Raw genomic sequence first — 72,089 nt, 5'->3', positions numbered from 1 at the left:
ACAGACGAGAGTACGTTCGAACTTTTTGGTACCCGACGTCGCGTGCATGTTAGGCGTTTACCTAATGAAAGAGTGCTTCCTCAATGTATACAAAGTACTGTAAAACATGGAAGGTTGCCATTTATTGAGGCAAGCAACCTTTGGAAACATCTTTCAGTTTCTTCGCATATGATAGTAACACTTTTAGTTGGTTTAATTAACCCTCCTCTGTCTTTGAATTTTAAAAAACTGGTTTATTCGAAATGATAAGAAAGTACTAATCCATTCCAACATTTAATGCAGATAGTTTATTGTAAATTTACGTATCATAAATTTTTTGATAAGATACATAATGTTGATAATGTTTGATAACATACAAAATATATGTTATCAAAACATTCCCTTAATGATTTGTTTTGAATAACAAGTTAAAAACAATTGACTCAATTATTGAGAGCTGAAATATTACAAAGAATAATATATAAGTAAAATAACATATTAAAAAATAATATTTTGTACTTAATATTTTTATTAAATACTATATCTATTAATTACTAGGGCTTGCAAAGTTAACGCGTTAAAAACGCGTTAAAGCGCTAATAATTTAACGCAAGTTAAAAAAATTAACGCAGATGAAATTTTTTAACTCATAAATTTTCATAAAACCCTAACCCTAACCCTGACGATTAGATTAGATCATAAATTATTTTGGCGATGCTAATTTTGGTTAGCATCAAAAAATAATTTTTGAGCAATAAAGAAATTTTTATACCACTTTCTTATTTCTAATCAATGTTTACTCATTGATGATGCCATTTTGTTTTATTTGTCTCAATTATGTCTCTCTTACCTTATAATTTTTGTTTTCGAAATTGTTTTGATCGCGTTGTTGTTTTGTTAATAAATTTATTAAATTTCCAAAATTTTAATATCTTATCCTGATGAACTTTATTTGTTAATAATTAAATTATGGGTTCAAACGGCAATCAATCTATCCTCAACGGAGCCTTTATTTTTAAAGACGAATCAAAAAAATTGGTTATCTGTAAATATTGTTCCAAAGAATTTGCATATCACCGAAGTCTTACAACGCTTCAGTATCATTTGAACAGTAAACACGTGTTCTTCGCAACTACTAGTAAAAATCAAAACAAGATCGTGAGTTCCTCAAAACAACTTACAATTGAGGACAGTATTAAATCACAAAATGGCGTAAATAAACAAATTTCTGCAGATAAATCAAAGGAAATTACGGAAGCCATTGTTTGCTGGGTTGCCAGTAGCTGTCGACCACTCAACATTGTTACAGATCCAGGTTTGACGAATGTCATTCGAACAGCAACGTCCGACTACAGTTACAATCTTCCCTGTCAAAACACAATTAAAATTAAAATGCAAACACTCTATGAAGATGAGAAGAAAAAAAAATAGTCCTCGTAAACATGGCTACTAGTATAGCAATTACCTGTGATCATTGGTCTTCAATGGGTAATGTCAGTTACCTTGGTTTAACATGTCATTTGATAGATAACAACTGGATGTTGAACTCATTTGCCTTAGGTGTTCATCAAACATTGGACCGACACACCAGTGACAATGTTTCAACCCACATCAGAAATATTGCAGATGAATGGGGATTATTTGAAAAAATATTTTCTATTGGTACTGATAACAGTAGAAACATTGTAAAGGCTGTATCAAGTTTTCCCTTCAAACATCTTCCATGTTTCGCACATACTGTTCAGCTAATTATAAAATCTGCCATTGAAGAGACTGCATTTGACATAACACTAGCTAAATGTCACAGAATTGTTGGACATTTTAAACATAGTCCAGCAAATAATATGGAATTACATGAAAATCAGATTGACCTCGACCTGCCACAAGAAAATCTAATTCAGCATGTTGTTACAAGGTGGAATAGCATGTATGATATGCTGAGACGTATGTTGAAACATAAAAAAGCCATCACAGTAACACTTGATGAGCAAAACCATTACTTACAGACTTTGACAGAAAGAGAGTGGGAAAAAATGGAGAAAATTGCTGATGTTTTGCAACCATGCAAAGTGGCTTCAGAATTGTTAGGTGGTAATAAATACGTATCTAGTTCGGTGGTTTTACCAATTATATGCCACTTATCACGTGAAATGGTTATTCAAGATGATGATCCTCGTTACATCGCGCTATTTAAAGAAAAATTTGTAAATGAAATGGAGCGCAGATTTAATGATTTTTCGAATGATAGTTGGTTGCAAATCTCGTCAGCATTGGATTCAAGATTTAAAAATTTATCGTTTATAGCTTCAAATGAAAGATCAAATGTCTGGCAGAGATTATCGAAGCTTCTTGAATCTGTTCCAGACCTCAGACCAGTATCAATAGAACAAGAACCAAAAGAGGTGAGCATTTTGTAGTAATAAATTTGATATTGTTTTTTTATTGAATTATTCTAATGACATAATAATAGATTCAAAATTGTATTTATTAAAATAATCGTTTTAATGATAGATAAAACTCTATGAGTACTATAATATTAATTGAAATAGTTAGATAATATCTATATGCTTTATTTATGGTAATATTTGAATAATTATTTTGCAACAGCCATCAGCAAAAAATTTTAAAATGGCATTCAATCTACCAGATCTGGATGAAGTTGATTCCCCAAGTGAAGATGAAGTGAGTCGATATCGAAAAGAACCCTGCGCCAAAATGGATTCAGATCCTCTTCAGTGGTGGAAGCTACATCAAGGTTCATATCCTCGATTAGCAACAATCGCAAAGAAATATTTGTCAGTTCCAGCGACTGCAGTTCCATGCGAAAGACTGTTTTCAACCGCTGGATTCATTGCAGACAAGCACAGATCATCTCTGCTGCCAGATTCATTGAACATGTTATTATGTTTAAAAGACTGGCTTTAAGAAATTTTTTGTTTCAAGTTTTTAAAATATTTTATTTTTATTGGTTGTATTAGAAACAATATAAACTATAATTAGAACTTTTTTATGATGTTTTATCATTTGCATGCAAATAGATCAAATGATTTAAAAAACTTTTCCTTTATTTATTTAAATTATAATGTTCGATTAATCATGCGATTAATTATGATCAAAAAATTTAATCGTGCGATTAATTGCGATTAAAAATTTTAATCGCATGCAAGCCCTAATGTATATATATATATATATTTATATATATATATATATTTATAAATGCGTGTGTGTATATATACGTGTATATATAAGTATATGTATGTATATATATATATACATATATATATATATATATACATACATATATTTATATATACACGAAATTATTGTGATATATGCGTATATATATATATATATATACATATATCACAATAATTTCGTTAGTTAGGATCTAAGTTACTAAATATATATACATATATATATATATATATATATATATATATATATATATATATATATATATATATATATATATATATATATATATATATATATATATATATATATATAAATTAGCAAAAATACTTATCTAATTTTTTCTTTGACAGCTTGTTTTACCATCAGTAGATGGTGAAAGATAAGTTTATAAATATATAAGGTTAATATATAACATGTTAACTAATGATTAATTTGTTAACCTTCCTGATTACTTATTGATGGTGAAACAAGTTGTGGAAGAAAAAATTAGTTAAGTGTTTTTACTAATTTATTACTGCTCTGCTCTTTAAGACCATTGAGCACTCTATAGAATACACTAACATAGTTTATATATATATATATATATATATATATATATATATATATATATATATATATATATATATATATATATATATATATATATATATACAGGGTGTCTGCCAATATTTTAAGTTGGATTTCCCTAGCTTTTCCCTGATATTTACCCATTTCTCGTTTAGAAAAATGCTCTTCAACTGCAAAAATATAAACAATAATACAACCCACATTAAATATATCAAGAGAAGTTCATAAAACTGCCAAATAAACTTTTAGATTACGTGAACTATATACAACTTATTTAAGTTATATAAGTTTGATAAAGACTCATCTTTCCTGATTTTTCTAAAAATTAAGCTAATTTCTCTGATAATCCCCTGATTTTTTTGAAGATATCCGAATTCCCTGGCATTTCCCTGATTTGGCAGACATCCTGTATATATTTATATGCAGATCTTGCGTATAAAGACCACTTAGCAGCATTGCAACATAACATAACAAGAATTTAATTTGATCTAAAGTTATTAGTCACAACAACAAGGCTAAATAAAATTGACGAAGTATCTATTATGAATTTAGCAATTAGTATGTAACATAACAATGTTTTATTACATATGCTATGTTATTATTAACAATAATATAAGTTATTTTTAACATATTTATCTTAACTAAAACTACTTGATTACTCACAAACTTAATCAAGTTATGATCAAGGTTTTGTGTTTAAATAATCGCTATTAATAAATGTTTAAATAATCGCTATTACTTAAAAAATTGTAGAATTTTGTAAAAAACTTCAAATATTTAAAGAAACACCACCAGAAATTTATGCACCCGAAAAACGCAGATAGTCCAAAAATGTATCTGGCAAAAATGCAGATAGTCCAATTTTGTTTTACGCGGAGATTGCAGATATGCCAATTTTGTTTTAAACGGAGAAAGCAGATATACCAAATTTGTTTTCCGCGGAGATTGCAGATAGTCCGATTTTGCGCGGAGCCATCGATATGAAAACTGCGACGGCAACCCCAAAAATTTATTTAAAAAATTTAACAGTACGCATGCGCAATGGATGAGATTCTCTGGTTTGCCGTTTTAAAACCTTTTATGCAACGTCTAAACATTTAAATTTGCGTAGTCTGAAAACAGCTGTTAAATGGATGATGGATGTTCTTGCTCCAATAGTGTTGTTGAGTTGGGGTTAGTCATAATGGAGGAATACTAATATAATATCTAATATATTTATTAACATAAAGAAGCGGCCATATTGACACGCGTGCTATTACAGAATTGTATATAACTTTATGGTCCGTAATTACAATGATAACATCACTCTAACACCACCACATGATGTCAAAATCTAAATTTACGAAAAAGTCAAGTTCCAAATATAATATCTCTAAATGTTTTCATAAAAATATCCACTTAGTTTTCGTTTGATGGTACATATTCCAAAGTTATCTTTCCATTATGAAGATACTCTCTTATAAAATGATATCTTATATCAATGTGTTTTGAACGTGAATGTTTCACTGGATTCTTTGATAAGGCAATTGAACCTTGGTTATCGCTTTTGACATTCACTGGTTCAGTGATTTTTACAGACAAATCCTTCAGGAATTGGGTAAGGTATGCTACCTCTTGACATGTGGCAGATATTGCCATATACTCAGCTTCGCATGTTGACAGAGCAACAGAGGCTTGTTTCTTAGATTTCCATGCTATGATTGGTCCACTCTGGTAAAGACTAAAACAATAACCGGTAATACTTCTTCGATCATCGCAGGATGCTCCCCAATCAGCATCACAAAATGCGTTCAAACTAATACTTTGTTGTGTTTTTCTAAAAGTTAAGGAATAGTCCAGAGTACCTTTTATATATTGAAAAACATGTTTAAGCATTGTCCAATCTCTGTTATTTGGTTTCGACAAATTGTGATAATTTTGTGACAACAAAACTAATGTCAGGGCGAGTACATATCATTGCATAAACTAAACTTCCTACCATTTCACGATAAAGTTTGTCTGTATTTATTTTGTTTTGCAGCTCTTCATCATATGATTTTAGGTTCGTTTCACATGGTTTTTTTCTAGGTTTACAATCTCCCATTCCATATCGATGTAATACATTATTGAGGTAAACCTTTTGGTTCATAATTATTTTGTCAAAACTTTGAACAAAAGTTATTCCAAGAAAATTTGATATTTTTCCTAAATCTTTCATTTTAAATTTTTGATTAAGTCTTTCTTTAAAATAGTTCATGGCTTTAGTGGAACTAGTGGCTATAATAATATCATCAACCCAAATTAAAATAATAACTTTTGAATCATTTTTATTGTATATAAAAACACATGGATCAGATTCAGATTGAGTAAAACTCATTTCAATAAGACAATCTTTTAATAATTTGTTCCAGTTTCTCCCGCTTTGTTTAAGACCATAGAGTGACTTATTCAACTTCCAAATTAATTCACTATTAGCATGTTCATAGCCAGGTGGTTGTGAGACATAAATTTCACATTCTATTGGAGCATGTAAATATGCACTTTTTGCATCCATTTGGTGTACGATTAGATTTTCATGTACAGATAGATTCATAATTATTCTTAACGATTCAATTCTAGCTGTGGGTGAAAATGTTTCAGAGTAATCTACTCCTTCAATTTGAGTGAAACCTTTTGCTACATATCGAGCTTTATATATTGGATTATCTGGTTCACCTTTCACTGAGTAAATCCATCTACCTCCTATTAGGTTTTACCATTTGGCAAGGTAGTAAGGGTGTACGTATCATTTTCATTTAACAATTTTATTTCTTCATCCATTGCTTTCTTCCACTTACAGGCTTCTTCGCTTTGGATGGCATTACTGTAAGAAGTGGGTACTTTTACACAATAGCAGTAGTCAATATATTTAATGTAATCATTATTTTCAGAATTGTCAATAATGTAATCATCTAAATATTTTGGTGGTCTTCTAGTTCTTTCTGGGTTCCTACGGTTTTTAGTATGTTGTAGCTCGGTAGGTTGATGCTGATATTTTTGGTGTGAGTTTTCGATTTCATCTTCATCGATATCATTAGGTGTTACAAGTCTAAAATTTTCAGTAAACTTTACTAATCTATGTTTCATAACATTATTTGTTTCAGGGTAGTATACTAAATATGAAGTGCTTTCTCTGTCATATCTGATGAAATATCCAATTTTACTACGTGGATCCAACTTTTTACTATCATTTTCATAGGGATAACATATTGTTCCAAAGATATGTAATTTGGAAAGGTTTGGCTTAGTCTTTGTGATAGTTCCATATGGAGTGTTTTCAAGTCTATTACTATAACAACGATTTCTAACATAGGTTGCAGTCATTATGGCGTACACCCATAGAAATTTTGGTAATTTTGATTCAATAAGCATGCATCTGGCAACATCAAACAAAGTTCGCCAGTTTCGTTCAGCATTACCATTTTGATGAGGAGAATATGGTGAAGTACGCTCATGCTTAATACAGTACTTTCTTAGTAGTTCTTGAAATTCTCTTGAAATATATTCACCTCCATTATCACTTCTAATTCGACTAACACATCCAGATGGGTCAATCTCATTGCTTTTAAATGAGAAAGCGTTACTTGTGAATAGTTATGTGCGTAAAGGATATGTCATTATAGCGTTACTTGTAAATAATTGTATGTGTGAAAAGATGTGTGAATGCCTTATAGCATTACTTGTAAATAATTGTATTTGTGAAAAGATATGTGTGAATGCCTAGGGAATGCCTACTTGTAAATAATTGTATGTGTGAAAAGATATGTGTGAATACCTAGGGAATTAACTTGTATATAAATTGTGTTGAATTTTACAAAGATACATCGGCGTTTACGCACAACTAAAAAAACGATCTTTTTTATGCGAAACTACAAGCTATTTCGGCGAAATGGCGACTAAACTTGATTTAAAGTTAATTCCAGAGTTTAGTGGAAACGATCAACAGTCAGTTGCGGAATGGCTGGAAAAGGTTGAATTGGTATGTAAAGTAATTGGTGTAACCGATCTGGCACGTGTGGTTCCTCTCCGTCTCACTGATGGTGCATTCGTAGTGTATCAACAGTTAACAGAGACTGATAAAGAAAATTTTAAGAGAATAAAGAAGGCTTTGCTTGAAGCTTTTGCCGTTGATGGATTCACAGCCTACGAGCAGTTTGTCACGAGAAAGCTGAAACATGGAGAAGCAGTTGATGTTTATTTGGCAGAACTACGAAGATTGTCTACCCTAATTGGTGGGCTACCAGACAAAGCGATCGCGTGTGCCTTTGTTGCTGGGCTCCCCGAGGAAGTTCGACGAATGCTAAGATCGAGTTCTCGTATGGACGATCTTACAACTGTTCAAATACTTGCGCGAGCAAGGACTCTGATGATCGAGGAACGGAACAACGGGATGGTGGAAAAATTTGCTGTAGCTGCAATGAAAAGTAGTGATCCGAGGTTGCTAGAAGATAAAACACAATCAGTGTGCTATGAATGCAAACTTCCCAATCACTTTGCGAGAGATTGTCATTTAAGAAGACATAATTATCGAAACAAGTCAAGTAGAAGACGGGAGTCAAGCGATGTGCTGTGTTACTCGTGTCAAGAGTATGGACACATATCAAGAATGTGTCCAAAAAACGGAGTGAGGGAGAAGACGTCTGCGCCAGTTCTCTCCCTAAACAATCAATAATGGCGTTACCTACCATGCTCTTGGATATTAACGGTGTATTTCAGGATGTGCTAATTGACTCAGGGTGTACCTGCTGCATCATTTATAAAAAATGTGCGACAAAAATAACGAAGAAAGAAGTTAGCGTGGTAACTGTAAATGGACAACAACAGCAGTGCGAAGGTGTTAGCCAAACTCGAATCACCGCGCCAAATGGAAATACAGTGTGTGTGGAAGCACTTGTGGTCAATTTCAAACCGCTGGGTTTTTGTTTCATAATGGGTATGAATGGAATAGTGGCACTTGGTGGAGTATCGATTTCTGCAACGCGGGATGTTTGTTTTATGAAAAAAGAAGCATGTTTACTTGGTTTAAAAAGCGATTTGTCAATAGATGTTCATGATATGAATATAACGGCTCAGGATTTCACAGCTTCATTTGAAAAGAAAAATAGAGAATGGATAATTGCGTGGAAATGGAATACCAAACCTGAAAATCTGGTGAATAGAATTGCTGAATATACCATCCCCATCGGCATAAAACACGATTACGAAAAAGAAATTGAAGGGTGGATAGAGAAAAAATGGCTGCAAAAGTACGAAGCGAAAAAACACGGTCCAGTAAAAGGTTTGGTTCCACTTATGGCAGTGGTGCAGCAAAACAAAGGGAAAGTACGACCAGTGTTAGACTTCAGGGAGCTGAACACGTTTATTGAACCATTTACGGCGAACACGGATGCATGTGCTGACAAACTTCGAGACTGGAGACGGCTTGGAGAAAATATTTCAATTATTGATTTATCATCGGCCTACATGCAACTCAAAATCAGCGAGGAACTCTGGGCTTACCAAACTGTTGTGTTCCGTGGACAGAGGTTTTGTTTAACACGTTTGGGATTTGGTCTGAACGTTGCGCCCGTCATAATGAAAGCAGTTTTGGACAAAGTTCTATCGCAAGACGAAAAGATCTGGAAGGGAACATCATCATACATTGATGATATTCTTGTAAATGAAGACATCGTATCAGTTCGCAGTGTACTTGATCATTTGGATATCTATGGATTACATTGTAAGCCGGCGGTTCGTGTGTCCGAAGGGGCGAGAGTTCTAGGATTACAAGTTGGAATTGAAAATAAGAAGTTATTTTGGAAGAGAGACAACGATTTTGGTGAAATTCCAAGTTCTCTAACGAGGCGAAAAATCTTCTCTTTATGTGGAAAAATGACAGGGAATCTTCCAGTTTGTGGTTGGTTGCGTGTAGCTTCGTCATTTGTTAAAAGGACGGCAAACGCCCTAACGAAAACATGGGATGAGAAGATACAATGCGATTTTGTTGAAAAAATGGTGAACGATATGGTAAAAAGAACACGTAACGACGATCCTGCCAAAGGAGTTTGGAATGTTTATGGCAACGAGGCAACAGTGTGGGTGGATGCTAGTTCACTAGCGCTAGGTGTGAGTATCGAAGTTGATGGCAATATAATCGAAGACGCTTGTTGGTTAAGAAAAGATGATACAACACATATAAACATGTCTGAACTCGATGCAGTAATCAAAGGACTAAACATGGGTCTCAATTGGAAGATGAATGTCTTGCATATTTGCACTGATTCGAAAGCAGTATTACATTGGGTCACCGATGCACTGACTGGAAAATCTAGATTGAAGACAAAGGCTTCAAACGAAATGCTGATTAGAAGACGGCTTCAGACCATTACGAATATTGTGGAGGAATACAAACTCAGAGTGGATATTAAACTAGTGCCCTCGGAGTCTAACTTAGCCGATGTACTTACTCGAGTGCCTGGAAGTTGGTTGAAAATGATCGATAAGCCCACTGAACTTGCTGCAGGTGGAACGATTAGTGCTTCTCTATCTCCCAAAGAAATAAACCATGTTCATAAGTCCACGGGACATTATGGTGTGAAGAGAACATTGTATTTTGTTCGTAGAATTGACCCATCAGTAAGCAGGGAAGAAGTCAGGCAAGTGGTTGAAAAATGTGTAACCTGTCAATCAATTGATCCAAGTCCGATAAAGTGGCCGAAAGGGAAGATCGAAGTAAAAGGGACGTGGCAACGGCTTGGTATGGATATAACTCATTATGAGGGGCAACATTTTCTTACCCTGATTGACTGTGGGCCTTCACGATATGCAATATGGCGCCATCTTAAAGACCAAACTAGTGCATGTGTCATTCAGGAATTAAACGAAATCTTTCTTGAACGAGGCGGTCCAAACGAAATTCTGACGGATAATGATACAGCATTTCGAAGCACATTATTTTCGCAATTTATGAACAAATGGAACGTTAAACTTCGCTTCAGGTGCGCTTACGTTCCTTCAGGGAACGGAATTGCAGAACGGTGCCATCGAACAGTGAAAAGAACGGCGAAGAGAGTTCCGTGCAGCATACCCGAGGCAGTTTATTGGTATAACGTCAGCCCAAAAGACTGTTGTAAGTCATCTACAGCACCCGCAAATAAATTATACCATTACGAAATTAGAGTTAGAGGAATTGACGACGATAAAAACGCATATGAACCTCATGAGAAGATCACCAACAAGTTTAAACTCGGCGATGAAGTATGGGTAAAGCCCCCGGACAACCGATGTGACTCTCAATACAAAATTGGGAGAATTACAGGAATTATTTCGGAGCAAACGGTAGAAGTGGACAAAGTATCCCGGCACATACGCGACCTAAGACCCGTCAGAGTTGATAACAAGTCGAATGAGGATCTAGAAGATGATGAAGAACTGTGCGTTGTGTTACCTGAAGACGAGACAAACCAGACGCCAATGTTGCGAAGAAGCACCCGAAAAAGGATGGCACCTGAGCGATATAGTCCGTGAGGTGAAGTGGTTGTTATGACCAAGGGGGAGTGTAATTATAGCGTTACTTGTGAATAATTGTGTGCGTAAAAGATGTCATTATAGCGTTACTTGTGAATAGTTATGTGCGTAAAGGATATGTCATTATAGCGTTACTTGTAAATAATTGTGTGTGAAAAGATGTGTGAATGCCTTATAGCATTACTTGTAAATAATTGTATTTGTGAAAAGATATGTGTGAATGCCTAGGGAATGCCTACTTGTAAATAATTGTATGTGTGAAAAGATATGTGTGAATACCTAGGGAATTAACTTGTATATAAATTGTGTTGAATTTTACAAAGATACATCGGCGTTTACGCACAACTAAAAAAACGATCTTTTTTATGCGAAACTACAATTATATAGTCAGTAATTGACTCCGAATTCAATTTTTGAAGCGTTGTAAGTTGATTGTATAATGTTATAATTCTTGGTTTGCTACAACCAGCATAGTGTTGTTTAAGTATGGAGAATCCTTCTCTTCTTTTATCTCGAGCATCTCTCATTACTAATGAAAGCGATCTCTCGTCGGCGCTACTCGACTTTCTTCCCCCCCCCCCCCCCCCACCCCACCCCCCTAATTTTATGATTGATTCTGATAGAGAATTTTATGCTGATTCATAAAAATATAAAAACATAGACCTGAAAATCAACGGAAAGTGCTCTAATTCGAAGTCAAAGTTGTAAAAAATCCCATTAAAAACCCTAATATTCGCCATTTTGAAAATAATAACTTAATGAACTTTTAGCTGACAAAAGCAATACATTAATAGCATGGTTTTTACGTTAAAAAAGTCGTTAAAGTATGTTTATCTTGCGCAATTTTTTGTGGCAATGAAAATAGCCGTTTTTTAATTATTAGAGAATAAACTATTTTGCAAGTAATGTACTTTTGTAATAAATTTTAAAAGAGAATTCAACAGTTTTTTTGCTTAAAAGAAGAACTTTTGAAACTCAGTTCATAGTTGTTCTATCACATGTAAAATTTAGAAAATGTAACCTTCAAACCGTTTTTTTTAATAAAAAAAACCAGCGTACGATACAATAATAATTATTCATCAATTTTTCTACATTCTCAAATTCTACGTTCAAACTTTATTTGTAATCTTCTATTAATTTCATTTCCTTATAACACTTTCGTTACCATACTTTAAAATAATAATGCGAAGGCTTATGGAAACCAGGTTTGTTTATTGCGCAATGTAACGGTAATTAATTTTTGTTGAAAATGAAAGCGTTTTGAAAAAAAATGGCGAATATTAGGGTTTTTAATGGGATTTTTTACAACTTTGACTTCGAATTAGAGCACTTTCCGTTGATTTTCAGGTCTATGTTTTTATATTTTTATGAATCAGCATAAAATTCTCTATCAGAATTAATCATAAAATTAGGGGGGGGGGGGGGGAAAAGTCAAGTAGCGCTTCTCTCGTCTAGGTATTGAATTAGTTCTGCAAACGCTAATTCGTTTTCATCGTCATTGACTCTTTGTGTTCCAGTAATAACATCTTTTAAACCTTTAAGTTTCATGTATCCTAATATTTTTATTTCCCATAATTCAAACTTTCTCTCATCTCCATCGAATAATAAACTTTGATATTGGCTTCTGGGCCCATAACCTGTTGAGTTGGGGTTAGTCATAATGGAGGAATACTAATATAATATCTAATATATTTATTAACATAAAGAAGCGGCCATATTGACACGCGTGCTATTACAGAATTGTATATAACTTTATGGTCCGTAATTACAATGATAACATCACTCTAACAAGTGTAACAAAGTAAATATTTGATTACTGCAATGAACTTATGAAGTGTATATAAAATTTATAAAGAGTTTTTATGTGTGTGTGTGTGTGTGTGTGTGTGTGTGTGTGTGTGTGTGTGTGCGTGTGTGTGTGAAAACTCCAGAAAGGTGAATTCTTTGCGACATTTAAATTGTACAATAATAAGAATTCCTCGTCGCCTATTATGTTTGGTTCTAATGCAAGAAATAAATCATTTCTAATATTTCTTAAAGGAGCCATTTTTAAATTTTTTTGTATTTTCCGTAAAACAATTTTTTTAACAGAAATAAATAAGTTATTTTATCTCAATACCGCAACATAAAGTCACAACCGCTCGTCCCAGACCTTAGGCGTCTCCGTTGCTGTTGCAGTTCTCCTATCGTTAGCTCTCTTACATAAAAAGTAAGACAGCATGAACTTTATATTGCATGCTCGGCAAAATCCGTAAACCGAAAATCGAAAATTATTTCGTAATTTATTTCGAAAAGGAAAATAATTCGTTTTTGGATCCTTTAAATGTTGTTCTTTTAAGCATCGTTTAGTTTTGGTTCGTATTTTCCAGAAATGACAAACAATTTCAGGTAAAATAAAACTTTTGTTTAAGTCGAATTTCAGTAATATAGAACTTTTTTATTCGAAACAAAATGACCACTATTCTGTCTCATACGAACACACAGGCATTCAGTTTCAAGTCTTGTCCAAATTTGGACAAGACTTGAAACTGAATGTTCCTGTGTGTGTTCGTATAACTGAATGTTCCTGTGTGTGTTCGTATAACTGAATGTTCCTGTGTGTGTTCGTATAACTGAATGTTCCTCTGTGTGTTCGTATAACTGAATGTTCCTCTGTGTGTTCGTATAACTGAAGGTTCCTGTGTGTGTTCGTATAACTGAATGTTCTTGTGTGTGTTCTTATAACTGAATGTTCCTGTGTGTGTTCGTATAACTGAATGTTCCTGTGTGTTCGTATAACTGAATGTTCCTGTGTGTTCGTATAACTGAATGTTCCTGTGTGTGTTCGTATAAAAACTCTGTATTTTTATAGAGAACTAAATGTTTTAACATTTAGTTCTCTATGAAAATACAGAGTCAATAACTTTGTTTCTATTAAAAACATGTTGAACATTGCTGAACATTTTCAGCAACAAATTTTTTATTCAGCGCTAGAGAAAAGTAAAACAAAGCCTCTCTTTGTGTCGTTTGATAAAAATTTATCCTTTTTGTGTCGTGAAATAGTTTTATATCTAACTTTGATAAAAAGTATTGTTTTGTTAAAAGTTTTTGTTAAAAATTTTAGTATGAAGTTTAATATTAACTCTAAGGAAGTACAAGAAGAGCTTGAAGTTTGGGTTAGTGGTAGTGTTCAACCAACAGTTGAAGGTAAGGCAAGAAAACGTAAAGTAAGAAAAATGTTAAAAGACCGTGACCAAAAAAATACTTTTTCTGGCAGTTTACCTACTTTGTCTAATTTCCAGCACAATTATTTCAAATTTATAACATTTGACCATGAAAGAAATACTCAAGCTTCATCAATGTTATGAAACCAAGTGTAAACTTGACTAGAACGATGAGATTATTAGGTATTCGTCAAGGAAGTCCTTTAAAAGATATTGAGCAAGTGGTAATGGAAAACAGGTTACCGAAGGGGTTTGGATCACCATCAACTAACTCATGCAAAAAAATATTGATGAAAAAACATTAAATTTTTACTGCTATAAAAGTTTGGTGCTAACTAAAATTATTTACCAAGCAACTTAAAGTTGTCAACTTTAGCCTTGTAATTTTACTATTGGTGAAGGAAATTCTAAAAAAAAACAGTAAGGAAAAAGTAACAATCTTTATATTTTTACACTGACAATTTTTACATTCAACTGAAGACTGGAGGCAACAGAACTGAGGATATCAGGCAACAATTAAAGGTTCAACATTTTGATTGCTTCAACTATTGATCATAAGCTTTGTAACACTAATACGGAATGATATAATTTTGTTTGCCTTTTTGTGGACGGAGCTGATGACCAAGAATCGTCCATATATTAAGTCACACACCGAGGGGGAGAGGGATTTGTATTTTTAAGATGAATTATTCCGGGGAAGAAGGGAAAGAAAATCAATTTTGGTAATGCAAAAATTTTTACTGTAGTAAAAAAAAAAAAAAAAAAAGCAGTTAATCACAGTTCTCAAAAACACCGATTTTGAAACTTGAAAGTCTAAAATCTTTTTTTTGAAACTCAAATCCTCCCACATTTGTGCCTCTGAAATTAAATCCTACATTCACACTTGAAGGATATACAGTTATTTTTATTTCTAATACGCATACAACTTTGATAACAACTTTCATTGTTAATTAAACATTTAAATTGCATTTACTCAAAATACCAAAAAGATCTTCGGTTTTATACATACTCTAATTTATTGCTTTACAGTTCGATTTTCAAATGAGTTGAAGTCCAAAATAACTTTAAATTCTAGAAACAGCACAACGCTTGAGGACAAAAGACGTAAAAACTGCCCTAGTTATGTCGGTTATTGGCTGATTTGATCATAAAACAATGCACATTCACAGTATGTTGATAGAAATTTATGTACAGAAACCATACGAAATTAATACATCGTTCCTAGGTCAATATAAAGTATTTTTCCTTAATCAGGTTGGCTAAGGAAAAAGGCTTCAAATGGACATCTATGCAAGGCCAGGGTATTAAAAAGAGTTTTAATAGAAAATATTTTAAGAACAGAGAGAAGATATCTTTTAATATATTGTGTGAGTAGGGAGAAAAGTTAAAAACAACGAAAAGACGTACATATAGAGACTTATTCACCCTGCTATATAAATAAACGATAACACGATAAAGCGTAATGAAGAAAAAAAGTTATAAACAGCGATTAAGAAAAGACCAACACGCAGAGACTTATTTATTTGTCAAGTAAATCAATAATAAGTAGATTTAGCATCAAAAAAATAATAATGGAGAACTATAAAAGCTCAAAAATAGACTTACGTAGGACTTCTGAAATAAATGAAAAAGAATGAGCAAAAGGAATTCTTAATAAACAAAAAAGAGTGAGAAGAACTTCTTATTGTATAAACGAAAAAGAAGGAGGAAAAGGTCCTCTTCTTATGTAAATGAAGAGAAGAAGTCATAGTTTTTAAGAAAGATTTTTAAGGAGAATTTTTAGAGAAAGAGAGTTTTCATTATTGAAGAATTTGAAATTGTTGATAAAATAGAAGTAAAGAAATAAGTAGAAGTCAGAAGAATTAAGTAAGTAAGCAATATTTCTGATTTAGATTTCCTACTTTTGTAGCAAATTTAAATCAGAAAATTAAAATAAAACCTCAAAAGCTTAAATTTACTACAAAATCTTCTAATGGGTGTCTAAGAGTTCTTTTTTTATTTGATCGTTTTTTCTTTGATATTCCTCATTTTAATTTTTTTCTACATTCTTTATTGTCACATCCTTGGAAATCTGAGCTACACTACGTACAGTAAGTACTGCTACACGTAAAGAATAAAGAATACACGTAAGAGACATAGATAAAAAAAAAGAAAGTAATTCTTGTTGTAATGGAAAAAACAAGTTAAACGAAAACGAAATCATTTAAAATGGCTAAATTACAATAATGTAAATATTTTTCCTGCTTTAAAAACAAATTATAATACACAGCTATACCATGACGTTTTTTACGCATTGTTATTTACAACAATTAGACACATGACATAAACTTCATCTGTTTGTGGCATACATGACAGAAACCTCATGTGTTTTCTACTTTGCACTGAAATTCTTTCTTCTTCTTCCCAATGACAAAAATTCATTTACGACTCTACTCTATGATTTTTAAACTGATTAAGATAAGCTGAACCGATCAAATTTTACGAAGATTATCTGTTTTTGTGTCATTTTTTACTTTTGAAAAGGAAAACGACTTTGGTTTCCCTACTATATAGTAACTACATCTTTGATGCACTATAAAAAGGCTCTAAAGAATTGATCATTAAGTGCTAATTAAAATTTTTAGGGAAAAATTCAAATATCAATGTTCAATTTCTTTTGCGTAATTTGATGTACCAGGGATAATTAACTTCCAAAGATAAATAACTACTTCGGAAGAAATACCTCAAATAAAAAATACCTTAAAAGACTTGTTTTTGCTCTAACTTTTTTTTAAATATACATTACCTAACTAGAAACCAAGATTGCTGTGGCAAGGCATAAATATGACGAGGGAAACACACACACATAGCCTTATCAAAACCGATTGATGAAAAAAAAAATATTTTGTCGCAGTTTGATATTATTTATCTTCTCAATTGCCATTTATGTTAGTATATATTTTGATGAATTGGTAATTTGTTTGCTTAAGCAGAAACTTAAACAAGCCAATAGCAATCTGCTCTTCTTTTTACTTCATATTCATATATATATATATATATATATATATATATATATATATATATATATATATATATATATATATATATAAATGGGTAATAAATAAAACTTTGGCTTACACTTATTGTGTTAAAAGATAAACTTGTTATATCATGTTTATATATACAAACATATTTTGGAAATATTTGAAAAACATTCTTGTATTTTAAAAATATAATGACAGTTCTGATATCATGTCAAACATTAAAAAAAAAGGCTAATCACATAATTCAGTGAAAAATGTTGAAAATGTTTTAAAGAAAAAATTAATCCCTCTGTTGAGAGCACATTTTTTATCTAATTTGACCAAAAAGGTAACTCAAGGAAACATCAAGCTAATTTAAAAAAACTTAATCTTTAAAGTGGATCAGTAAAAATTTGCCAAACAGCTGAAAACATTTCAACAATATATGCCCTTGATCCTAAAATAGCACACAAATGTTTGATGCAATAACAGACAATAAAGAGGCCACTTATGAATACAAAGCAAAAGTAAACAAGAATTATGAAATAAACTTGTAAGAGTAAAGAGTGAGAAGAGAAGAAATTAAATTAAAAAAAAAATAACTGAAAAACCAAACAATTCTTGCAATTGTTTTGCCTAAGCAGAGCCTAAGCAAACGAACCCAATTCAGAAGGTAAAGAATATCAAAATGTAAAAGAAAATATATGTATGTATGTATGTATGTATGTATGTATGTATGTATGTATGTATGTATGTATGTATGTATGTATGTATGTATGTATGTATGTATGTATGTATGTATGTATGTATGTATGTATGTATGTATGTATGTATGTATGTATGTATGTATGTATGTATGTATGTATGTATGTATGTATGTATGTATGTATGTATGTATGTATGTATGTATGTATGTATGTATGTATGTATGTATGTATGTATGTATGTATGTATGTATGTATGTATGTATGTATGTATGTATGTATGTATGTATGTATGTATGTATGTATGTATGTATGTATGTATGTATGTATGTATGTATGTATGTATGTATGTAATGTGTATGTATGTGTGTGTGTGTGTGTGTGTGTGTGTGTGTGTGTGTGTGTGTGTGTGTGTGTGTGTGTGTGTGTGTGTGTGTGTGTGTGTCTATTTACAAGAAGAAGAAACTGAGTGTTAAGATCTGTTAAAGTTGTTAAATACTATATAAATTCATCTAAATTTAAAAAAAATAATTATAATTTCTACGCTCAGATAATTAGATTATGTATTTTTAAAAGTATAAACAAATCAGCATATTCAAGAATGTTAATTTACTTAGAAAAGAGCAAATTTAAATTTTTTGATATTTTTATCTTATTTGAATCATTTTCTTATGCAACTGAGAAATTCTTATTATGTTTCAGTTTTAGAAAGAATTTAAAATGTTGATTTGTATGGAAACATATATAAATAATCAGTCAACAAACTAAAAAAATTCGTTGCTACAGACCGTAGCAAAAATTTGAATTCTTTTAAGTTACTACTGTGCTTGCGTATAATAACTTGTCGTTTCTTAACTTCCGTGGGTTAGAGTGAACCATACAACACCTACATCTACTCGAGTTTACCTGTAGCTAATGCCATTGCTTTTTAAAATTGAAAAAGTAATTTAATTACAAAAGTTACAAAATTAGTAAAAAAAGACTCAAAAATCGCTATAACTTCTATGCGCATATAGACCTGGCCTACACTGAAAGATGAATTAGTTAAGTGGGTAGGTTCCATGTGAGTTTCGGAAATTTCTGGCGGAAAATTCCAAATTTAATTAAAATCGTTTTAATTTAATTAAATGTTTTCGCAATAAAAACAAGTATCTTTAAGAACCGCATAGTAAAACTAAACATGCTGATCAATAAACTTGAAAATTCAAAATAATTTGAGAAAAACAAAAAATTAATTTTCAAACAATTATTTAAGATCTACAAACAATTTATTTGTAATCACCAGATACAAAATGTACAGTAGACATCGATTTTAGGAAATGTACAGTAGACATGTCATTAAGCGTAGTAAAATTTTCTTACTCCTTCATTTTATCAGCTGCAACACGTTCACACAAAATCACCTAGAGTAACTATAAAAATACGGTACATTGTATCAAAGATTTTTGAAAGGTTATTTCTAGTCATGCATTTGTTATTTATTTAATGATGTGTTTATCATTCAGTCAAAAAGCACTCATTCAACAACTATTTATATAGGAAATTAAAATTTGTGGTGTGTTGTTTGTATCCTTTGTGGTGTGTTGTTTGTATCCTTTGTGGTGTGTTGTTTGTATCCTTTGTGGTGTGTTGTTTGTATCCTTTGTGGTGTGTTGTTTGTATCCTTTGTGGTATGTTGTTTGTATTCTAATTTTTTGCTTTTGGATAACAGAAGTGAAAAAGCCGATTCCGAAACATTTTAGTAGCAGAGCAATGATTATCAAAATGGAACTAAGTTCTTTGTTAAAAAAAGAACAAATTCTTCAGTTTATCTTGACAAAAGTGTAAAGAGACCAGCACCAAGAAAAAATGAAAGCCTTTTTAGCAATAATGAAAGTGAGGATAATATAATCTATAATTTTCACTTAATTGTATCCTTATTTTTTATTTACTTGTTAATTGCTTCTTTTTTCTTCTCTAATTACTATTTTATTTTTTTCCAATATCGCACGTCATAAAATAAGAAGTTATCAAACAAGATCAATATTTTGTTGTAAATATTTTTCTCCATCTAAATTACCATTTTTTTCGCATTTTCACAATTAAGCGCTTCATAATTACTTATTTGCTAAGTTTAACTATACGGAAAAGCTATAAGTTTTGTATTAGGAGGTGTGTTCATGTTTTAACAAAGCATTCGGTACTTTTTCTGCCTCAATCATCAAATGTGTTGAAATCTTTCTTATAGTATTTAATTGTTAAATCGAGCAAACCTAATGACATCAATACTTAAAGCAGAGAGTTTACGCAACGTGTTCTTTTCGACTAGTCTTAATAAGAACTCAACATGGTCAGGGCTGTCTGCTCGAAGACCTACGTCAGTCCTCGACGTCCTTTTGAGAAGGCACGTTTAGATCAGGAGTTAAAATTAATTGGAGAATATGGTCTCAGAAATAAACGAGAAGTTTGGCGAGTTAAGTATTGTCTTGCAAAAATCAGAAAAAGAGCCAGAGATTTGCTTACTCTTCCAGAGAAGGATGCACGTCGTCTATTTGAAGGAAATGCCTTACTTCGTCGCTTAGTTCGCATCGGTGTACTAGATGAGGGAAGAATGAAGCTTGATTACGTTTTGGGATTAAAAGTGGAAGATTTCCTAGAGCGACGTCTTCAAACTCAAGTATTTAAATTGGGGCTAGCTAAATCCATTCACCATGCTCGAGTTCTAATCCGACAAAGACACATTAGGTAATTAATTTAAATAGTTAATAGGTTTAAATATTTAATAATTTTAAATATAAAATATTTTGCAAGACCTCACTATTATGTCAGCACTGATTGCTGTCGTGATTATAGCTTACTGTCTTGCAATAGAAAACCAGGCATATTTACTCACCGTTACTGATAGATTTGTTGTCAGTAATGGCCTTTTCTCATGTCACAGCTTTATTAAAAAGTATGCTATCTTAATGAAACTATTTCTCAACAAGGTTTAATTGCTTTTAAAAAATTATCAAAATCTTAGAGTACGCAAACAACTTGTTAATGTGCCATCGTTCATTGTCCGCTTGGACTCGCAGAAGCACATTGATTTCAGTACTAATTCTCCTTATGGTGGTGGTCGACCAGGTCGTGTTAAGCGAAAAAATATGAAAAAAGGTGGAGCTGGAGGAAATGACGAGGAAGAGGAAGATGAATAAGTACGCTGTAAATTTTTGAAATGTTTTTCTTATTTAAGTGTGGTTTTTAAAGATAATTTAATTGCTGTTTGCAATCTATAGGCTTCAAAACAATTCATCGTCATCATAACTTAGGGTCACTACAATACATAGCATTTTTGCTTGTATTTGTACATCCTAAATATTTGCTTCATAGTTGAAATTGTTGCTAGTAAAGTGAAGGTTTGTTAGGTTTCTTGTTTTCAATTTTAGAGTACAGCAATGATTTAAATGATTCCCCTTCACTTTATTTTATGAGTGAGATAATACTTTATGAGCTGAAATATTTTTAACAAATCTTTTGAAATGTCAGTGTTGTCTAAATGTTATTACTAAGTTTTATTTTCTCTTTTTTCAGGCATAAAAGATCATTATCTGCAAAAAGTTCATTGTTAAATATACCTTATGTGAACAACAGCACTCTTGTTTGTACTGGTGCATCCTAATTTAGTCCTTATTTAAAATACCCTACTAGTTTAGTGCTTTCAATTAATCCCATTTCAACTTAGTCATTACCAGGGTACACTGAATAAATTAAGATTCTAGCTTCAAATCTCCAAAATTTAGTACAGTATAACAATTTTTTTATGATAAAAAAGAAAAAACTAATATTAAAATATTTTCTAGAAGAATATTATGGGGGCTAACCATTTTGATTAATATCAGTAAAACCGATGTTGTGGTACAAGTTTGTTTCAAAATATCTTGTTAGTAAATTTTAAATGTTTTTATGCTGCCTCCAGTAAGATGTTGTTTTTTTTGGGCTTGTCTTATTGCCATCATGTAAACCAGAGATTTTAGGGGCGGGGTGGAGAAGAAACAAGTGTTTGGGAAAGATTTATATCTGTAATAAGAGAAAAATACATGGTCTTGGAAAAGAAAGTGAAAGCTACTTTCTGAAATTTTATCTACGTAATAATGCACACATCGAATGTTTTTAATTACTAACTAGAATTATAATACTAAAAAATGAGATCTGAAAATGTTAGGACAAGTCATCAGCACTCTTAAAACGTTAAACAAAAACTTAAACAAAACGTTAAAATGTTAGCACTCTTAAACAAAACGAAGAATATTTCAAATTTTTAACTATGTATGAATAAAACGAAGTGTTCAAAGTTCTACTAGAATATTTTGAACATGCTCCATGTAAATTTATATTAGGGGAGGGATCAAATAGATATATTGAAAAAACAACTACAATAAAAAAGGGCGTGGGCATATAATCAACGCAGAGTCGGAGATGTTTTCAATTTTAACGAAATTTTGACTTGACCTCTTAGTTAAGGCTTGACAGTACGTTTTGAAATATCTTCAAGTCATGTTAGTAGAATAATAGTGAAATGGACTGACTTTTAACTGTGTATGAAACCAATTCGGGCAACAAAACAAGCTGTACAAGAAACTATGCTAAAATGTTTAATGGAAAAATATCCATCAATAAAAGTTGGACTGAAGTTAGATATTTACCTTTTCAATTAAGTGTCCAAATTTTTCAAATTATAAGCACGATAATACAGCAAGTGAATTAATTGGAATAGTACCAAATAAGCCATAAGTTTTTCCTCATTTAGCTTAAGTGCATATATAGGTGTTGCCCGAAAGTCTCAATTCCCTGATATAAGAAGACGCTTTTGTGAGTTGTTTGAATCTATTTCCTAATCACTTTTCTCAAAAATTAATGTAGAAAATTTGATTGGCTCAGATTTTTGCTTTCACCGAGAACAAACCCTTTTCTGCAACAACATCTGAGCATGCTTTATCGAACAGAACAGAGTTTAAATTTGACTGTTTTATTGAAATAATTCTTCAGCAACATTCTTACAATATCCCCCCAGCTTTACAATTACATTTTGTGTATTATAACTCTCCTTCTTTCTGATGTTTTGAAGGATTGAAGAATGTTTCAAAGCACCTCTAGCACCAAAGTTTGTTAAAATGTAATGAAATATTTAACTGACGCAATTTTGTTTAATCGCGAGCGCAAGTATTTTCTAATATTTCAAACATCAGAAAACTTTGACTTTAAGAAAACATTTAAAAAAATCACCAATAACTAATAGCCATAAATCAATGACATGTATTAAGGGAGAGAAAGGGAGGAATAGATCAGATACCTGTTTATTAAATAAACAGTGTGGGGAATACCAAATCTTGAAGTAGTTAAAAAACCTAAGAACATCATTATACCATTTTGCTGAGTCACTTTACTTATAAAGTAACTGGAAAATCAATTAGATTTTAGTTAAGTTAAAAAATTACTTAAAATATTTAATGACAATGTTAAAATGGTGATTGTTTTTATTTTCTAATAGAATAGCATGAGATGTTAGTTGGTTGAGTTTATTAAATGCTGATCACTTGAACCATGCCAGTTTCTGTCCTACGAATGGTCACACAACTATATCAATTCCAAAAAAAATTGAATTGATATAGTTGTGTGAGCTGTCAGCAAAAACGAAGTCTCTTGAAAAAGAAAACATTTTCCACCAGCTTTTCTTTCATGGATTTAGGTACATCATTTTCTTTTTCGTCTCTAAGATTTGGCTTAACAAATATTTTGAGTCCTTATTTTTCAGCAACTCTTTGGCAAATATCTTTGGAGGGATGTTTCATTAAGTCAAAAGGGCATTAAAATTCACCATCAATTAACACATTTTAAACATAAATTCCTCTGTTTTGAATTACTCTCCTTTTTAACAAATGGTTACAGGTGATGCAAAGAGTATTTCTTTTTTAAATGTGTTATTCCCTTTACTACTCCTTAATAAGCATGTGCATCTTATTCATGCATAAGCATGTGGAATTCGATCAAATATCAAGATGCTAAGCGCCTGTTATGTAATGCAATAAACAAAGAATTTACAAACTCACAAATTTTGTCATAGGTTTGTATTTTAAATCAACCATGTCTCCAAATAGCCTTACAGAGAAAAGCTGCTACTAAATCTGCTGTTTTCTTAGTGAGAAATTATGCTTCGTTTCATTTAGAAAAATAATGTGTAAAAAAATTACACATTTAGATCCATTTGATTCAGTAAGTTAACAAAATCTATACAAACTTGCTTCATTATTTATTGTTCCACTTTAACAGATTTTTTGACACTTTACATTTTTGGTGATATAGCCAAATTAAATGCCAAAAAATTTTTTTTTTTCTTATAACATTAATGCCAAAGTGGTAAATAATAAAACAGCTTTCTCTGAAGTTCCTGGATTCTTATTGTCATCTTTAACTGTGTTTAGTTGTTCCTCTCAATCTCCACAACCACCTGCAAGAAACAAAAGCTTTTTTTTTTTATAGATATTTCAATAAAAACAATATTAAAAAATAAATCATTTTAAAAATAGTACAAATTTTTTGGTCAGTATTTGTGATGAAATCAGTCAGTATTTTTTAAAATAAATGTTCAGTATTTTTTGGTCAGTATACATATAATTTTGGGTCAGTATTTTAAACAAATGACCAAGCTGTCTGATGACCTAAAAACAGTTTACTTGAAAATGTATCTTTCTTATTCGGGTATGTTTCATCATCGTTTCTGTTTCCTTGATTTCAATGATGCTTGCTCTTCTATTGTCTCAATTTCTTCTTCACTAGAGAACTTGTATTCTGGAACAAAATTTTCCATTTTTTTAAACTTTCTTTGCTCAGTGTTCAGATAGAAATGGTAGTCTTATTTGTAAATTTTATCTAATTACTTTGGTCAGAGTTCATAATACTTTTGTTAAGTTACAGATCATTTTATTTAAGTTACGGATCATTTAAAATACAGATCGTTTAAATTAAATAACTGATCACTTGGTTAATTTACTAACCATTTAATTAATAATTGATAACTAAATTAGCTGTCAGTTAATATATAATACTGACCATTTAATTAAAATACTGACCATCTCAATAAAATAATGAAAATTAAAAATAAAAAAATACTGATCGACTCATTAAAAACACTGACTCATTAAATGTCACCCATTATAAAACTGTCAAAAAAATTTTTAAATTGTTTAAATTCAATTTTAAAAATAGCATTTACAAGCATGTTCATGTAAAACTCAGATTGGCTCATGAAAGATACAAATGTTAAGTGTGATGATATGACTGGACTATGATCTTGCAAAAAATGTATTTCACAATTACTCTTGCAAGTAATTGTGAAATACATTTTTTAAAACTTTCTTACCAACAGATGCTGTTGATTACTTTCTAAAAATTTTGTTGCTTTTGTAAGTAAATATTGTTGATTGTCTTTTGATTGCAAAACTTTTGTCATTCGGAATTCTGAGGTAAAAACGTTTATCTAAAATTGACAACCTTTTTTATACATCTTCATTTAAAACCTTGATGGTTGTTACTCTATTGTTTGGTTTTGTAAAACAAAATCAAAAGATATATTTATCCCATTTTTTAACGCCATATGAGAAACATCTCCCTTATTTACCACTAAATTAAGAAGATTAGACGATAGTGTAGTAAATGTTTTTTGAATTCATGTCGGGTTTTAGTTTCAGTAATTTAAATCCCTAGCCAAAATTTTTTATTTAATTGATTTATTTCACTAATACAACTGATATATTTTGAGGACTTATGTATTTTTAAATAGAAGAGTTTGGGAACGATAAAATATTCAAGTTCTTCTTCGATAACTTTTTTTTTTCTTTGTACAATTGAAATATTTACAGAAACTGGTTTACACCATAACTCTTATTTTACGTAAAAAACCGTTCAGTTTACTATTTATTTCAAAAAGTTTCCTGCTATGTTTTGCTTGGAGTTTCTTTCAAACAATTAATCTTTAAATTCAATTAATCAAACAATTAATCTTTAAATTCAATTAATCAAACAATTAATCTTTAAATTCAATTAATCAAACAATTAATCTTTAAATTCAATTAATCAAACAATTATAATCTTTAAATTCAATTAATCAAACAATTATAATCTTTAAATTCAATTAATCAAACAATTATAATCTTTAAATTCAATTAATCAAACAATTAATCTTTAAATTCAATTAATCAAACAATTAATCTTTAAATTCAATTAATCAAACAATTATAATCTTTAAATTCAATTAATCAAACAATTAATCTTTAAATTCAATTAATCAAACAATTAATCTTTAAATTCAATTAATCAAACAATTAATCTTTAAATTCAATTAATCAAACAATTAATCTTTAAATTCAATTAATCAAACAATTATAATCTTTAAATTCAATTAATCAAACAATTAATCTTTAAATTCAATTAATCAAACAATTAATCTTTAAATTCAATTAATCAAACAATTAATCTTTAAATTCAATTAATCAAACAATTAATCTTTAAATTCAATTAATCAAACAATTAATCTTTAAATTCAATTAATCAAACAATTAATCTTTAAATTCAATTAATCAAACAATTAATCTTTAAATTCAATTAATCAAACAATTATAATCTTTAAATTCAATTAATCAAACAATTAATCTTTAAATTCAATTAATCAAACAATTATAATCTTTAAATTCAATTAATCAAACAATTAATCTTTAAATTCAATTAATCAAACAATTAATCTTTAAATTCAATTAATCAAACAATTATAATCTTTAAATTCAATTAATCAAACAATTAATCTTTAAATTCAATTAATCAAACAATTAATCTTTAAATTCAATTAATCAAACAATTAATCTTTAAATTCAATTAATCAAACAATTAATCTTTAAATTCAATTAATCAAACAATTATAATCTTTAAATTCAATTAATCAAACAATTAATCTTTAAATTCAATTAATCAAACAATTATAATCTTTAAATTCAATTAATCAAACAATTATAATCTTTAAATTCAATTAATCAAACAATTAATCTTTAAATTCAATTAATCAAACAATTAATCTTTAAATTCAATTAATCAAACAATTATAATCTTTAAATTCAATTAATCAAACAATTAATCTTTAAATTCAATTAATCAAACAATTAATCTTTAAATTCAATTAATCAAACAATTAATCTTTAAATTCAATTAATCAAACAATTAATCTTTAAATTCAATTAATCAAACAATTATAATCTTTAAATTCAATTAATCAAACAATTAATCTTTAAATTCAATTAATCAAACAATTAATCTTTAAATTCAATTAATCAAACAATTAATCTTTAAATTAGTTGACGTTTAAGTTATGTAGGAAACAAAGGGTACAGTAGAATCTCTCGAATTCGAATTTAACGGGGGAAAAAAAAGTTGGAATTAGAGAGATTTTCGAATTATAGAAAGTTGACTTTTTTTCAAATATTCTGGTTAAAGTAACGAATAGAAATGAAACAAACAAACAAATAGTGATTCTTAGGCCTAAATACAATATATATTATGTGATTTAAACTTTAACATTTTCAAAAAAAGTCAGTAATTGTAGATTGTCTTTTTGAGGCTTTTAAATCCATTTCAATGGCACAATTTATGTCTTTAAGAGCCTTCGTCAAATCATCTCCAAAGTTAGAATAAAGACTGTAATTCTCGAGTACAGTGACAGCATGCATCGCTTCGTTCAGACTTGGTTTTGTAGCATTGGTAGAAACACCAACGCACCCATCATCAGATTCCTCTTCTGTTTCAATAACATTATACTCAGAAACCTCTGCAATGATGTCCTCATCTGATGATTTGTTGGCAATGCAAACATCGAAATCTATGTCTACTAACTCTTCGGCCGCGAAATTAAAATCTGCATCGAATTTTGTTTTTAACAATTCGAGATCATCTCTTAAGTTTTCCATTACAGTCTCGTCTACATCTAAGCCACAGAAAGGGTCGCTATCATCATTTACATGCTTTTCCACTGCTTCTAATGATATTCCTGATTTTTTGAAACAATTTGTGAAGGTTTGATCTGGAATGGAATTCCATGTTTTTGTTAGCATAAACATAGCAGTTGAGATAAAAAACTTAAGCATCTTGTTCTCTTTTTCTAAGGCAGCAATTCGCTTCTTTACTGCAAGTGAGCGATATTTGGCTTTAAGAGATCGGATAACTCCTTGATCCATAGAATGGGTGATCGAAGTTGTATTCGGTGGAAGAAAGATAAGCTCCACCCAATCAAGTTTCTGCACGTTAGGATAGGCAGAACAATTATCTATAATTAAAACAATCTTCCTTTTCTGAAAACTAAACTTTTGGTCAATTTCTTTAACCCCCTCTTCTTCTGCCGACATCCAACTTTTTGTATGGGGCTTATAGCAGCAAGGAATATTTTTCACACCTTTAAAACATCTAGGAAACTTCGATTTTCCAAACATTGGTAGAAAAGACCGAATAGAGCTTCGTATTTCAGCTTTAAATTGTTTCCTTATGCAGTCTTGTTAATGCCATGATTTTTTTTAAACAGAAGAAAATAATTCACGCTAATTGTTTAAAAAAAATCAAAAAATTCGAAATTTGAAAAAAGAGTTTGAAGAGTTCGACTTTACATTTAGTCAAATTATAGAGGTTTTCGAATTAAGGAGATTCGAATTAGAGAGATTGTACTGTATCTTTATAAAACAAGATCCGTTTAGGAAGACCAAGAACAGCTAATGAAATAGATCGTAGAACTCTTTTACTTGAAGAAAAAGTGCAGTAAATTTGAATAAAAAAATGTTTTCGACAGAGTTGTTACGGCATAATATGTCTGGCAGATATGTCGCCATATATTCAGATATATTTCCTGTTGACATAAAATATGTCCGAAATAATTTTCTGCCAACTTACTTGGACATAACTTTATGTCTGAGACATTTTCTGCCGACATTAATTGCGCCAGAAATATTTTTCTGTCCTCTTACTTTGACATAATTTTATGTCTAAGACATTATCTGCCGACATAAATTATGTCAGAATTATTTTTCTGTCCACTTACTTTGATATAATTTCATGTATGAGACATTTTCTGCCGACATAAAGTATGTCCGAAATATTTTCTATCCACATATTTTGACATAATTTTATGTCTGAGACATTGGTTTGACAAGGTTCTAACTGATCCGCGAGTAGCTTTGAGTAAATCAATGTTAAAAATTATTATGTTCCTACCATCAAAAATTATTAAAATCCATCGATAATAATATTTACTCATGATAACATAAGCATTTGCTATAAGTATTACTATTTTTTATAAAAAAATGTTTCACTCTTCATCGAAAAATGAATACCCCCAAAATGCAGTTAGAACCTTGTCATAGTGAAATAATCATATTCTCACCATGACAAGGTTCTAACTGCTGTTTAACGGTAGTTAGAAACATGTTAGTTATTTTGAAATTTTGTGACTGAGGCAGTTAGTTACTTTAAATTTTGTAACTGAAACAATAATATAATAAAAAGCTAATTTTTATAAATTAGATTATTGTTTCAGTCACAAAACAAGGTTACAACATTTTGTTTACTCTTTTTTTTTTTGTACTACATTTTTTGGTACATTTTAAAATCATTACATTAAGTACAACCCTTAAAGATTTTATAGGGGAAGAACAACTCGATAGTAATCTCTGTCCTCGAGAGGCGTAAACGGAAATGCAGCTTTAACATCTTTTTTTTTAAGTCTGCAAGTTCCTTTGTACAATTTTGAATCTTTGGTTTTACATTCAAAACAGTGGAAGTCGATGGACTTGTTACTGCATTCTTTCTGTTAGTTTTTTCATTGAACTTGACATACGCACAGCTCATAGGTCCATTGCGATCATGGCTAGATTTAAAATGTATAATGTGAGATATTTAAGTAAATGTTAGAACAGCAATGTTAGAAAAAGGAACTGAATTGTAATTAAATAGCTTTCCTGTTACAGATTAATCCTTGAAGTCATGTGTTTCATTTGAATGATACGACAAGGAATTTTTCTGTTAACTTGTTTCAACATCCTTATCAATCCAATCGGACTATAAAAATCAGTTTTCCACATGAGCTTTTCAATTTCGCTATGGGCATGATCCACCTCCTGGACGCATAAATGACCTGAAGGGAATATTTCATAGTGATTGAGGTAATGTTAGGATTGTCTCTTAAAAAATGTAACACAGCATTTGATAATAAACTATTCCGATTTTAAGGAACGCAGGAGTTACACAAAGTAGTTACACAAAGTCGTTTTCCTCTGCCACATCACTCAAAATTTTGCAAAAGGCACTGGCAAGAGCATTGGCGCTTCTTCCCACCATTGATTCAGTCCATAATGCACAGTATACTTTTTTGGTTGTTGAAAAATAATTTGTCAAATAATTATACACGCTTTGCTTTCTCAGATAAAAGAGGAAACTAATTTTTGCATGCGGAGTCAATATAACATTTTGAAGGTCAAAAAGTAAAACCGGATCATTTTTATCTTTTTTTTCTTTAGCACATATATCTCTCTTTTTTTTAAAAAAAAACTTGATGACTTTCAAAGTCTTCTCTCAATTTTTCAGACATAGTATCAGTGTTTTCAGCAACTTTAAACTTCACAAAGGTCGCATCTATCCTTTTTGCGAATGTGAAAAGCAAGATTGAATTCGGTGGAGAAAATATGGTAGTACATAGATTTTTTTACAGGCTCAACATTTTCGTTTATACATTTCTCTTTGTAAAGATTAGACATTTTTGAAATATGGGCAATTCCACGGCGGAAACTGAAAAAGTAGTCAAATTTTAAACTCTTTTTTGTCAGTTTTTAACATATGAATATTGATGTAGACACATGAAAGTTTATTTAAAATATACCTTTAGTTCTAAAATAAATGTATTTAAGTCATTTTTATGGCTCCGAAAGTTACGGTTTTTCTCATTGATGCATGTTAAAAAAGTACCACTGTAAAATGTTATTTTACCCATGATTTTTTTTGTATATTCCGAAATATTTTAAAGTGATAATGGAGCTAAGATGTTCAATTTCTTGTTGGTCAGATTTTTTTCTTTAAAAGATAAATATATTTCAAAAGAATAACAAAATAACTTTTGCAATTTTTATGTAACGTAAGTTAACAAAAACATGATCAAGTTCTGTTTTTTCGAAAATTTAATTTGAAAACTTAATTTTTGTAATATTATATGTGAAAGAATATTAAATCTTATAATTATACATTAAGATTTTTGAATAACGATGCTTAGTTAAGGCACATTTTCATTTTGAATTTGTGTAACGTAAGTTAAAACTACATTTATTTCCAAAAGTTTTAGCGCTTTTTTCGTAAAGTTTTTTAACATAAAAAAAACGATTTTCATCGCAACTCCCAAGGGGTTTGAAAAAAACAAAAAATTTTTAAAGTTACGGTTGTTTATAAAGACGAAAACTATTTTACATCGCAATTCCCTAAAGGTTTTTTTTTTTTTTATTCTTTATACGCCAATAAGTTTTGATTAATTAAAAGTTATTCAAGCAAAACTTAGCAAAATTTGCTTTGCATTTTAAAATGGCTAAAAGTTCTAAACAGAGAGTTAAAACTTATCAAGCTGCTTATCGCCAGCGTGATTCCGAACGGAAAAAAAATATGAATGCTGATCACCAAAAAGCTCATCGTCAACGAATAAAACAAGATCCGGAAAAAAAAATGAAAGAAAGAGAAAAAATAAAGGAAAGAGTCCGAAAGTATCGAATCAAAAAGAAAGATTCTGCAAAAACAGTTAATTTTTCTACCATTATGAGTGTTCAAACAAAAGGGAAATTGCTCAAGAAAGTCCAGAAATCATTGCCCAAAGATCCCGCACAACGTTACGAAGTCCTAGCCACATTGCTGAATGGATCATTCAACAAAGAAACTACTCTTCCATTAAATAGCGTGAATAATCCAGCTTTAACTGAAGTAGAAATAAAAGTAAAAAGGTTCTACTGCGAAGATGACATTAGTCGACTGTCTCCAAATGTTAGGGACTTTGTATCAGTAATTGAAAATGGAAAGAAGATTAAGATCCAAGTTCGTCACCTTCTTTTAACCATGAAAGAAGCGTACCAACTTTTTAAACATGATCACTTAGATATCAAGATTGGATTAAGCAGGTTTTGTGAATTACGACCAGTAAACGTTCGATCTATCGCAAATTTGCCTCATAATGTATGCGTTTGTACTTACCACGAAAATATGCGATTTGCTTTGGATTCCTTGGTGAAAGTTGATCGTTTACTGTTGTCTAACAGTAAAATTGGGAAAGATATGTCTCAAAATTTTGTTTGTAAGGACTTATTAAATGATTGTTTCTACAACAAATGCAACAAATGCAAAGATCTAAAGTTTTTCCAGCAATTCCTGGCCACCATTGAACCCCTTAACTTTGAAACAAGTTGGTACCAATGGCAGAAACCAAATGAAAAGCGTTACGCTGTAATCGAAAAAGTTAAAAAGTTTGGAAGTGGTAAAGAATTGATTGCTCTTATTATGAGTATGAGAGAAAAATTCACAACTCATGCCAATATCAAGGGTAACCAATCTAAATGTTTTAAACTAAGCATTACTAAATCCATGAATCCATCATTGAATGTTGCTACTATTCAGGTTGACTATGCAGAAAATTTTAAGTGTTTTAGTCAGAATGAGCCTCAAGCAGCACACTATGGCCAAAATCAAATTTCTCTTTTAACTGCAGCTATTTGGCAAAAAAATCTTAAAACTTTCACCATTGCATCTGACTCTCTGGATCACACAAAGACCTCCTTAATTGCAAATTTGGATAAGTTATTGGAGTTTATTTCATTTAATACCCAAGAAATTCACATTTTTAGCGATAATGCTACATCGCAGTTTAAAAATAAAGTCGTGATGAGCGCAATAATGCACTTTGAAAAGAAATTTAACAGAATAATATTTTGGCATTTTTTTGCAGCAATGCACGGCAAAGGAGTTGTCGATGGCGTTGGGGCTACTGTAAAACGTTTGGCAACCAACAGAGTAAAGTCTGGAAAAATTGAAATCCAATCAGCTAATGATTTTGTGAATGCTATTCAAGACATAAATGTCAAAGTTCTATATTTGTCAGAGGAAGAAAAGTCAGCGCGAAATTGTGCACTCAAACTATCTCAAATTATCCAGCAAGCCAAAAAAGTGAAAGATATCTCTAAATCCCACTACTTTTATGTCGGTAAGAGCCAGATCATAGCGGAAAAAACTTCACCGTGACGTATTTAGTATTTAAAACAAATAAAAAGATGTAACCATTTTTATTTTAAATTATATTCTTATTCACTTTATATTTTTGTTTTCCTAAAACAAATGGTTTGTAAATGGAATTAAGGGGGCGTCCTTAAAGTATGTCACCCAATATTTGTCAATTTTAACCCCTGCCTCCTGTCACAAACGATCAGATATACATGCACCCCTCTCTCATTAAAAGTATGTCGCATATTTCAGCACACACACACACACACACACACCCCCCCCAAAAAAATAATAATAATAATAATAACACAAAACAACCAACAGCAAGCAAACCTTTTTTCACGTTATTGAAACTAAATGAAATTAAATATTTTGATTCCATCCACTTTGGTGTTTTCAAAGTTGTTCAAGCAGTTTTAGCGTCAAAATCTTTTTAAAAGATTTTAATGTACTCTCGCCAGCCGAATAAACAAGAGGGGACGTTTATTAATTCTTTAATTTTTTTCCGAATCCTCGGAGCTTATTAGGACCCCACCACCCCCACCCCCCCGTTTAATAATTTTGAAGCAATATAAAATATTTTCTTATTTTTTTACTTTGAGAAAAAGTTTCTCTCAATATTAGATGAAAATATGAACAACCAACCAATAAAAATATTTTAAGCTTTTTAAAACTTTGACCTTCCCGTTTTATTAAACGTTATTATTAAAGTTTATTAGATTTTAGAAAAGTTTCCGACCCTCCTGTTTATTAAGACCCCCACCCCCTCCCGTTTATTCAGCAGGGGAGAGTAAATAGTTAGCAGCATTTTAAAAAATTAAGCGGGCACATAAAAATTATAAGCGTAAGTAAAATTTTCGAATAACTGTAACATTTTCTTATTTGAATAACTCAATAAAAATTAATAAAGTTGTCATACCAAATGTAATTTTTTAAGTTGCTCTTGCGCTTCGGAAAATAAGTGTTAACAATTTAAAAACTTCATTAATATCTACAAAATAATCTGTCAGTAGAGAGTCACCAGTTATTGAAAATTACTTTTGTTAATTACTTTGAATGAATGAGTTTTAATACAACTGCCGTTCTTTTGTTACATAACTCTAAAAAATCTATCACGAAATAATAAATATAAAAATTCCACGAAAATAATCGCAAGGTAACGTAAGTGATGTAACGTAAGTTAAAAACCTAGTATCAAGAAAACAAGTATATCTTTCTTTGCCGGTCACCTCTGATAATTTTTTTTTTATCATTGTAATTAGTATTGAATTCTCAACATCTTGTAAAAATTTCTAACACGATCCGGATTAATTGTTCGCAAATATTCGACCTAAAAGTTGCAACACTTTTTTTACCTTGTTTTCTGCGTAACGTAAGTTAAGTGGCATTTTCGGTAATAAATTCGCCCTCTTTTAGCCAGACTCAAAACTTTTTAGCTTGTTTTATTTTTTAGACTGACAGCTTTCATAAAAATCAGCTAAAAATTTAATTTAAAGTTTAAATATGCAAATATTTAATAAAGTTGTTGCGCGTGTAACGTAAGTTAAAAATGGAATTGCCCATATTAAGGTGTGACTCAACGTATTCTCTATTAGTACTTACACGACAATGTGACTCGACGGTTGGAAAAGATTTTATGTGATCCCTAGATGAGTTGGTGCACGTTTTGGTGCACTGTGCGGTGTACGTTTGCCTTTCATGATTTTACCTCGTAGATCTTGTGCAGGAGTAATTGTTTTAACATATTTGACGTTGTGAGCTGTGTAAACTAGCTTTTGTGAAATCAACTGTGTAGTTAGATAAAATGTTTTTCAAAAAACTGACTTTTTCTTCTTTTACATGAAAAAAATATCAATTAGCGTAATTCCTTTTTGAAAAAATTTGTTTTTCAGCGTGTCATCAGTTTTTATTTGTATTTTCACTACAATTGTTTTCCTCGTGGTTTCTCTTTTAACTACGCAGCCTGGTTTTTATTACTGCTACAAAAACGTTTTATTACAAGTTGTTTAAATTTTAATACTACTGATATCTTTGATTTAACAAGTTAAAATAAGCTACTTTGTAAGATCAACGTTCCAAAGTGCACATATATCGACTAACCGTTAAAGATTAGTAAAGAAAAATGAAGAAGTATTGACTTACTTTTTGGGGTAGGCACCGGAAAATATAGTACTTATATTGATTGCGGTAAGTTTGTAAATTTCTTAATGCAAAAACACCATTACTTTAAAATAAAAAGATAATCTTAGCTCATAAATCCTCTTTTATTTTGAATTATTATAGTTATTTCTATGCTAACCGAAAGCAGTATTTTGTTTCGCAGAGTGACAGGTGACAATTGGAGTCACGTTATAAAAAAACTTTTTTTAATTTTCAAATAATAGCTTTAATGGTATTTTATTCTACTTTTAGACCTATTTTTTTTTATATAAAATTCTCTATCATAATAGTTAGTTAATAAAAACCAGCAAGAGTTTATGAAGTTTTTGTTAGTTAGAACCTTGTCAAACTAAATATTAGTTAAATAAAGTTACAGATAGAAATTTGGCACTTTAGCTAGGGTTTCTCAAACGGGATCCCGGGATCCCGTTTTCCCGGGATACCGGAGGTAAAAAACCATCCCGTTATCCCGGGATTTCAATAAAATTTCCCGGGAATCCCGGTAATTTTTTAAAACATTTTGAACATTTAAAAAGATATTAAAAATATTATTACTCAAAATTTGAGTACAAATTACTTCCTTTTCCTTTTCTATAAAAATTTGGAAGATATATTATAGAGGGCAATTAAATCGCCAATATTTTGCATTTTGGTTTGTGTCTAAGATAGATAAATTTTGGTTTGTGTCTAAGAATTTGATTTATAAATAGATTTGATTTACTTATTTAAATTTTATATGTTGTAACTTACAGCATATAAAGCTTAGATAAACAAACCAAATCAATTTATAAATCAAATTCAATAATAATATTTTATCTATCTTAGGCACAAACCAAAACTGCAAAAAATTGGTGAGTAATCTAATAAATAATCACAATTGCAAGAAATTACAATGAATAAAGGGGAGTCCCAGATATGTTAAATATAAAATAACTACGGACAAGTTACAAATACTTGTACGTGCAAAAAAAGTAATTAGTCACGCATAAAAGTTGTTAGTTAGAAAGTAAAGTAGTTAGTTACGTTAAGAAAGTAGTTTGTATGTAAAAAGTGAAATAAGTGAAAAACCAAGTAGGTGAAGTTTAAAATAAATGTTTAATAATTACAACTAATTTAAAATAATTTATCTACAATCAGCACACTATTTCGGGATTTTTATTGTAGGTAATATAGTTTTATATTTTAGTATATTTTTATCTATTTAATTAATAGGATAATAAATATACAGCATCATGTAAAGTGGATCTAAGGCATGGGAAAATTTTACCTAAGAAAAAAACACAGAATCTGCCACTTGTAATATATGTAAAACAACAATAATGTGTAAAGGATTTTCAACAAGTGGTCTTCTTCGTCATTTAAAAAATCTTCACAAGGAAGTCGAAATTGAAGTGAAGAAAAAAAGGCCAAACGAAGAAACAGATTTTGAAGTTAGGAAAGCTCAACCTAAAATTACGTCATTTATAAAAAAGGAATCTATAGAAGAAGTTGTTTCAAAATTGGCGGCTGTAGATGGCTTTTCTATCAATGCTATTGCAAAATCTGAATTTATAAGAAAATCTTCATCTGATTAAGGAATGATTTTGCCAAAAACCCTTCACATGTAATGAATTTGGTAAAAAGTCAATACCACCTAGCAAAACAAGGAGTGCTTAAGGAAATCACTATGCAAATTCAAGGTGGCTCTAGATTCTCTATTTCAATGGACGAATACACATCCTTAAAAAATCGTCGCTATTTGAATTTAAATGTGCATTCATTAACTAGGCTTTGGAACTTGGGCATGATTCGAATAGTTGGGTCGCTTCCAGCTGAAAAAACTATTGATATGGTTGAAAATAAGTTATCCGAATTTAATTTATCTACAAAGAAGCATATAATTTCTAGTGTAACTAACGGTGCATCAGTTATGAAAAAATATGGAAGATTAAGCGGGATGGAACATTAACTTTGTTATGCACATAGGCTACATTTAGCAGTTTGTGATGTTCTATACAAAAAATCAGTGATTTCAAATTCATCGGGCAGTGAGTGTAATGCATCAGACAGTCAAAATTCTGATGAAAATAATAGTGAAGATGACGAGTCTGAAGAAATCGATTTTACAACTTCAGTGGATTTACAGTCAAGCCAAAGCAACGATTTATTAAATTTGCGAGACGGTAAGATCACTGACGAATTATTAGGCCACATAAGTATTGCACAAACAATTCAAAAGGTCCGGAGAATTGTACGAATGTTTCGTAAATCACCACTTAAAAATGAAATTTTACAAAAATACGTAAAAATTACATACAATATAGAACTCAAGTTAATACTGGATGTAAAAACAAGGTGGAATAGCCTTCTTGCAATGTTGGAGCGATTTATAGCATTAAAAACATGTATATTAAAAGCATTGATAGATTTTAAACACAACGATGTTAACAATATTTCGGAAGATGAGTATTTAGTCGTGCAGACTGTAGTAACAGCGTTACAACCAATTAAATTGGGAATTGAAAGACTTGGCCGACGCAAAGCATCCCTACTTGATGCAGAGGGTGTATTAGTGTTTATATTAGATGTTTTGCGCAAAAATAAAGATTGTTTTTCGGCTAAAATGCTGCATCATGTGCAACAGAGAATTGTTGAAAGACGGAATAAAAATTTAGTTGGCTTGCTGAAATATTTAAATAATCCATCAAATTATAAAAACAAATCGGACATAGATTCTGTATTATTATTACCTTCCAAATCAGTCCTTCACGCTACGGCTAAAAAATTATTTTCGAAGCTATTTGTTGAGGGTATTGATGGTGGTGGAAATTTCGTTGAAATTGAGGAATTAGAATGCAGTAACGATGGGACTGAAATGTTGTTTATGGCAGAACCAAATTTGAAGACAACATCTGAATTAACACTTCATCAAAAATTGGATGCTGCCATTACGAACGTTAGTCGAATTGAGAATCCAGAAGATGTATTATGTGACGTTAAAAATATTACAAAAGAAATGGATATTTTTGATGCAACGAAAAAGCGTACAAATAATTTAGAAAAATTATATAATGCTCTATTAACTATCCCACCGACATCAATCGATTCAGAAAGAGCATTTTCGGCGGCAGGTCTCTTTGTTACGAAATTCGGTCATCTTTAAGTGATAGCGCTATTGACAATTTATGTTTTTTAAAAAATTATTTTAAAAATCAGTCTATATAAAAAATATAATGTTATTGAAGTTGATATCTATTTTGTTTTAAGAGTCTTAGTTTCTAAGAATTATTTTGTATTTACTTTCTTGTTAAAAGTAATAGTATTAAAAAGGCGTTTTTTTTTTGTATTTGTTTTAATTTACACATTTCTCCCACCTAATTGGATAAATTCTTGCTTTTTACCTAATCCCGGGATTTCCCGGGATCCCGGGAAATTAATCATTTTTGTCCCGGAATCCCGGGAATTAGAATTTTACGGGAAATGAGAAGCCCTAACTTTAGCAGTTTGCTTGTTTTGCGCTATACAGCTATTCACGAAAGTTTAAACGACTGCAGAATTTTTATCAAGTATGTTTGATTCTTGTTTAATAAAGAAAAACTGTAAAATGATATCGACTTACCGACCTACCTTTTAATGAAATTTCTGAGTAAACGGTAATGAGTCAAAGCCTACTTTTTTTTATTCTATTAACAAATAACCTATTTACCAAATTGGAAAAATAATTATTTTGATATCTATTTCCGTTAGATTTTTATTCAAGAAAAACCGAAGATTAGATTTGAAAATTCTGCAATCGTTTAAACTTTCATGAACAAATGTATTATGCTTTATTAATTTGTATCTTGTATCCAACGTTTGATATATATATATATATATACATATATATATATATATATATACACACATATATATATATATATATATATATATATATATATATATATATATATATATATATATATATATATATATATATATATATATATATATATATATATTATAGCTCTTATAAATCCAATATAAACATCAGATGTTTTGTCATCATGTATGTGCTGGCAAAGTAAATGATTTTTATATTGGATTTATGAGAGTTTTGATTCTTTTAGATAATATGGAGGAACTAAAAGAATATTGTTACACCCAGTGGCGTATCTAGGGTAGGGCAGGTCGGGCACGTGCCATGGGCGCCAGCCTGAAAGGGGCGCAAAAGAGGCTTGGTTGCGATACAATAAGCGAGAATTATATAAAATAAATGAAGAAATAATATATCATATAAAATAAATATATTATATAAAATAAAGTTTGTGTCATCATTTATTAAAAAATTGTAATTAAGCACTTTATGTGGGGGAAGAGGGGCGCGAGATCGGTGTTTGCCCCAGGCGCTATTTACCCTAGGTACGCCACTGGTTACACCACAGCAGCAGAGGAAGAATATGAACTAGATATTTGTATTTCCAAAGATACCTTTAAAGTGAAAAGTTATGTTAATGGTATAATTGCATTTAATTATTTTTATGTTAATTTTTTATTTTTATTTGTTTAATGTCAAATCTATATTGTAAATTAATATGTTTTTATAAATACTAAAAAAATAATAAAACTATTATGTTTTAGAGTTACATGATTTTCCTTTGCCTCCGTCAGTTTTTAAATCTGTGTTGAAAAAACCGTTAAAAAGATCTTTTGACTCTTATTTGTCATCTGGATCTACTTTCAAACAATCTAATCTGTGTTCTGGTACACTTCGTCTCTGAATTTTCAATTTTTTCAAAATTAGAATTTATATATTTTTAATCTACACTTTTACTGAATTTTTATTTTTAGCTGACACTTTTTTACCTTTACATTCAACTACAGAGGAACAATCACCTTCATATTCTGGTGCACTATGTATGTATTACTTTTGAATTTTCTATTTTTTGTTCATTAAAATTGGAATATTCTTTTATTGTTTACTTTAACTTTGCCTTACTAAAAAATTGTATGTTCCCCCCTCCTATTACCCATCAACTTTTATGGTCTCGATGAGGTAAAGCCTGAAATAAGAAAAAAATATATTAATAATAACAAAGTACCAAAAATTTTTAAGAAAGATTTGTTGCAGATTAAAAAAGTAACTTTTTATTATTTTTATATATAATTTTTTTTTTTGCTTTAGTTATACATCATACATCAGAAAGCTTCAGAAAACAGACATACAAGAAAAAAACTATACTTGAAGGGCTTGGACCCGAGAAGTTACTTAAAAATAAGTTTTCTAATAAAGTTGGAAGTAAGCTCTTTAACATTTACTTGATTTTTTTATTTGGAGTAAGTAAAATGTGGAGAGTGTTTGTACTCACATTTGGATTTTTTTTAGGTATAAGAATAATACTTGTAAACAATTTTGAAAATGTATTAATAAATGTTTTGCATTCTGTATATTTCTTTTTTCATTTTCTTCATATAATTTAGAATACCAGCACATGATGTTCAAGATGGTTTCAAAGGTTCTTGAAAACCAGGAGCTCATTTTAGCTATAAACAAACAACCCCATAGTAATTTTGCAATCAAAAAATTAGACACTATTGCTGAGTATGAGGATTTTATCAAAAGTTTAGAGGATGATTGTGTTCAACTTGATTTGGTAAATCTTTATCCATATGTAAAACTTTATAATCCATATAAATAAAAAGTGTAAATAGTTATTTTTGTATAATCTTTTTGCCAAACTTTTATTTAGGTTAAACAGATCAGTTTTTTAGGTGCAGAGGATTTTAAATGACTGACAAGATTGGTCATGAATAGGTTTTTTTATTATATTTTGTATAGCAATCATTTTTTGTATTTGTTTGTGGCAAATTTATTTTTCATGTATAGTAATTATGGAAATCAATAATTATAAATTGTTTAATATTTTTAATAAATTTTACTATTTATTCGATATGTTTTTTAGATTATTTACAAATAACCTGTTGACACAGTTCAACTTAAAAGGTTCTGGTGGAAAGATTGGTTTATTATCAAGTAACCTGTATGACTTAATAGAAGGTAATCTAAAATAAGTTTACATTATTCAACTTTTAATTTAGTTAAAAATCTATGTGAAATTAAATTTATCTCCAATATATTTGATAAATATATCCTACATGATGCTTTATTTGATTTTTAGAAGTTGTAAAAAGAAGATTTGAAAAGGTTTCAAATGTTGAAATTAAACAGCAAATTGGACGGTATTGTAAAAATGCTCCTTCACGGCAAAATACAAAATTAAAAAAAAAGAATTTTCTTTTATTGTTATATATTATATATATTATTATATGTTGTATAAATTGTTAAATAGAAAGATACTTGTTAACGATCCAACTAACTGTATTATGTGTACCTTTTTAAGTTATTTGCGTTGTTTTTTTTTTAAATAATTTTCTTTTTCCTCTTTAATAATGTTTCTAAAAAACAAAGTAAGAACTTGAACTTGCTTAATAGTGTTTTTAATGCTGTTAATACCCATTATAATCGGTAGTAGCAACGTAAATATACCATTAGTACAACACAGTTTTCTTAAAATATAATTAAATAAATCTTTAGGCTGTCTCCAGTAAGACGTCTCGAACAAGACATTTTTTCGACGGACAACGAAGACCTTTTTAAGACATCTTGAAGACGTCTTTTTTAAGACATCTTTAAAGACGTACATAAGACGACTAAAAGACGTCTTATGTGTGCTGATTATACTCAGTAAACCGTCTTGAATAAAGCGTCTTTAGTCCGTCTAAGGCAAGACGTTTTTAAGTTGCTTTCTGTAAGACGTTTTTAAGCAATCTTGAATAAGACGTCTTCTCGACAGACAACGTAGACCTTTTTCAGGCATCTTTAAGACGTCTTTTTCCATCTTGAAAAGACGTTTTTAAGACGACTAAAAGACGTCTTTTTGTTTGCTGGGTATTTAGCATACCAGGAAAACTTTAATTTTCACAGGAAATAATATCTGGATTAAAAAATCAGACAACCCTAATTTTGATGTTACTTCGTCACTGACTTGCACGAGTAAGTAGACCTATAATAATAATAATAATAAAAATAATAATAATAATAATATTAGTGATAATAATAATAACAATAATAATAATACTGGTAATAATAATAATAATAATAACAATAATGATAATAACAATAATAATAATAACAATAATGATAATAATAATAATAATAATAATAATAATAATAATAATAATAATAATAATAATAATAATAATAATAATAATAATAATAATAATAATAATAATAATAATAATAATAATAATAATAATAATAGTTATAGTAATAATAATAACAATAATAATAGTAATAATACTAGCAATAATAATAATAGTAATAATAACAATAGTAATAATAAAAATAATAATAATAATAATTATAGTAATAATAATAATGATAATAATAATAATAATAATAATAATAATAACAATAATGATAATAATAATAATAATAATAATAATAATAATAATAATAATAATAATAATAATAATAGTAATAATGATAAAAATAATAATGATAATAACAATAATAATAATAATAATAATAATAATAATAATAATAATAATAATAATAATAATAATAATAATAATAATAATAATAATAATAATAATAATAATAATACTAGCAATAATAATAATAGTAATAATAACAATAATAATAATAAAAATAATGATAATTATTATTATAGTAATAATAATAATAATAATAATAATAATAATAATAATAATAATAATAATAATAATAATAATAATAATAGTAATAATAATAGTTATAGTAATAATAATAACAATAATAATAGTAATAATACTAGCAATAATAATAATAGTAATAATAACAATAGTAATAATAAAAATAATAATAATAATAATTATAGTAATAATAATAATGATAATAATAATAATAATAATAATAATAATAACAATAATGATAATAATAATAATAATAATAATAATAATAATAATAATAGTAATAATAATAATAATAATAATAATAATAATAATAATAATAATAATAATAGTAATAATGATAAAAATAATAATGATAATAACAATAATAATAATAATAATAATAATAATAATAATAATAATAATAATAATAATAATAATAATAATAATAATAATAATAATAATACTAGCAATAATAATAATGGTAATAATAACAATAATAATAATAAAAATAATGATAATTATTATTATAGTAATAATAATAATAATAATAATAATAATAATAATAATAATAATAATAATAATAATAATAATAATAATAATAATAATAATAATAATAATAATAATAATAATAATACTAGTAATAATAATAATAAAAATAGTAACAATAATAATATATAAAGTATTAGGGTTATGACTTTTTAACTTTTTTTAAAATATTGTTTTCTTGATATTGCATTTGATGAACTTTCGCCTGGAAGTTAACTTTTTGGTTATGTTGGTGGTTATGCTAGTGGTTATGCTAGTGGTAAGGCCGCCGAGAGGGGGGGGGGGGGCCAAAGGGACAGTTTGTCCCGGGCGGCAGATGTCTATGGGGCGCCAGATGCCGAAGTAAAATAAAAATAGTTTTTTTAATCTTTAAATGCCATAATTGAAATGTATATATTACTCGCGTTATATCATTATTTTTAATTCCTCGAAAATTTCAGAATTTAGAAAGTAATAGTAAATATTTTTCAACTCTTTACGATCAACTTATGGTAATTCATGTTTAAGATTTATATTTAACTATTGAAGTATTGATTTATGAAATTAGCTTTTTGAGATTGAGTTAACAATCTTTTGATGAATTTGAATAGTTGACAATGCCATTATTTTATTGATGCGTACGGTTATTTACAGTAACTGTTAATAATGAATCGTAAAAAACTTTCTGGTGCCCAAAATAGGGCATTGGCTTCCAAAAGGGTAAAAGAATGTGAAAAAGATAAACAAATGCTCCAAGAATTACGTTTGTTTTACAAAGCTACTAATCAAAATACTGATTTGATGGTGATTTAGTAGATATATATATATATATATATATATATATATATATATATATATATATATATATATATATATATATATATATATATATATATATAATTTTCGAAGCAATTTACAAATATTTTCGAAATTAATCATTTTTCACACAATGCCAATATCCGTTGCAGAGGGTGAAAGATCTTTTCGTAAACTTAAGATTATAAAAAACCATTTCAGAGCCACCATGGGACAAGAGCCACTTTCAAATCTTATGATGTTGTCTATTGAAAATGATCTCGCGAAATCATTGTAATATGATGAAATAATTTATAATTTTGCCTCTAAAAAAGCTCAAAAATTTTATTTAAATTAGGAATTGTTTATGATGCTGTTAGTTAGCAAAAAATGAAATAAAGTCAAAGTAGCTATAAAGGCATAATGTACTTTTTTGCTTCTATGCTAAGTATATATATGAAGCGAAATCTATAGGGGGCACAAAAAAGGTTTTGTCCCGGGCGGCTTGAAGGCTCTCGGCGGCCCTGGCTAGTGGTTATGTTAGTGGTTATATTAGTGATTATTTCACTTTGGTCATGTAATATTTTCGATGAATACATTCATATTAAATTCTCAAATTTAAATTAAAATGTCTCTTTGTAGTAAGTGATTGAAAGCAATAGTAGAATCATCTAGAAAAAAAGGAGAACGCACAATTTAAAAACAAAAAACGCTGTCTCAGCATACCAGAAATGAAAAAGGATAGTGTAAAATGTCTTTGAACAGAGACATTGTTTGTAGATTTTTGGGACTGTACGATGAAGTCAAAGGGTGAGCTGGCCGAGTAAAGAAAAGTTCTGAGGAGTTACTGAAGCTTTGGAAGAAGCTGAACTTCCCTTTTATTCCTAAGTTTTGCAAGTTTTACAAATGATTGACTGTAAAAATGTTTTAAAACATTGAAAGCGACCAAATGAAGAATTTTAAAAAAAATCTTCCTCATCTGTTTGATATTACAAAACCAAAGGGAAACTTTATGGAAAAAAAATTGAATCAAAAGGTTGAGTAAGATACACGACTGTGAAAATGGCCTCCATGTCAACAATACATCTTTCAAAACGGCCGAGAAGTCTATCTGAACTGTCACAACCAAGTGGTATTTATACTAAAGAAGACAAGAGCAGCACGGATTCGTGAGTTGCAGAAGTTTCTTTCCCTCTGAAGAAAACCTGCCAAAAGTGTGATTATCAACAAGGGACGCATCTACTGTTCTTTAAAACTTAGCTTAAGAGGGATTAGATCTACCCACGTCATTACAATTTGGAATATGGCGTCGAATGATTAAGAATGATGAAAAAACTTATCACCAAAGAGGAATTCTGCTTGAACTTTGACTGGAAGAGAATAGAAATTAAAGAATATCAGGTGTTCTGTCTGAAGAATTATGCCTGATTGGCCTGCCTGGCAATCCTTGTTTTCAAGTTTCTTAACTAGCCTTTTAACTAGTACGCTAATTGTTGACTTAGCCACATCATAAAGCTAAGAAATTTGCATATAAAGAATCTTCTTCTCTACAGCACGTGTTATTAAACTTTTGTTTTCTCTTGACGATTCCTTCGACTTTCCAATTATTTTTTAAATTCAATTTATGTTAAATATTATCTCCAGTAAATTAATGTTAATATAAATACATTTTTCTTAATGAAATTTTAATTTTCTTAATGGGATATGGATTTGTTTATAAACTTTTGCACGGTTATTTTTTCAATAAAACTTGAATTTCTTCCTTCTATTACAAGTTATCTTTTTTTTTTGAATAAATTACACTATACAATCACATTATAGGAAAAATTGTTAAAAATCTTAGAAAAATTGTTAAAAATTGTTAAAAAGTTAAGAAGTTAGGACAGAAAAACTTGAAAATTTAGCTGCTAACATATAGATAAATAGATGCAGACGAATCTCCCTAGTTGGAATCCTGTGAGAACATTTAAATGTATTAACTTTTTTATTTAGTTCTTATCTTATGCACGACATAAGTAGTAACTTTTGATGCCAATTACCAAGAAAAAATTTATCACCACACCTTTTTAAAAGTATAAAATTATTAGGAATAAGCCAATAAACAAAAATTAATTAGTTTTCTTATAATAAAATCTATTACTGAAATTAAACAGTCCTCTTTGCTAAAGAGAGCTGGTTCATTTCCGTAGTACAGTGGTTCCCAACCTTTTCTTACCCGTTCCCCAAATTATATATCATAAAATCTCCATGGACCCCTTTGCTTTTAAAAACTATTACAAGGCAAACATTTTAATATTGTAATTTTTATTCATCAGGACAATATTTTATTCAAGGTATTTTTTAATTGAGTAGACTATCTATGACCCAAAAATATTTTATCTTAGTTAATATATGATACAAAAACTGGTCAATGTGAATTCTGGCACTGCTTACCAGCAATTATTATCTGAAAACTCGGTTTAGTTTTTGATAGAGCACATCTAATAACTGCATCAATTTCAAGTCTATTTCTTTTTTTGGTTTTTACAGATAACATGGCTGAAAACCCTGCTTCGCACAAATATGATGTTGAAAAAGGAATAAGGGCTTTAAGTGCAATTGTTGAACACGATGGATATGAATTCCTCATTTTCAACCAGAAGTTATTTAATGGTGTTCTTTTGAAGTGATCCTTAGCAGTGGTATCATTCTTTAACTCTATAAATTCTTCTTGTGCTTCCTCATTCACATTTTTCACATCACAGGAAAACGGTGATATAATTACTTCACTACTCAAAAGCTTCACATCTGGAAAATAGTTACCAAATTCATTAATCAAATTATCTAGCTGACAAAGTATTTCTATCTTTATAACGTCAGGAAGCATGTTATTTCCAATTACGCTATTTAAATTTTGAAACATCAAATTTCCATTATTAATTCTAGTCTTATACAGTTTGAGCTTTTCAATGAATGCCTTCAGTTTATCCAAGTATGTAATGACATTAGCATTTTTGCCTTGAAGTTGCAAATTTAACTTGTTAAAATGACCCACAATGTCCACAAGATAAGCAGTTGTTATTTCAAAATTGTCAAATTCAAAATATTCTACCAGTCCACTTTTCATTTGATATAAAAACTTTCACTTCGTTTCTAATCCACATTCCAAATGTTGTGTGGTTCGAAATGGAAACGAGTGTACAGGCTCTCTAAATTCTTGTAAAAAAAATCAACTTGAATAAAACATTTGGAGCAATCTCTTTTACCCTAGTCTGCAATCCAGACTTACAACCCATCATGGCAGGAGCTCCATCAGTAGTAATTCCTAACAAATATTTCCATTGTAATTGATTGTCATTGAAAAACTGTTTCATAATTTCCATAATATCAGCTGTTTTTGTTTTTTCAAGGAAAGAAGAGAACAAAAATTCTTCTTTGAATTTATTATTGTGAATATACCTACAAAATAAAATTAATTGTGCCATTGAACTTACATCTGTGGACTCATCCAACTGAATAGAAAAATATGGTGATCCTTTAATTTCATTAATAACATTTTCTTTAATATTTGATGAAATGTCAGTTAGCCTTCGTTTGACTGTAGTATAGTAGGAGAGAATTAGCGAAAAATAGGGTCGAACCCGGACAAAAATGGTATAAAGCTGAAATTTTGCAGAGAGAAAGTAGACAGTGTCTGGATGAGCGTAAAAAAAAGCCCCGTTGATTGCGCTACGGGAACATCCCTTTTGGGGCAATTTGGGGTACAAAAAAGGGGCAATTTTGACAACACCAAAATATCATAAACTTTATATCGTTGGATCGAAAACTTTATGCTGATCAATATTTATATAAGAACTATTACTTGAAAAAAATTATTTTTTAAGTTATTTACTTTTAAAAAGTGTAAAATCGTTAAAATGTTATATTTTTTGTTTTCAAAACATAATAATATAACTTTTGCCTGCGCAATTTTAAATGGGAAAAAATTAGAAAATAATATATTCTTTTAAAATAACTTTAAGATTTGAATGCAAATTTCTTTAAAATTAGATGTCCGATATCTTACTTTTCTCAAAACAAATCATCAAGTAAATTTCTCTCGTTTTCAATTTCATCACTTGAATCTTCTTCAATTTCAAAATCCTAAAAATGCAAAATATTTGTTTTCCAAAAAAAAACAAAAATATTTAAAGAAGATTATGTGGATATTTAAAAAATAAAATTTACCGTTTTATTACTGCAGTCTTGCCTATGACAGCCACCATACAGACATGCATTTTAATACGTTTTTCCTGCAAGAACACATATTAGTTCCGCACATATTTCTTGACGAAGTTTTACAATCGCAGCGAATCACTTTTAATATATTGGGTGGTGCCACATCTTTGTCTGTTGGTATTGGAAGAAGGCAACCATTATCTAACTTCCATGCCCAGTAATCCGAAATAATTTCAGATACTGATTGTATATTATTGGATTTTTGCAGTAATTTTAAAAAACTAGGTTTTCCTTTTCCCAGTATTGAAGATGTCGAGTCACATCCTTACCATGCGTGAACAAATAACAGATGTTCTTTTAAATCCATTACTCGAGATTGAACGTCTTTAACACTCTAGAGTTTTTTCTTTCTTTCTTGATAAAAAAAAATCTCATTTAATTCATCTTTCCAACGATACATTAGCACAACTGCTATACCAGTATCATCAGCAACAGCAATGCATGGTGAAATTTCCTTTGCAACTTCCAACGATTTAGAGACAATTTTCGTGTCAGCATCCCCTTTGCAAATATATACTTCATATCCATCTCGTTTAAGGTAATCTGACAAAAGTAATATTAATTGTGCCTTGTTGTGTGAATTCGATAGAAAAAAACCTTGTGAGTACGGAACCTGATTATTTTCTCTTATAAGAAGATTTTGGGAAGAACCTTTGCATTTTCTTCTGATATGTTCATTAGATTTAATTGAAGATTTCTTATCATAACCATCAAATATAATATAAGTGGTGGCATAATTTTGTCTTATATAGCTGATGTAGGTCTCAACAATTTCTACAAACCTCATACCTTTGTTCCAAAGAACTCTGTGGAGTAAGGAACCTCCATCAAGGACATATTTGCAAAAACTGACATTTGTACTTGGTTTAATTTCGTCGTCAGGAAAAATCACTTTGCGCAAAGATAATTTGTTTGCTTTCAGCATTAGGTTATTTTTAAATAATGGGTGTGGGAGATGAGTAAGCTCATAATCAAAATATAGTTCACCGTCATCCTCTCTTTCTGCAATTGCTGCAAGTCTATTAAAAAGGAGTGTTGGATCGACACAACAGTCAGTTTGTTTGTCTAGTTTTACGCTATTGGTCAAAACATCTAAAGAAAAAAATGTATTCGTCTTTTTAAACTTTGCTTCATTGAACTTAAGGCCGTTGAGAAATGTTTGTAGACGAACACCTATGTTCTCAGCCTCGTCACAATTGACAAGATCTTCACCATTGACTGATACAAGACCCGTAGATAATGAATTTAGATTTCTATCGACAGTATTGAATGGATTTCTTACAGAAAACCAGTCATAAAACAACTCACAATGTTCATAATCACATACTAATCTTTTAATACCCATTTCTTTATTGCTTTCCGTAACTCCGATGTAAAATCCAGATAATTTATGCATTGCTTCATGAACACTTGCAGAATAACAGATGCTAATTGTCCGTAGGTTGCGCACATTTTCATCAAATCCTCTACCTCTAGTTAAACCACCATTGCATTTTATAGACCGCATCAGGGTCTGCTCTATTACAAGATCAGAAGATAGGCCAGCCCAATACCTTTCAGATCGGCGGACTGCGTGACGACCATCTAAAAATTGTTGATGTAACCATGGATTCGTTTCTGAAAGGTATTGCATTTCTTGCTAATAAAACCTGGAGCACTTGGCATAGTTTGAATGCCCTGATGCGGCAAATAAGTTTAGCATTTTTGAGATTGTTTGAAGATGCAAGTACCAGTTACAAGTTCTCTCTGCAACTAAAAATTCCTTTATGATAGTAATATAGTACATGTACAAGATCCATTATTTTTTTTTCAAATGTAAAAACTTTTACTACACGTAACGTTTAACTTGTAAGTTTTACTTTTCCATATAATAGTTTAAATATAATAAGACACAACTTTTTTTCGGAGTAAAACTAAATTATCCATTCATACAAAATGTTTCATTAAAAACTTTTTTTATGAAAACAAAAGAAATGATTAAGTTTTTCGCAGTAAAAATTTTCTTTTGAAAACAAAAAATCGAATGAAGTTTTGCGCGGCATTCACTTTTAACACGTTTACACTTTTTAAACGTAAATAACTTAAAAAATAATTGCTTTCAAAGTCATAGTTCTTATATAAATATTGATCAGCATAAAATTCTCAATTCAACGATATATAATTAATGATATTTTGGTGTTGTCAAAATTAGCCTATTTTTTACCCCAATTTGCCCCAAAAGGGATGTTCCCGTAGCGCAATCAACGGGGCTTTTTTTTACGCTCATCCAGAGACTGTCTACTTCCTCTGAGCAAAGTTTCAGCTTTATACTATTTTTGTCCGGGTCAACTCGCAATTCTCTCCTACTAGTACTTGACAAAGATATATTATCTATCTTCTTTACAGCTTCTTCTCCAAATAATAATCTAACAATTTCTTTTTTACATGGAAGTATAACTTCTTCAGTCAATGTCTGAGCTTTTTTCTTCTGTGCTATTATATATTAAACCTTATAAGATGCTTCTACTATATTCTGTTGAGTTTTGTGAATAATCCCAGTTTTATCCAGCTTACATCTCTTCAGTGATTCAAATTTTCTTTTGAAAAATTCAGAATCTTTTGTTCGAAGATCAGGATGGCACTTATTCAAGTGAATAGCAAGCTTTGAGGGTTTCATAGAGTCATTTCCTAGTACTTTATAACAAGTAATACACTGTGGGTAGCAAATGGTTTCTTTTAGCATGTAGGTAAAACCATATTTCATATATTCATCTGAAATGACTTTTTTTTACTTTTAGACAACTAAAGAATTTAAAAAATAATATAAAATAATGTAATATATTAACTCAAGATTTGTATAATTCAGTTGAGAGTAGTATATTCTCGACTATTCAAAGAAAATAATTCAAATTACTTTCTTTCAAACCAATTAGTTAGGAAAAATATTTTTACCATAAGATAAGATAATTTTACATAGCATTTAAAATTTACAGATGTAAGAATAATATAAAGTATTTATTGTTTCATTGTGGTTCGCAAGTCATAGACGGTTAACGTCGAATTGGCTTACACAGATTTTGTGCAATATATGTTGTCTAGCATGAATTACATTTTGAAGTTAAGATTTATTTGTTTCTTTAAAACAGAGAAAAATTTCAAAATTAAAATTCAATAACTCAAATTTGTTTTGAATTTACGTTTACCCTGTGGTCCTTTTCAAAAGTTTATATGGACCCCCAGGGGTCCATGGACCACCGGTTGGGAACCACTGATCTTAAATGTCAATTTTATTTACATCGTTTCGTCAAAACAACATTTTTTTTTTTGAAAACAAAAGTTTATTTTAAAAAAGTAAGGTGAATTCGCATTGTATATAACATTTTAAATAGGTTACATGGAGTTGTTTCACAATTTGGTAATTTCCAGATCTAAGGATATTAGGAAAACCTTTATACAAAAGATCGCCGTGAATAAGCTTGTTACAACTTGTACTTTGCATTTCTTATAAATTTATAAAAGTCTAAGAATAAATATGCTTCCGTGGCGCAATTGGTTAGCGCGTTCGGCTGTTAACCGAAAGGTTGGTGGTTCAAGCCCACCCGGGAGCGTCACACTTTTGTTTCCTTTAAGAGCCGTTTTTTCTAAGAATTAGGCAAATTCCTGAAACTGTGGAAGTGACCTCCTCCAAATTGCTTGAATTTTTTATATATTGATCAGAATATAGAGAAAACCTGTTGGGGAAAAAAAAAATTTTCAAAAATGTTTCGTTCACTCGGAATCTGGGCTTAAATTTTTGAGATTTTTTTAAAAATTTTTAGAAATTTAGTTTTTGCCACCTTTGAACCCATTTTTTTGGCAAGGCAAAAAGTTGCACATAGCTTTTGTAGTTAATATCAGACGTAACCCAAAAGCTCTCTCCAAAAAATATAAAAAAGTTGCGTGACACTGTGCGGTTGGCTAATTATCATAGTTCAAAAGTACAAAATCAATCACTTTTGTCAATTTTTAATCGGAGTTAATTCTAGCGGCGAAGTGTTGCACACAATTTTTCTTTTAGGATTTGAAATTATCAAAGGTATTGAGTCTAAAAATGCAAAGAAAGTTATGTGATACCTAAGGCCTATTAATATATTAAGGCTTGAAATTGGAAAAAAATGTTTTAGTATACTTACAAAATGAACCATTACGGCAGAGGCGCTTAGTTTTGTAAAAATGTAAACATATCCAACTGTCAATACAAAAAGGTCCTAACATAATAATAAAAAAAATTCGTGTGATTTTGTCACACGCATGATATAACATGAATTAAAAACTGAACAAAAATCTAACATCAAGATAACTATATTGCTAATTAAATAAAACATAAATCAAACATTTAAATGTTTTTCCATTTAAAAATTAGTTTTTCATTTATTAATAGAGTCATTTACACACATTATCCACCACATCACACATAATTTCTACTCTGCTGCAGTAAGTTTCTCTAAGAATAATGATATGACTGTATTATAGTCTTCTTCGGATAATGAATAATCGCCACAACCACTGATTAGAAAAGGAGCATTTACTAAACAGATAATTTTATCAGTTTGGTTATTTATCTCCTCGGTAGTAACTGGCCAGCGAAAAGTATTCTTCTCTTGCCCGTTAATCATACAATTAACTCTGATCCCAGTTATAGATACCTAAAAGTATTAGCGCAACATTTAAAATAATATAATAAAGAGTTTATGATTTGTTTAATTTTGCTTACATTCAATAAAACTTGTAAAGTCTTATATAATGTCATTCTGAAATTATTTTTACATTTTATTTATATTCCTTTTATTTTAGAGCACTGTTTTGTAAAACAAAATAAAAACTTGAAACTAATATATACTTTGAATAATACTACCTCCACAATATATCCAATATTCCATTGTTTTTCATATGCAACAGCAACCCAATCATTCACTTTCCATACAAGACAAATTTCTTTTGCAAGATTGGCGATGTCTTCCTCATATTTATTATCATCTTCATTGTCTCCTGCCAGATTAAAGTCATCATTTTCGCCATAAACTTCTTTGTTATCGTTAACCTGACTATTTTCATTATTTTCTGTTGTCGGTTCTACCAGCTTACCTTTTCTTTTCAGGTTACTAAATCTATAACAATATCAATTGTACATATTTTTAAACATATGTAAACAAACACACAAAATTATAACTTTCACCTAAATTTTAATTTCATATTTGTAAAAGAACTATTTAACAGTCAGAAACATAATCTAATTTGCAAAAGTTTTGATAGCAACAATGCCTACCTTGAAAATAAAGATCTTATCTGTTGGCTAGTTACATATTGATCAGGCGGAAGTTCTCTCCTCAGCTGCATGTGAACCTGCTCAGGGCTCATTTTATTACCTGATTCTTCTCCACGAATAAAGTATTTATACAACAGTTCTTTCTGCTGATTTGAAAATCTAAAAGAACTTCGAACTGGTAATGCCCAACCTTGCAATAGAAAAATGTTCATGCAATGTGGTTTGTCTTTTACGGAAGCAATGTTAGAGGATGAAGAAATTGGCATATTTAGTTGTGAAGTAATTTTCATCTTATGAACAAACGAGTTGCGAACTTTATCCAATGATGTTAATGATTTCGGAACTGTATGAAGACCGGATAGCATGTGTTCTTCTAACTCAGCATCGCTTTCAAATGATAAAGTACAATTCATTTCAGTGCAAAATCTTAATGAATATAATTGCCTGTCACTTCTTTTCTGTTTTTCCTTAAGTGACTTGTTACGCTTAATTGAATTATCTGTTTTGCTATATGGCAACAACAACTTAATCGAGGGTTGAATTTTAAGATTTCCATACTCTTGTTCAATTCCCTCACCGATATTGAAATAACGCCACATCTTCATACTTTTCTCACCAAACTCAAATGAGTGATAGTTGCTAATGTTCTTAATCTTTGGTCCAGTAACTACAGTTTTATCATTGCTAATTTGAGCAACTGCTACTTTTGCATCTTTAGCGCCAAAACTATAATGCATAGCCTTGTGTATATCTTCAGCAGTCAAAAGATTATTACCAGAGTCAACGTAACTCCTTAAAATTGTCTTTACAACTGCACTCTCCCTGTCACATTGATCTTTTCCACAACAGGGTTCATTATAATCATATCTCAGCAACTTTATATCTCTCTCTTTGCATACATTGTAGATTGCTTCAGCTGAAAGATTTCCCTGATAGCAGCCGGCATTATCAGATTTGGTAAACATTTTCTTGATATGCGGTTGATCAATTCTGAATTGGTCTAAAACTGCAGTGGCTAACGAAACAACATCACCTATTCCCTGATCACACCTATACATTGAAGTAAAGTAAACACGTTTGAATAACTTTCCTGCTATTTTTATGAAGAATATATCTACATGTAAACTCATTCCTTTCTTGCCAAAATACTCTCTTTGGCCCTCTCTGTATCGAACCGGAAGAATTTTTTGACAAAAATCTTTAAGCCAGAAAGCAGTTTCATCGTTTAATTGCTTAAAAGCTTCGATTTTTGCCTTTTTCTGTTGAGAATCTCTCATCAGGTGTTTTATGTAGTTGAATACATCCTTTACAGCAATTTCCAAATCATAAATAGAATCAGCATTGTCAGAATTTTGAATTGTTAGTTCTTTGATCATCTCGATAGCTTTGCACAAATCATAGCAATCGGCACATACCACTTCTGATATCTCTGTGTTGGATTGAAGATTTTTTTCAGATGGATCTGATAAGGCATGTTTTGAGCTATGAGAAGAAATGTTTGAGTCATTGACACTACAATTGGTTTGATAACTTGTTTTCAAATACCTTTTTCCTTTTTCAAGGGCAGCTTCGAGAGATTTAGAACTAAATCTTTGTGCCAATTTTTGTAATGTTTGAAAACCATTCATGCCTGAAGCAGTAACATCATCTAATCCAGCTAAGCTTTTTCGACTTAAAGGTTTTATTGCATGCAATACTTTCCACAAACTTGAATCAGATAATGGTATATAATTGTTTTCACTACAACTTTTTCGATAGAAAATGATAGCGTGGCTATAATTTGTCGTCAGTATTGCATGCACTATCTTTTGTTCTTCACCGCTGTCGTATTTTAATTTGGTTATTCCATAAGCAACATCATGCAAAATACCGCTTGTAAATATAAAGTCTAAGAAATGTTCACACTTTGTTTGATCAAGACTAGATCGGACGAATACTTTCTTCTCTGGAAATGCCAACCCTTTATGAGATGCATGCCATTTTCTTGCTGTTTCTATACGATGTTTGGTACACTCAAATGTGTTCATTATAAACTTTTTGGTATACTTGGTATGGTCTAATAATGAGAGGATAACTAACTTTCCCACGGAATCACTTTGCTTATATACTTTCTGAGCACGAATAATTTCAATTGGGAGAGGGCTATTTATTTCATCAACATTTTTAATGTTAAGAAAATCTATAAGTATTTCCTCTTGTCCAGGAGCAACAGCTTCCGCAAATTTTTTCTTTAATAAGTTTTCTAGGCGAACATACTTGCGTTTTAACTTATCTTTAGTAGTATCTTCCAGATATTCGAACTTCCTTTTTAATCTAAATTTTATTGGACTTGCATTAAGAACCTCAGTTACACTCTCACGGCTTCTTAGAGATTCGTCCAAAATCTCCTGTGAAACATTAATTTCACCGGGATCAAATTCTTCATCTGGAGTAGCAGGTGTCATATATGTTTGTTCTTGTTGTGTTTGTGTTTCTGTACATAAATTGGTGTTTTCGTTGACTCTAGATAAAGCAGTTTCTTGCTTTAAATGGGTAAAATACAGCATTGCACAAACTGAAAATACTTCATTGTATCGCTTTGACATTGATATGACGGCATGTATTGGTGACGCCCTTAAAGCGGGAGATTTTTTTCCTTTTATATTTAGATGGTGAGGATGAAAGCATGTTTTTGGAGGACTCCATGCAATACCAAACGTGTACCGGTGAAAAGCACATATTTGTTCATCCTTTTCAAGATTTCTTTTAAGTCTATTTGCAATAAGTCCATTTTCTTCCCAAATATTATTATCGTTTAATCGCATGACCTAAAAACAATTTTTTAAACAATTATTAAGTGTGTCATTTAAAGCATTGTTTATAATCTGACTCTTCACGAAAAATGTTTACAAGTTTGAAATACATTGTTGTTATTATTAAAATACAATATTGCAAGAGTGTGATTAATTTAGTGATTATTTATTAAAAGAGTGAGGAATTAATTAAAAGAGCTATTTTTTTTTGTTTAAAGAACTTTGTCTCAAAATCTTATTGCAGAGAAGTTATAAAGTATGTAATTATAAAAATTATATTACAGTCTGCGTAAATTTAAAATACATAATTACCTTTAAGTTGATGAGGTGTTTCTTAACATCAACATCTCCCAGCTGATGAATGTAGAACATTTTGTTTATAATTTTATGTTTTTTGAATGATCCACAATTTCCTTTTGAAAAGCAACAACAGTTTTCATAAAAATATTTGTTTTGTTTCATACTCAACTAAAAACAAGTTCTATTTATGCAGTACCTATTTCTCAATAGCAATGATAAAATATCTACTCTATTTATGCAAATTTTAAAGATCGTTAAAATAAAGTTAAGACATTTTTATGGTAAAGTAAACAACCGCCCACTAACTTGTTTCTCCACAATCGTGATATCAGCGATTCTTCTTCCATTCGATCACCACAAGTTATTTGGTTATGACGTAAATTTAAATAATTCACTTCTAATCATGTATTGTTTTTTATTATTATTTATTTCAATTGTTATGATTTCTATATCATAGTCAGAAACGCTTAAATTTTTTCTTAACATTACGTGCAATGTTTTGTGTAATGCTAAATGCTAATTTTGGATGATAGAAATTTTATTGTGAGCGAAAACCTCATCTGTGTGTCCAAAAAAATATCTCTTCGTACTTAATCATTTTTAACAATTTATACCTTTATTTTTAACTTAATATCTAAAGATCACACGAATTTTTTTTATTATTATGTTAGGACCTTTTTGTATTGACAGTTGGATATGTTTACATTTTTACAAAACTAAGCGCCTCTGCCGTAATGGTTCATTTTGTAAGTATACTAAAACATTTTTTTCCAATTTCAAGCCTTAATATATTAATAGGCCTTAGGTATCACATAACTTTCTTTGCATTTTTAGACTCAATACCTTTGATAATTTCAAATCCTAAAAGAAAAATTGTGTGCAACACTTCGCCGCTAGAATTAACTCCGATTAAAAATTGACAAAAGTGATTGATTTTGTACTTTTGAACTATGATAATTAGCCAACCGCACAGTGTCACGCAACTTTTTTATATTTTTTGGAGAGAGCTTTTGGGTTACGTCTGATATTAACTACAAAAGCTATGTGCAACTTTTTGCCTTGCCAAAAAAATGGGTTCAAAGGTGGCAAAAACTAAATTTCTAAAAATTTTTAAAAAAATCTCAAAAATTTAAGCCCAGATTCCGAGTGAACGAAACATTTTTGAAAATTTTTTTTTTCCCCAACAGGTTTTCTCTATATTCTGATCAATATATAAAAAATTCAAGCAATTTGGAGGAGGTCACTTCCATTGACTGCCTGATTCTTACAAAAAATGACTCTTAAAAAACGTGTTTAATTCTTTTATGTTTAAAATTTTTTAACAAACCCGTGACATGAGATAAACAAGTGTTTTTAATTACTAATAATCGATAGTATTTATTTTTTAATTTTCATCAAATAAATCCAACTTTTTTACAATAATTAAAGAAGCTTGACAATCCAAATTTTCCACTGGTGTTAAAAACAGAAATTAAGTCAGGACTTAGTGATGGCCATTTGAATTAATCATTTTTTCTCTGATGACCATAGCGACTTTTTTAAAACTAGTTGACAAAAGCCTTCATTGCTTTTGCTGTCTATTTAGGATCGTTGTCATAAGGAAGATAAATGCTTTTTGGAATTTCTTTCTCGAATGTAGAATGCGTTTTTAATTTTGTTGATCAATAATACAAACAAAAAGGTGAACTTATAGAGCCTCTACTGAATCATCAAGTTTCCTTCACTATATTTCATAGCTATTGGTTCATCAGATGGAATTTTTGCTTAGGGTATGACAGACATTACTTTATTCTATCATACGCAAATATCTTGAACTTTACTTCAGAGATTTTTTTGCACTCTAAAGGAGTCCAATTTAGCCAATTCGAGGAAGACTTTGGTGTTCTAGGCGATAAATAAAAGACTTTTTTGCTGGTTGTCTACCGAACAAATACCAAACGGCAGGCTTCGTTTTAATTTACGCTTGACTTTTTAATTCGAAAATCAGAGTTGTTATCTGTCCAAAATGTCCAAGACAAATTTCCTGTTGACATAAAATATGTCCGAAATAATTTTCTGCCAACTTACTTGGACATAACTTTATGTCTGAGACATTTTCTGCCGACATCAAATATGTCCGAGATATTTCTCTGTCCACATAGTTTTACATAATTTTATGTCTGAGACATTTTCTGCCGACATAAAATATGTTCGAGACATTTTTCTGTCCACGCATTTTGACATAATTTATGTCGAAGACATTTTCTGACGACATAAACTATGTCAGAAATACTTTTCTGCCCGTGCAGTTTGACATAATTTTAGGTCTGACACATTTTCTGCCGACATAAATTATGTTCAAAATATTTTTCTGCTAATACAGTTTGACATAATCTTATGTCTGACACAATTTCTGCCGACATAAATTGTCAGAATTATTTTTCTGTCCACTTACTTTGATATAATTTCATGTATGAGACATTTTCTGCCGACATAAAATGTCCGAAATATTTTCTATCCACATATTTTGACATAATTTTATGTCTGAGAAATTTGCTGTTTCTAATTTTTAAAGAAAAAATCAATCTTACAACTCCACAGCGCATTTCAGATTAATTTGACGAGTAAAATAAAAGTTTCGATTTCCCCTCATTAGAATGTAAAAACAATCTCAAACTTAATTTTTATTACTGAATATGGTTTTTATTATATGGCGTCCTGTAACACATTACAAATTAAGTTAAGTAGAAAGAAAATTAGAACTTTTAATGGAACCATTTCGAACCATTTACAGCATCTATGATCTAATCGTGTACAACATAAAGAAATAGAAGATAATTCTTTGTCAGAAAATTTAATTCCGTTCCAGGACAGGTCAAATAATTGAATCAGTGTTTTTTAAAAGGGCTGATTTGATATTTTTTTTAAAATTCACTTTTTGTGTGTTTTGTGTCCTTCTATGATAGCTTCATCAGTTTATGTTAAAAATGTGTTTAAATTTTATCTTCTTACAGAAATAAAGCCACCTGAAAGTTTTTGATTTTTTTTTTTAAAGGCAAATTTGTTTCAAATACGCCCTTTTTAAAAAAATCACTCTCCAGCTGATTCGTACTTTTAGCCGCAATACGCGGAAAATATAAACAGTTTCGATTTCGAAATATTCGATTTTTTTTAAAAGCGCCAATTTTTCGAAATTTCATTACTTAATTATTAACAAACGAAATGTTATAACAATTATCAAAGTGTACTAAGATATTACTCTTGCATATATTTTTTAAAAATACATTACTCAAATTCTGTATATTTAATATTAAGAGATGTAAAGAGTTTTTTTAGTTTTCTCAAAAACGGGTTTTGAGCAAATCAGCCCTTTTAAAAAACACTGATTCAATTTATGGTCGAAGCAAACCTTATTAAAAATTTAATTTTTCACCAGAGCGGCGTTTCAGATTAAAATAGATAAACCACAGGACCTGAAAATCAACGGAGAGTGCTTTAATTCGAAGTAAAAGTTTTAAAAAATCCCACTAAAAACCCTAATATTCTCCATTTTGAGATAAACAAGTTAATGATCTTTTAGCTTACAAAAGCAATACATTAATAGCATGGTTTTTACGTTAAATAAGTCGTTAAAGTATGTTTATCTTGCGCAATTTTTTGTGGCTATGAGAATAGCCCTTTTTTGATTTATTAGAAAATAAACTATAATGCAAGTTATGTACTTTTGTAATAGATTTTTTAAAAAAATTTTATAGTTTTGCTTCCTAAAAGAAGAACTTTTGAACTTCAGTTCGTAATCGTTTTATCACACTTAAAATTTATAAAATAAAACCCTTAAACCGTTTTCTTAATAAAAAAAAACCAGCGTGCAATACGATAATACTTATTCATCAATTTGTCTACATTCTCACATTCTACGTTCAACCTTTATTTGAAATCTTCCATTAATTTCATTTCGCTATAACACTTTCGTTATAATACTTTAAAATAACAATGCTAAAGCTGATGAAACCAGCTCTGTTTATTGCGCAATGTAACGGTAATTCATTTTCGTTAAAAATAAAAGCGTTTTGTAAAAGATTTTTTTAAAATGGCGAATATAAGGGTTTTTAGTAGAATTTTTTAAAACTTTGACTTCGATTTAGAGCTTTTTCCATTAATTTTCAGGTCAATGTTTTTATACTTTTCTGAATCAGCATAAAATTCTCTATCATAATCAATCATAAAAAAGGGGGAGGGGGAGAAACTGCATTAACGCCCTCCTCAATTAAACCAGCGCACAGTGACTCAAAACAGCAAAAAAATGGTAATAAACCCCTCACAACTTTTCTATAAATTAAGTGCCCTTTTTTAAATAATATTAAATTGCAATAACTTTTTATTTCAAAAGTATAAATAATTGTTTCATAAAACTTTTATTTTGTATTTTATAGTTAAAAGAAGTAAAAAAATTTGATATTATTTTCAAAGAAATCTGAAAAATGTGAGATTTTTATTTAACTAAAATAGAGTATTTTTAATTTAAATAAAAGTGTATATTTTTTTTAAAGATAATCTTTTGGCTCTATATATTTCAAATTTACTTAAAAGAAAAAAAAAGTCTGATTTTTTTGTTTAAATTTAAAGACTTTTCTAAAAAAAAGGTTGCAAGAAATTGTATTTTTTCTGTTTATATATCAGCTAAAAAAATGTTCCACCGAGTTCCAAAAATATATACATTTTTTCTAGTTAATTAACATTTCTACTTTAAAATTATAAAGGGATTACTGCGGTCTCCTGCGGTATTGGAAGTTATTAAAGAAATAAAAATGTTGATAAACACTTAAAAACCTCGTTTTCCGCCATTTTTAAAAGTATTTATTAATTGATAAGTACAACATGTTTGAAAAAGCTTAACTGAACAACTTTAGTATTTCCTGTAATATAAAGTTAACTTAGTAATATAGTGTTATTACAGGATGTAACAATGTGACAATTGTTAAAGCCATTACAAAATAAAATTTTAAACAGTGTAATATAAAAAAATATATAATGTAATTTAAAATGTTTCTGATTTATTAGTTTTATTATATTGATGGTTCTTAAAAACAATAACAATGAAAAGATTAGATCTTATCCCAAAGATACGTGACCTAGGAGTGGATAAATTAAGATTATGGAAGGATTTACTTAATGAAATAAAAAATACTGAAGAAATTCGCAAAGAAAACTTAAATAAAGTAAAGGTTGCTTTAGTTATATTTATTTCAAAGGTGAAGAGAAAACTAACACAATGTGGACGAAATTATGATACATTTATACAAAAAGAAAATCGTTGGCTTCAAAGAAACCTTATGAACAATAAAAATTGTCATTTTGGTTCTGGAAGGCCCCATAAGCAATGGAATGTTCTTGGAGAGCAAAGCAAAAGAAAAAAAAATTAAAAGAACTCGCCACTGAACATCATGAAGCTCTATTTTTAGCTTCTGCAAAAAGTGCAAATGCTGCTGGAGAAAAAAAAAAAAGCTTCTTTTTTAAAAAACAATATGTCTAATGTTTAGAGATAGAAAAAGTTGATAAAACTTTGGATAAAACCTTTCCCATCATTATGAGTGTAGAGGAAGCTCTTGCATTAAAAATGAACACTGATCTCAGCGATAAACAATATCAAATGATCAGAAACTCAGCTCTTGTTCACAATGTACATATTTATCCTACCTTGCACGATATTTTGGTGGAAAAATTGAAATGTTATCCTGAGAATATACATTTTTCTGAAATTTCTGCAAAGTGTACTCTTCAAAGCATGTTAGATCACACTGTGAGTAGAATAACTGAAATGATTGATATGCCTAATTGTGGTCAAGGTAACGAAATATTTGGAGTTTTATATGGAAAGATTGGTTTTGATGGAGCATCAAGCCAAAGTGTTTATAAACAGAAATACTTTGAGACAAGCATCACAAGTATAGAACTTAAGAGTGAAGAAAATCTTTTTAGTACAGCTTTTGTGCCTTTATTGCTCAAAGTAAAAGATGGTGAAATTTGGAAAAATGCAAATCCTTCAAGTTGTCACTTTTGTAGACCTCTTCATCTACAATATAAAAAAGAGAGTCCAATTTTATCCAGAGAAGAAGAATCAGATCTAAAAAATCAAATAAATACCTTAAAGACGTCTTGCAAAGTTTTTGATATTGCAGGAAGAAAGGTGACCTTTAATATCAGCTATAGAGTTGATCTTACAATGTTTGATAAAAAAGTAGTTAACGCACTTACAGAGACAAAATCCACTCAATCCTGCAATGTTTGCAATGCTAAACCCAACAAAATGAACAATATTGGTTTATTAAAAGCAAAAACTGAGAATGAGTCAGCCTTGGGGCTTGGAATTTCAGCTTTGCATTGCTGGATAAAATGCTTGGAATTTATTCTTCATTTGAGTTATAAAATTGAAATTAAAAAGTATAAGCCAAAAACAATTGAGGAAAAATTATCTGTAGATATTCTACTAATATCAATGAATTAGATTTATACTGCACTGAAACAGCTAAACGTATAGTGAGTTTGTACAACTGGTATGTTATGCCTCCCACTGTACATAAACTGCTGCTTCATAGTTCTTCCATATCACATAAATTACCTTTGCCAGTCGGGGTATATTCGGAAGATGCACTGCAGAGTTTAAATAAACAGATAAGAAATTCTAGACTTAAGCACATGGCAAAAATTTAAAGGTTAAACACAATGATGAATCAGATGCACTACCTTCTAGCAAGATCAGATCCAAAAGTATCAAGCATATCTTTTAGAAAACATAAGAGCTATCGAGGAAAACCGTTACCAGATGAAGTTATTAAATTAATTGTAATGTAAATAATAAAATGAATGTAATAAATACAGTTTTTTTTTCTCTATGTATCAACCTCCTTTAAAAACCATTTTTATAAAAATATCAAGTAGAGTAATATATCAAGATAATGTGTTTGTCTTGAAGATTCTAAAACTTGAAAAAAAAATTTTTTGTACGCGTATAGTCACCTTAAACGCGCGTATACGCGCATAAGCCGAAACTACGCATAAAAAACAAATTTATTAATAAATTTGAAATCTCTGACCCAAAAATTAATATTTTGATATATAACATTATTGATTTACGATTTTATGTCAAATTTTATTTAATTTTTACCGTTTTTTGATCGTTCTGAGTCACTGTGCAGCGTTGCCACATGGTATGATAGGATGCCAATATTTCGAGAATTGGCATTTTTTTGATCCAATGGTATTTTATGGCCATTTAGCTTTATTTTGGCATTTTGACCCAGAAAAATTTAAATTCTTGAAAAAAGTATTTATTTCGGAAAAAAAGTTGAAATTAATTTTTACTCCAAAGGATGATAAAAAAACACCTTTTGACTTCCAATCCGAAGATTAACTTGTTGATTCCATTGATGAAATTTGTTCAAAATAAAGTGACGGAATAATCGTTTTGTAACAGCTGCGATATGAAAAATGCTTAATTTTAGCATTTTACATTATCGCTTTTGGCATTACACATGTAAAAAATGTTGGCAACGCTGAATTTAATTGTCAATTAAGACGACTGAAATATGACGCCTTGGAATGCCCGCTTCCACGTTTGAGACGTTAAGACGATTTTTCTCGCCGATTTAAAAAAAACTCTCGAAGCTAGACCCTTTTGATCCAAATGCTTCTCAGTTGTAGATTTTTATATCACAGTCATTCTAATAAAAAATTAGAATGACTGTGATATAAAATAAGATGGATTTTTTAAAAACTTTTACTTCGAATTAAAGCACTCTCTGTTGATTTTCAGGTCCTGTGGTTTATCTATTTTAATCTGAAACGCCGCACAGTGGAAAATTGTAGAGCAACAGCATATCATAAATGTTTTTTACTAATGTCGCTGCTGTCATTATATTTCAATTTTATTTAATAGTTTAATGGTCAATCATTACTATAATGCAGGAATTTCACATAACTTTATGTAAAAATAAAAGATTTGAAGCCTTATTGTTTATTACTTTTGCGGATGTTCATTTCAAACCTGTTCGCTTCATCACTTTAAAAGTTAATTTTCTAAAAAACTTTCTAGGAATAAGTATAAAGTATTATACATTTTTGAAAGGCTCATGTTATGGAGATTTTAAGAAAATTATACATTTTTACTTATATGGTTCAGTTTAGGAGTAATTATTTGAACAATAAAATAAATGAAAAAAATTAATATTCTTCAAGTTCACTGAGACTTTTGGTAGTTACCAACGCTTCCCCACGCTTTACATTTAATGTAGTATTGTAGCTTAGGTGTTTATTAAAAACATGTATAAGAATGAGTTGCAGAAACGTGCGGTTTCCGAAATTATCGAGAAAAGAGTGATAAAAGTGAAAAAACAGAAAACCGCTTTTTATCGTGGTTTCAAATTTTGTTCATTTATAACAATAGCTTGGTATATGTTTTTTAACTTATTATCAATTTTTTATTTATACCATGGCATTCTTGTATTTTTGCACTCCTTTTGTAGTGAATGTACACTGCCAATATATAAAGAGTTGAAACATTTATATCAGTATAACAAATTCACAGTGGAAATTAAATCAACTCGTTTGAGTATTGAATATTACTTTAGTTACTTTTGTGACTTGTTAAAATGACAACTTTTAAGTGTTTGAAATGTAAATTATTGCTTTCCTATATTGATGGAGGAAAGACAGTTGAGGCACTGTCAACAATTTATAAAAGAAAATTATCAACTTTCTGAGGACAACTTGTGTTTCATCATGGGTGATATTCAAAGGCACATTATTCCGTCTTTTAATAAACTATGGATACTGGCGTCACGAAAAAAGGAAGCTTTTTTATCTAAGAACAGTGATTGGTTGGATTCTGAATATTGTGTATCTTTACCTAACTCAGAAGAGGCAATTACCGACTCCACGCCATCTACTTCTTTTGAAAAACGCGGAAGGCCGTGCGTGTCTTATGGAGATTCGTCAGAATCCAGCAAAAAAAAGAAAAAATTCCATGTTACTTAAGGAATATGGATTCGAGCATATTTTTAATACATATCTTCAGGCGTTGCATTCAATAGGAGAAGAAGCAGAAGCAAAACTTGTGGAATCATTAAGGATTGCTGATAAAGACAAAAAAAAAATTAATATCGAGTTTTATGGAAAACGCAAGCCAGAAAAATATGCTAACTGATGAAAAAGCACTCAGCGTGTTAATTGATTCAGATTTAACAAAAGCACAATATTTGTACATGAGGAAGGTGACAAATGAACGAAATTGTTCCATATTTCCACCATATTGTAAAATTCAAGAAATTAAACAGACCTGCTATCCACCATCTTCTGCAATAGAAATTACGAACACACATCCGAAAATTCTGGAACTGCAAGATTTATTGGATCACACTGTAGCTAGAATTTTGACCATAGATTCCGTGTACAGTATTGAATTCAAGCATTTACTTTCATATAGTAAATGGGGCTGTGATGGTTTCACTGGCCAAAGCCAATACAAGTAGAAACTTCCAGAGGAATCTGAACTTATTTCTGATGCAAATTTGTTTACTAGTTCTTTGGTGCCTATCAAACTAATTGATATAGTAACTGGCGCAGTTGTTTGGCAAAATCCGGCACCTTCATATGTTCGTTTTTGTCGACCTATATGCATAGAATTCTGCAAAGAGATTTCTAAGAAAACTAAAGCCATTGTAGATGAAGTAAAGAGCCAAATAAATTCTTTGCGTGAAATGTGCAAGAACTTGATGAAGATACTCTGCAGCTTTTGAAAGTCAACGAACTGATTTCAGGAACTGAAAGTCCCTATGTAGTTATGATATAGTACCTTTAAGGTGGTACCAGGGTAAAAAACGGCTATTTTTGATAAAATTTTGAAAAATACCAAAATTAATGTTTTGAATTCTTAAATCTTCCTATTTCAATATGCGTATTGCAAAAAGTCAAAAATCTTCTTAATTTTAATCAAATTTGGCCTTTTTTTAAAGAGCAGTTTGGTTCTTGCTTCATAACAACGACCTTAGAAACGCTTTTTTTCTCGCTAAATCTCAATTTTTCAGAAAAAATAACTTTTCATAGAAAATAGATAATAGGCTGAAATTTTGCAGGTTTAAAGATGAACATATTACGAATGTTGTCTGTGAAGCAAATTTTTATTATTTTTTATTTAAAACTCATTTTTATCATGCTTTGGTCCCAAACTACCTTTAATTTTATATCTTAAAGTTCGAATGTCAACCTGGTAAAGTTAAAAATGTTTTAAAAAAATCTGTTTCATTGACAACATTCTTAATACATTAAAGAATTCATGTTCAAATTTTCAAGCAGTTTTGACTCTTTTTGAGCTAGTTATATTAGATGAAAGAATAAGCAGTTTTGGGGGTAACATAACACTAATTATGCGCATAATTAATGACGTCATCACTATTTTTTTTTTGGGGGGGCTACTGTTTTATATATTTTTTTTGTTCATTAATAGAAAAGAGCTAAAGTCTATTAATAGTTTTCAATTTCTTGTTAAAAAGTTACCTTTACCCTGGTACCACCTTAATATACCTATACATTATTTCATAAAAGCAACTATTTAAAAATTGTTATTAAGAAACTGTTTTAAATATTTCTATAATTAGTAGGTAAGCACTTTATGTATTTTTCGTCGTTTTTAATAATTTTAAGGTATTTTCATACATTTGTAAAGCATTGTGTTAAAGTGTAAATTAACAAACTGCCAATTTTGAAGTTTTTGATTTTTATTTATTTTTAATATTGTATTACAAAAGATTCTTATAAAAAGTATTTCTCAAGAAGCGTCATATACTACTTTACATTTGTGCAAAATTTCAAATCTCTATTTTTAGTAACAAAAAAGTTATCGATTTTTGGTCCGAAACACACCTTTATTTTCCACTGTGCGCCGTTCTGGTGAAAAATTAAATTTTTAATAAGGTTTGCTTCGACCATAAATTATTTGACCTGTCCTGGAACAGATTTTATTTAGGATCAATTATTTGCTAATTAATTGATAAATCGCTGCGAAAAAAAATTTCGCAGCGATTTATCAATTAATTAGCAAATAATTGATCCTAATTTTTAGAAGTTTTTCAATCAAAAAATTCATCACAACATCATCAGGCAGCTTTTAATTCATTAAAAATCAACTTAAAATATTGTGAATTTCAAATTAATTTCAATTGCGTGCAAATGGGTCGAAAATCAGTTTCTAGTGACATCAAATGGCAAGTTATTGGTATGGCGCGGACAAAAAATCACACAAACGTTCAAATAGGCAAAATACTTAACATTTCTGAATATTGCGTTAGAAAAACCATCAAAACCTGGGAACTTATCAAGGACGTCTCCGACATGCCGCGTACTGGGAGACCATCCAAACTCAGCAACCGTGACAAAAGTGGTATATTCAGAATGAGCAGAGAAAACCCCAGACTCAGCTACAAAAAGCTAGCACAAATCTTCAATGAGTCAAAAAATAATTCAAAAGTTAGCAGAGAGCTCGTGAGACAAACATTGTCGGACAAAGGTATTGGAACGTACATAGCTGCTAAAAACCTATTCTTTCAATCACGGATAAACGTAAACGACGAGTGTGGTCCAAAGAAAGGCTGGACTGGTCTGTAGAACAGTGGGCAAAAGTTATTTGGAGTGATGAAGCTAACTTTCAAGTTGTAAACCGCAAGGGAAGAATCTATGTCAAAAGATTTGCAACTGAGAAATATTCAGACAGGTTTTTGCAACATCGTCGACAAGGCGGTGGAGGTTCGGTTGGCATCTGGGGATGTTTTTCTCACAAAGGTATAGGTTTCTATGAGCTGTATGAAGGCCGAATTAATCAATACACCTACAAGAACACATTGGAAACGTGTTTAGTTCCATCAATCAGACATTTGTATGGCAGAAGCAAGCAATTCATCTTTCAACAAGACGGGGCTTCAGCTCATACAGCACACTCAATCAAAGAATGTTTTTTGAAAAAAAAGTTCAATGTGATGCCCTGGTGCCCTAGATCACCAGATCTCAACCCAATCGAAAATATTTGGTCTTGGATCGACAATCAACTGACATACCATGAAATTCAATCAACTCAGCATTTAAAGCAACTTTTGAATGAGTACTGGCTGAAGGTACCTCGCGTGATGTGCATGAAATTAGTTGAATTAATGCATAAACGAGTTTATCTTTGCTATAAAAACAAAGGAGGACACTTCAAATATTAATTTCGCTTTTTGTTCGAATGTTGCAATTCGTTTAAACTGTTGTGCTTCTTATTTTTCCTATAAGATTTTTTGTAATGGCTTTTTTCTAACTAAATATTAAAATATTCATTTTAAAGCTAATTACTTTTTCTTTAATAAATAAAAAAAATTAAGTCGATATCATTTTACAGTTTTTCTTTATTAAACAAAAACCAAACATACTTGATAAAAATTCTGCAATCGTTTAAACTTTCGTGAATAGCTGTAAATATAAAATGTTTCATCAAAAGAAATTTGAATTTAAAAACCTTTCAATTAATGTTTTATTTCTTGCAATAAAGGAAAAAATGCAAGACCTTCCTTCCAAGGTAGAATAACAACCTTTCGGCAAAGACTTTTCATTTTTAACTCAACCACTTTTACTCTAATTTCATCAATACTTGGTATGAAGAAAATTTGAAAGGTTTTAGACTGAATAGGTTGTGTATATAAATCATTTTGTAAATCAAGTCTAAATATTCTACATTTAAAATATCCAGATGATAATTTCTCATCAACAAAATAAAATTGAGTTTCTCCTATGTAAAAGCATGAATTATTCAGCTTCACTGAAACTTTAAGTTTTCGAGATTTTGTATTTAACATAGATTGTATACTTTGATATTGCTTGGCTATTTGAATAACAGGACTCTTTGATTTTTTACTGCTTTCTTTAATGTCTGCATGCAATTTTCAAAGGGAAAACAAGATATGTCATTTAGTGAACAACCAAATTTAACAACATCATCACAAGTATGAAGTAAACAGTGAACATTGTAAACACAGAATGAATTTGTATATAAATGCTTTGAATTGATAACAAAGTAATTAATTAGTTCTCTTGCAAACGCAAGATGTTTCCTATATTCAGTGTCTTCTTTATTTAAGACAATCACCGTTGGAACATGCAATGTTAAAAAATGATTATAAATTTCTTTGCTAACAACACCCTTTAAAACTAAAGGACCAGTGTATAAGATAAATTGTCTGAACTCTGTTGCTTTCCACTGATCTAACTCTAAAAGGGAAAACGGTTGTCGAGCAAATTCAGATGGCATCATACCACATAAGCTTAATAGATTATCAGATATTTCTTTTATATGGCCATTTGAAAGTCTACAATGTTTTGAACCAGACTTTAAAAATGTAAGTATGCGTCTTACTACACCAAGACAAACCATGTGCATGTAATCCAAAATAAAAACAGAAACACAAGATATTTTAAGTTGAACTAAAGGAGTAAGAGATTTCTGATGATCAGTGTACAAAAAGGAATTAAACTCCTCAGTTAATCTTGGAGTTGATGAGTTGTTATCAATAAAAACCACTCTATGTTCCTCACAAAATTCTTTAACTTGGCATTGTTCATAGGAGTAATATCCTGTATTAGTTTGCATACATTTAAGAAAAGAGCAAGAAGGTGCATCACATATGAATGCTTTAAGTGTAACATCGATTTTTTTATCATTACAGTATAAACCATCACCACTTAACAATAAAGATTCTTTGAAGAAATTATTGAGAAAATCATTCAAGCAGTCTGGTTTACCATCACCACAGAAAAGTGCAATAATAATTATACAGTTCTCTATTAGACCAAGTATTGGCCATAGTTGAAGATTAGAAGATTTAAAAAGGTAGCCCATCAACATTAATAGTAATAGATAACCCAGTACATTGAGAATCATTTTTTAAATTCAAAAAAATATTTATGCCATCAGCAATAGTAAAGTACGCATAAGTTCCACCACACTTCCTATCTACTGTAACAACTCTAGAGGTTTTTAAAAGGGTTCTTGCATCTTTTGGTAACTCAGAATGACCATGTTTTTTAAGAATACTCAAAAGCTCGTTTAATTGGTTTTGAGAAATTTTGCTTTTCGAAGACCACATTGCAAAATCTTCTGATAATTTTTCTGTTATCAAAAGTGGTGCTGCATTACAACACTCAAAATTCTCATAATTACAACTCGAAGACTTAATGTTTTCTCCGCATTCTTTAAAAACATTAATTAGGGCTTTACAAAGATTTTTTGGCTCAGCCTGAGAAGCATTAAATTCAGGATTCAAATTCGATGTACTATTATTAATATCTTCATCTTCAAATGTCATTATAAAATTCAACATACTTTTATTCAAGCGACGACGCTTCATTCGATTTTCAGTTTCCATAATGATACCTATATAAAACCTTTTGCTAGAATAATGATTTAGAGAATTAATATTGGTCGAGATAAAACTTTATACGAAAAATTTCACATCTTTAAAAAGACACGAAGTTTATTCACGCCGAAAGTCTTTTTAAAAACGTCTTTAAGACAACTAAAAGACTTTTTTTTGTTTGGTAGAATTATTCGGAAAAAAAAGACGTCTTTAAGACGTCTTAGGAAGACGCGCAATTTTTCACTACTAGTGCAGCAGATTAGCATTAAAAATGACTAAAATTGTGCAAAAGTGGATAAAAGCATGAAATTTTCACCAATAACTCAAAAAATTATGCTGATCATTTTAAGATATGGTGGCAAAGCATAGCCTGATCAGAACTGTCTTAAGTTCATGATGGTAGTTACCGCCATCTTGGATTTATAAAAACCTTAT

At 29.9% G+C, this 72,089-nt stretch overlaps 7 protein-coding genes and 1 non-coding gene across 11 annotated transcripts in view; 5 read left to right on the top strand and 3 right to left on the bottom strand.

The window, feature by feature from the left end:
* The window catches only part of LOC149878921 (uncharacterized), a 757-nt gene extending 511 nt beyond the window's left edge, over window positions 1-246 (top strand). The window contains exon 2 of the mRNA XM_090071242.1: window positions 1-246. This exon is cut by the window's left edge and continues 364 nt beyond it. Within this exon, the coding sequence (XP_089927368.1) occupies window positions 1-246 (246 nt within the window).
* A 1,155-nt stretch (window positions 247-1,401) lies between these two features.
* Window positions 1,402-2,975, top strand: LOC149878920 (E3 SUMO-protein ligase ZBED1-like). Of its 2 annotated transcripts, none has more exons than XM_090072122.1 (2): window positions 1,402-2,381; window positions 2,627-2,975. In XM_090072122.1, exons 1-2 carry the CDS (start codon window positions 1,422-1,424, stop codon window positions 2,663-2,665), a joined length of 999 nt encoding a protein of 332 aa, XP_089928248.1. In that variant the 5' UTR covers window positions 1,402-1,421; the 3' UTR covers window positions 2,666-2,975. The 2 variants fall into 2 exon arrangements, with proteins under 2 accessions (XP_089928248.1, XP_089928247.1); XM_090072121.1 differs by having other exon boundaries at window positions 2,587-2,975.
* A 5,455-nt stretch (window positions 2,976-8,430) lies between these two features.
* LOC149878919 (uncharacterized) lies at window positions 8,431-11,265 on the top strand. Its single transcript, XM_090071240.1, has one exon. The coding sequence runs from the start codon at window positions 8,431-8,433 to the stop codon at window positions 11,263-11,265; it is 2,835 nt and encodes a 944-aa protein (XP_089927366.1).
* Window positions 11,266-20,441: 9,176 nt separating this feature from the next.
* Window positions 20,442-21,785, top strand: LOC145192976 (small ribosomal subunit protein uS4). 2 transcript variants are annotated; one of them, XR_013847777.2, is made up of 4 exons: window positions 20,442-20,898; window positions 21,176-21,350; window positions 21,432-21,551; window positions 21,727-21,785. XR_013847777.2 is itself a non-coding variant. In XM_080070339.2 (3 exons), exons 1-2 carry the CDS (start codon window positions 20,501-20,503, stop codon window positions 21,348-21,350), a joined length of 573 nt encoding a protein of 190 aa, XP_079926465.1. In that variant the 5' UTR covers window positions 20,443-20,500; the 3' UTR covers window positions 21,727-21,785. The 2 variants fall into 2 exon arrangements, 1 of the variants encoding a protein (XP_079926465.1); XM_080070339.2 differs by lacking the exon at window positions 21,432-21,551 and having other exon boundaries at window positions 20,443-20,898.
* A 25,229-nt stretch (window positions 21,786-47,014) lies between these two features.
* Window positions 47,015-47,713, bottom strand: LOC149878918 (protein ZBED8L-like). Its single transcript, XM_090071239.1, has one exon. It carries the CDS (start codon window positions 47,711-47,713, stop codon window positions 47,015-47,017), a length of 699 nt encoding a protein of 232 aa, XP_089927365.1.
* A 3,312-nt stretch (window positions 47,714-51,025) lies between these two features.
* LOC149878917 (zinc finger BED domain-containing protein 5-like) lies at window positions 51,026-51,607 on the bottom strand. Its single transcript, XM_090071238.1, has 2 exons — window positions 51,418-51,607; window positions 51,026-51,336 (listed from the first exon to the last, which is right to left on the bottom strand). Exons 1-2 carry the CDS (start codon window positions 51,605-51,607, stop codon window positions 51,026-51,028), a joined length of 501 nt encoding a protein of 166 aa, XP_089927364.1.
* A 770-nt stretch (window positions 51,608-52,377) lies between these two features.
* Window positions 52,378-52,451, top strand: Trnan-guu (transfer RNA asparagine (anticodon GUU)). Its single transcript has one exon. It is a non-coding gene; the product is annotated as a tRNA-Asn (tRNA).
* A 594-nt stretch (window positions 52,452-53,045) lies between these two features.
* Window positions 53,046-57,532, bottom strand: LOC145189408 (uncharacterized). Of its 2 annotated transcripts, none has more exons than XM_090071751.1 (4): window positions 55,694-55,936; window positions 54,149-55,577; window positions 53,738-53,990; window positions 53,046-53,528 (listed from the first exon to the last, which is right to left on the bottom strand). In XM_090071751.1, the coding sequence occupies exons 1-4, from the start codon at window positions 55,770-55,772 to the stop codon at window positions 53,304-53,306; spliced, it is 1,986 nt and encodes a 661-aa protein (XP_089927877.1). In that variant the 5' UTR covers window positions 55,773-55,936; the 3' UTR covers window positions 53,046-53,303. The 2 variants fall into 2 exon arrangements, with proteins under 2 accessions (XP_089927877.1, XP_089927876.1); XM_090071750.1 differs by adding an exon at window positions 57,253-57,532 and having other exon boundaries at window positions 53,169-53,528; window positions 54,149-56,955.
* Between the last annotated feature and the right edge of the window lie 14,557 nt (window positions 57,533-72,089).

The sequence above is a fragment of the Hydra viridissima genome, unplaced genomic scaffold (genome assembly GCF_058129835.1).
Source record: "Hydra viridissima isolate aposymbiotic clone 2 unplaced genomic scaffold, HvirCarnegie_v1 scaffold_14, whole genome shotgun sequence".
Taxonomy (NCBI): Eukaryota; Metazoa; Cnidaria; class Hydrozoa; order Anthoathecata; family Hydridae; genus Hydra; species Hydra viridissima.
The sequence above is the reverse complement of the archived record's forward strand: the minus strand, read 5'-3'. Positions and strand labels throughout refer to the sequence as shown.

Excerpts from the sequence above, each read along its gene's own strand:
- LOC149878920 (XM_090072121.1), top strand. The coding sequence starts at position 1,422 with ATGGCTACTAGTATAGCAATTACCTGTGATCATTGGTCTTCAATGGGT. Across the intron at positions 2,382-2,586 it reads TAGAACAAGAACCAAAAGAG|CCATCAGCAAAAAATTTTAA; the intron begins GTGAGCATTTTG and ends ATTTTGCAACAG.
- LOC149878919 (XM_090071240.1), top strand. The coding sequence starts at position 8,431 with ATGGCGTTACCTACCATGCTCTTGGATATTAACGGTGTATTTCAGGAT.
- LOC145192976 (XM_080070339.2), top strand. The coding sequence starts at position 20,501 with ATGGTCAGGGCTGTCTGCTCGAAGACCTACGTCAGTCCTCGACGTCCT. Across the intron at positions 20,899-21,175 it reads ATCCGACAAAGACACATTAG|AGTACGCAAACAACTTGTTA; the intron begins GTAATTAATTTA and ends TCAAAATCTTAG.
- LOC149878918 (XM_090071239.1), bottom strand. The coding sequence starts at position 47,713 with ATGAAAAGTGGACTGGTAGAATATTTTGAATTTGACAATTTTGAAATA.
- LOC149878917 (XM_090071238.1), bottom strand. The coding sequence starts at position 51,607 with ATGAAATATGGTTTTACCTACATGCTAAAAGAAACCATTTGCTACCCA. Across the intron at positions 51,337-51,417 it reads ATTTGAATCACTGAAGAGAT|CACAGAAGAAAAAAGCTCAG; the intron begins GTAAGCTGGATA and ends AATATATAATAG.
- LOC145189408 (XM_090071750.1), bottom strand. The coding sequence starts at position 57,402 with ATGAAACAAAACAAATATTTTTATGAAAACTGTTGTTGCTTTTCAAAA. Across the intron at positions 56,956-57,252 it reads AACACCTCATCAACTTAAAG|GTCATGCGATTAAACGATAA; the intron begins GTAATTATGTAT and ends AATTGTTTTTAG. Across the intron at positions 53,529-53,737 it reads ATATTGGATATATTGTGGAG|GTATCTATAACTGGGATCAG; the intron begins GTAGTATTATTC and ends TAATACTTTTAG.